Here is a 72,089-nt window from a genome sequence, read left to right on the forward strand (position 1 = left end):
GCTCTGTGGTATAGCGTTTTGATGAGAGAATTCTTTTGAGATGGGTGGTGGTGGGAATCCGGTTTCAGGTAGGAATCTGTGTGGGTGGCTTTCCTGTAGACAGAATGTCCCAAGGATCCGTCAAGCCTCCTCTTAAACAGAATATCCAAGAATGGTAGTTTACCGTCTTTCTCCACTTCCATGGTGAATCTGATAGATGGGTGTCTAGAATTGATGTGGTCCAAGAAGTGGTTCAATGCTGGGAGGCCATGTGGCCAGATGACGAAAGTGTCATCCACATATCTCTTCCACAGGGAAGGACGCAGGGTGGATGTCTGGATGGTGTCTGATTCAAACTTTTCCATGAAAATGTTGGCTATAACTGGTGACAAGGGGGAGCCCATAGGGGTACCCTCATTCTGTTTGTAGAAGGTGCCATTCCAGGTAAAATAGGTGTTGGTGAGGCAATGCCTAACCAGCGCAGGTACATCAGAATTCAATCCCTGTTGGACTAAGTCCTCAATTATTGTTAGGGTGTCCGGTACTGGGACTTTGGTAAACAAAGATACTACATCAAAGCTGGATAAAGATTTATACAACAACAAAATCCTGGACCTTCTTAATGATGGGAGTTACTCCAAAATTAAAAACGATCCCACTAAAAGCCTAACGACAAAAACCAACAGTATCATCATCAGTATCATCATGAGTTCGACTTCCCTAATCGAACCAAGCAAACGTCCCTCTCTAAAACCATCGGCGGCAAGACCTCCCAGACTCTATGGTCTTCCTAAAATCCATAAAGAAGGCACCCCGCTACGACCCATCGTGTCGACGATAAACTCTCCGACGTACAAACTAGCCCGTTTTCTATCAGATACTCTGCTCCCCTTCACAGGCAAGACCTCTTCGGCAGTACTCAACTCAACCCAATTAGTCTCTATGGTTAAGGACATGGTACTATCTCCTGATGACATTCTCGTCAGCTTTGATGTAGTATCTTTGTTTACCAAAGTCCCAGTACCGGACACCCTAACAATAATTGAGGACTTAGTCCAACAGGGATTGAATTCTGATGTACCTGCGCTGGTTAGGCATTGCCTCACCAACACCTATTTTACCTGGAATGGCACCTTCTACAAACAGAATGAGGGTACCCCTATGGGCTCCCCCTTGTCACCAGTTATAGCCAACATTTTCATGGAAAAGTTTGAATCAGACACCACCCAGACATCCACCCTGCGTCCTTCCCTGTGGAAGAGATATGTGGATGACACTTTCGTCATCTGGCCACATGGCCTCCCAGCATTGAACCACTTCTTGGACCACATCAATTCTAGACACCCATCTATCAGATTCACCATGGAAGTGGAGAAAGACGGTAAACTACCATTCTTGGATATTCTGTTTAAGAGGAGGCTTGACGGATCCTTGGGACATTCTGTCTACAGGAAAGCCACCCACACAGATTCCTACCTGAAACCGGATTCCCACCACCACCCATCTCAAAAGAATTCTCTCATCAAAACGCTATACCACAGAGCCCATGGCATTTCTGACCAACACCACCTGACTGATGAATTAAGACATGTACATCGGGCCCTCAGGATGAACGGATACTCTGACCGTACTATCCGCCAAGCTGTCTCTCCCACCACACAGAAACAACCACATGAAACTCCGACCAAAACTATCACGTTACCATACATAGCAGGCGTGACCAAAAAGATCTCCAAAATTCTAAACAAACATAAGATCCAAGTCCGATTCAGCACAGTGCATAAAATCCGTGATCTGATTCCATCTGTGAAGGATGTCGTTCCTGACTTACAGTATCCTGGAGTCTACAAATTGAGTTGCATTTGTGGTGATTGCTACATTGGAGAAACAAAACGTCATGTTGCTGATCGTGTCCGCGAGCACAAGTCAGATCTGAAACACGGCAGAACTGATTCTTCGGCCGTTGCCGATCATTGCTACAACTCGGCGGGCTCTCATGATATTGTCTTTTCCGAGACCAAGGTTCTCTGCAAGCCTCCTGGCTACCATCAAAGGTTTGTACACGAAGCCATACAAATATACAAACACAGACATAATTTCAACCGTGATGATGGGTACAAACTCAGTAATCACTGGAAAGATGTTATTAACCACGCAAAAAAGACTTAATTACACTTTTTGGACCATCTTATCTGACAGGCACTATTTTAATTTACTTCACCGAGTGTTAACATCCCCAGTTATTTTTAACAGTACTCTCTTCATTTTTCAGCCTGCATTGGTATAAACATGGGCATTTTCGTTCCTTTGTTCTATCATGTGTATCAGACCTCCCCTCCCCCCTTTCTGCCCATTGTGTTGGCGTGCGCAGCAGCCGCGTCCAAGCCGTCGCCAAATGTGTTGTTGGCTCCCTCCCCCTCCCACCCCCCTCCCTCCCGATACGTTCCATTCATTGGCTACCACATTCTGATGAACTCCCCCCCCTCTCCTCCCCCCCTTCAACTTGCTTATAAGGGATTACATTTTGAATCATTGCTTCACTTGATGCAGCTAATCTGGCTGTGACGGTCCCACCTGATGACGGAGACTTGTGTTGCCTCCGAAACGTCGTGAATTTTATTTTTATTTTTGTTTTTGTTTTTGTTTTGTTTTTATTTTACTTTCATTACTTTTAATGTTTTACCTACGTGACTTTACCGAAAAAACCTGAGAATATGAATCATTGCAGTCACGAAAGCTTCAAATCTAGAATTAATGCCCTCTACGGGGAGGAATTCCACCTATCTGTTAGAGTTTTTAACAGACAACGAGACAAGAAGTCACAGCTTCTCGAGACGCTGGCCTTCCTCAAGAGATGCCGCGATAACAAGGTAATACCCATCGCTTTCACACTCACATCCGCTGCTGTGTCCTCACCGAACTCCAAACAGATCTTATTTAAAGCTAGCCTATCACTAATCTCGGAGAGAATAAGGTTACTCCGATCTGAACTCGATAATTTAGACAAGACTCTCTTACAAACACATCTAATGTTAACACAAAAAATGTCACCTTCTGATTGGAACCACGTTGATAACATGACTTCTGCTTCTGCTGACTCAATGTCAGCCAAATGCAAAGCTAACCTGATTTCTAAATTCAACCTCCTATCTAAAAAGAAACCAGAGCCACACATCGCAAAGCTGGATGTTAACAAGACCGTGATTAATCAGAGTAACATTCCAATCTCTGACAATCTAAAAACGGTACTGGCCAAAGGACTAAATTTCGCCGTCACCCCTAAATATATACCAGTAGAGGATATGATTTCTCAGATTGATGTAGCCCTCAGAGGCATAGGACACATCCATGCTGATGTATCAAGAGCTGAAATAGCTACTATTCTCAAGAATGCTAAGAAACCCACTAGTAACATCAGCAAAAACGAACGCTCTGAACTCGCGAATTTAAAAAAGAGAGATGATATAGTCATCCTCTCGGCAGACAAGGGCAATGCCACGGTCATCATGGATAAAGATTTATACAACAACAAAATCCTGGACCTTCTTAATGATGGGAGTTACTCCAAAATTAAAAACGATCCCACTAAAAGCCTAACGACAAAAACCAACAGTATCATCATGAGTTCGACTTCCCTAATCGAACCAAGCAAACGTCCCTCTCTAAAACCATCGGCGGCAAGACCTCCCAGACTCTATGGTCTTCCTAAAATCCATAAAGAAGGCACCCCGCTACGACCCATCGTGTCGACGATAAACTCTCCGACGTACAAACTAGCCCGTTTTCTATCAGATACTCTGCTCCCCTTCACAGGCAAGACCTCTTCGGCAGTACTCAACTCAACCCAATTAGTCTCTATGGTTAAGGACATGGTACTATCTCCTGATGACATTCTCGTCAGCTTTGATGTAGTATCTTTGTTTACCAAAGTCCCAGTACCGGACACCCTAACAATAATTGAGGACTTAGTCCAACAGGGATTGAATTCTGATGTACCTGCGCTGGTTAGGCATTGCCTCACCAACACCTATTTTACCTGGAATGGCACCTTCTACAAACAGAATGAGGGTACCCCTATGGGCTCCCCCTTGTCACCAGTTATAGCCAACATTTTCATGGAAAAGTTTGAATCAGACACCATCCAGACATCCACCCTGCGTCCTTCCCTGTGGAAGAGATATGTGGATGACACTTTCGTCATCTGGCCACATGGCCTCCCAGCATTGAACCACTTCTTGGACCACATCAATTCTAGACACCCATCTATCAGATTCACCATGGAAGTGGAGAAAGACGGTAAACTACCATTCTTGGATATTCTGTTTAAGAGGAGGCTTGACGGATCCTTGGGACATTCTGTCTACAGGAAAGCCACCCACACAGATTCCTACCTGAAACCGGATTCCCACCACCACCCATCTCAAAAGAATTCTCTCATCAAAACGCTATACCACAGAGCCCATGGCATTTCTGACCAACACCACCTGACTGATGAATTAAGACATGTACATCGGGCCCTCAGGATGAACGGATACTCTGACCGTACTATCCGCCAAGCTGTCTCTCCCACCACACAGAAACAACCACATGAAACTCCGACCAAAACTATCACGTTACCATACATAGCAGGCGTGACCAAAAAGATCTCCAAAATTCTAAACAAACATAAGATCCAAGTCCGATTCAGCACAGTGCATAAAATCCGTGATCTGATTCCATCTGTGAAGGATGTCGTTCCTGACTTACAGTATCCTGGAGTCTACAAATTGAGTTGCATTTGTGGTGATTGCTACATTGGAGAAACAAAACGTCATGTTGCTGATCGTGTCCGCGAGCACAAGTCAGATCTGAAACACGGCAGAACTGATTCTTCGGCCGTTGCCGATCATTGCTACAACTCGGCGGGCTCTCATGATATTGTCTTTTCCGAGACCAAGGTTCTCTGCAAGCCTCCTGGCTACCATCAAAGGTTTGTACACGAAGCCATACAAATATACAAACACAGACATAATTTCAACCGTGATGATGGGTACAAACTCAGTAATCACTGGAAAGATGTTATTAACCACGCAAAAAAGACTTAATTACACTTTTTGGACCATCTTATCTGACAGGCACTATTTTAATTTACTTCACCGAGTGTTAACATCCCCAGTTATTTTTAACAGTACTCTCTTCATTTTTCAGCCTGCATTGGTATAAACATGGGCATTTTCGTTCCTTTGTTCTATCATGTGTATCAGACCTCCCCTCCCCCCTTTCTGCCCATTGTGTTGGCGTGCGCAGCAGCCGCGTCCAAGCCGTCGCCAAATGTGTTGTTGGCTCCCTCCCCCTCCCACCCCCCTCCCTCCCGATACGTTCCATTCATTGGCTACCACATTCTGATGAACTCCCCCCCCTCTCCTCCCCCCCTTCAACTTGCTTATAAGGGATTACATTTTGAATCATTGCTTCACTTGATGCAGCTAATCTGGCTGTGACGGTCCCACCTGATGACGGAGACTTGTGTTGCCTCCGAAACGTCGTGAATTTTATTTTTATTTTTGTTTTTGTTTTTGTTTTGTTTTTATTTTACTTTCATTACTTTTAATGTTTTACCTACGTGACTTTACCGAAAAAACCTGAGAATATAGATAAAATAGTCGCTGACGTTCCAAGCAATGGGCCTTCTTCCTCGCACACTTGCCCCAACAGTCTGTTAAACAACAGACGGTGGGGGGGGGGGGGGATCTGTGTCTCTGTTCGTGTGTGTGGCTCGAACCGTCGGGAGGGCTATCTTCACTGCAATTCCTACTTGCAACATAGAACATGCGTCATGCGCCACACATCATGCATCGACCACGCGTGTTACGCAGGCCTCCCGCGCCTGGCGGCGGCGGCTCGCGCGCGGTTTTCACTTCGATTTAGTTTTACCCTCATTATTTTCCCCTGTCTGTACAGCCTCTTGCGATAATATGGTTTCATATATGAAGAGGCTTGTGATGCACTCAATAAAATGTAATTCGAATACTAATAATAATGTGTGGGATGATGATGATGGTGCCGATGATGGGGTGAGACCCATCAAGTGCTGGGAGGATTGTCACGACAGCAGATCGCAGGATCGTGAAAGACGGCGGCTGTTTGGGGAGGAAACCTTCATCCAGCAGTAGCTTGCTCATGGGTGATGATGAAGATCAGCTGAGTTCGGCTCCCGCTCGGGACTTAACCTATTGACCTTGCCACCGCGAGGGACCGCGGCGCGCTCTGACCACTGCGCCACTCATCCCCAACGATGACAATTTGGGGGCGCTTAATGAACGCGTAAATACGTCTCACTCACCCTCAGGGACCCGCTCCGATCCGCGTCTCACCCCGGGGGCCCCGTGATGAGTTAATGGGGTCCTCGTGTCGCGATGGACGTGGCTCATTGCGACACCGCCACCCTGGCTGCCACGCCAAGCCCTCGTCTCGCCCGTTGCCAGATTTTGGAGCGGCCAGAGAGAGGGGGGGGGGACAATGGCCGCTATTGTGTGCAGTAGCAGAACGGGTCTCATTAAAACTGGGGTCCAGTGGTGACGACCCGGAGATTCAGGGGGGCTCGGGGATGGCGAGCAGTGGGGGGTGGTCTGGGATGGGGGGGGGTACGGGATTGATCCAGAGATGGAGAGCTGTCATTGAATTGGCAACTCGGGAAATGACGTTCCATTCACCCGTGGATTCACATCGATTGTTCCGCTCAATTTTTTGTTTTCAAATCTATTTCCTGCTCAAATGATAATTGATGCGGTGCTGAGCCATTGGCATGAATTCCACGTCCCTAAGGCCGTGGTGAGTCTATCCATAAAACAGCCACTGTCGACTTCCCCGCAAAGTGGTGCCGGTTTTTTTGATCGACCCCACAGTGAGCAATGATTATGGTGCTGAGTTGACCCCTAACTCACGAGTTGATCTCGCAACCTTTGCGACCGCGAGCCGTTCGCACGACCGCTGGGCCACGCGGTGCGGCCTGCGGTTACCCGGGCGATCCGTGTAATCTGATCGTGCACGTGAGAACATACATTATTTACTGCTTTATGCAAACGAGACGATGGAATTGGCAAGTGCAGCACTGGGGAATTGAGAGACGCGTGCTGCCGATGACATTGCGAGACGGAGACTCGTGAGCGCGTGGAGTTAGAAAACACGCGCCGGCTTGCGGGGCTTGGGCAGAGCCGTCGAAGAGAAGAGATAATGGCCACACGGATGGGGCTGTGGGGCCGTCCATAAATGACGTCACGCACCTAGGGGGGGGGGGAGGGGGGTCAGACATTTGTGACGATGTGTGACGAGGGGGGAGGGGGGTCAGACATTTGTGACGATGTGTGACAAGGGGGGGGAGGGGGGGTCAGACATTTGTGACGATGTGTGACGAGGGGGGGGAGGGGGGGTCAAAAATCCGCTAAAATCGCGTGACGTCATTTATGGACGGCCCCTGTGACGGAATAGCAGCCGAGGGAGAGAACGCGCCCAGAGGACGTCCACCGCGGAGACGGAGCGATGCAATCGGCTCACGTTGCAGGTGCTAGCGCCAGGCGAAGCAATGTTCGTCGGTGTGACGTAACAACACGCAGCTGTACACTGCGCCATCGATGCGGTATTCGAGAGGTGCGTGTGATGATGCAGTGTCAGCAGCCACGCGGGGCTGCCATGGGCTCTGTGTGCCTGGTGCACGAAATCAATTGGGCCCATAATCCCCCCCACACACACTCCTCCCGCCCTCTTCACAGGCTCCTGTGCAGTTGCACCGCCTGCACCCTCGATAGCTACGCCATTGGTTGTCGTTGGTGGGTGCGGGCGTTGTTGTCGTTGTTGTAGTTGAGAGCAACAGTTGCCGGCAACGGAGTTGGCATCGACGCGGGAGGGTCGTTGAGCTTCTCGTGGCAACAGAGACCTCTGCTGGGGAGGAAGTCGCGCGCCAGGCGCACACCCTCGACAATGGTCTCCACGACGACGCCACCGATTGTTTTGTTTTCACCTCCCGATGTTGGGTTCGGCCACGGATGGCCTTAATCTAAGTTGTCTTGTGGTTGTTGTTGTTGTTTGACTTGCATCCCACTGGGATTTTTGCACACAGCGTTGGTGTACGGTGCTTTTTCTGCAATATTTTGCTGTCTTTTCTTGGATTTTCTGTTTGCACATAGTCACTTTAAGATGTTTTCTTGTTCATGTTTTTGTTTTTTTGTTTGTTGCGGTTGCACCCGATTCAAGAGCCGAATGGCTCACAGGGCAAAACCTAATAAATGAAACTTGAAACTCGCATGACTTTCGAAACGCACCGATGGCATCGATTTAAAAAAAAGAGGCGCAGCCCCTGCGAGCGCTCGCTCACGCCGCTGCTGGCGGAAGGGCATCCACCATGAGGGAGCAAATGTGATGGGAGATGTGGGAGTAACCACACGTTACCCAGTGCCGGATTATCCTCGCAGCGAAAGTAGCTACACTGGCTACGGGCCCCGCACTTTCAAGTGCCCCGCGCTAAATGCTTTCACGCTATCAATTCCGGTCCAGTAATTTTGCACTTGCTCTATTACTATAGTACTATACCGACTTCAACTTTTACGAACGACTGGGTGTTTGTCGTATTATCTGGCTGTATAGCAAATGAAAAAATACAATTACTTTACTATGCAAGTAAAAAAATTGTGCTTTCATATTTATGTGTTTTATATTTAGGGCCCCTTGATAGCATATGCTACAGGCCCCGCACTAGCTTAGTCCGGCACTGACTTTACCCCACTACACGCACTTTATATACTGCTGCTGGGTGGACAGAGGCACGGGGGGGGAGGTTTCGTCATTGTTTTGCAAAACGATAACGCGGACGGAATCGGGCTTGTGTGATTCGACGTTGCATGAGTTTCTACATTCTACAAGCACCACGGTTGCAAAATAATAAAACGAAATATAAATCGAATAATGAATCGAAAACCGATTCCAAAAAGTGACCAATTCAACAATTGACGAGACTTAAAGCCACCGCAACTACGAGCAGCTTTCGTGTAGCCATGTCCTCTTTCCGAACAATTATACCCCGTGTGCTTTTTCTTCTATCACATAACAGAGAATAATACCCTTAACCCCGCGACTCTAACTAATTACCCCCCCCCCCATCCTAGCCGGGACCCTGCCCTGGATCCTATCGGCCCAGACAGTGGGGTTAGGGACTTACATCGTCAGCTCAGGGGGTGCTGAAATCGGTCAGGTGGGGCCCCACTATTTTATTTGTGTCGCACGTTCGCACCTAGGCCATTGTATATCGCGGCTTCCTCTTGCCGAATCGCATCATTTGACAAGTGTTGTTGTTGTTTTTACAGTGTTGCTGTTTAAAGCAAATCATCTGGTGGTTGTCCAGTGGGGGGGGGGGGCGACTCGTAGCTTTGGCCGCCAGAGGGAGCCAAGGCACCCCCTGCCAGGGCCACGCTCGCGACGCCTCTGGATCACACACACACACGTGTGGTTCACACACACACACGTGTGGTTCACACACACACACGTGTGGTTCACACACACACACGTGTGGTTCACACACACACACGTGTGTGTGAATCACATATACGCGTGGATCACACACACACACACACGCGTGTGGATCACACACACAGGATCTTATTGTACAGCAAGTACCCCTGTATCAATTATGTGTCTATAAAGATGCGTATAGCGATTCAACGGACGCAATAAGGCACGATGAATGCGGTGCAGCCAGAATCATTCCTAGAATTGTTCCGGACTTGTTCAGACCTGAAACGAATAAGCGAGTCGATGCTGTATCGCCACGTGGTGATGATGATGATTGAGAGATTCGAAGCAGGCGCGGCTCGTCCGCTCGGTGCGTTGGGACGTCGCCCCACCAAGAAGTTGCAGATGAGAAATGATTTTCTAATAAAAAAATACTTTTGTATAAATAATTTTGTTATGTTTGAAAAATGGAAATATGATTCTTTCAACGCGAATTTCCCGAATGAAGATAACTTTTTCAGTTGTTCGTATTGTAAACCCCTGCATCGGGGCGTCTGTGAAGGCGTCCTCCGAGTGGGAGAGATTTCCTCTTCGCTCGTCGCGAGTGGCTTCTGGCATTGTGGCCACGCCGTTGGAGACCCATTCAGGGCGGTGAAAAGGGCGCCCTTGGCTGTGTGTGATGAGAGACGATGTCACGACGCGAGGTCGCACCGTGCAAATAGACATTACAGCAGCAGTGGCGATGGCAGCAGGGTGCAGAAAACGAAGACTTGGCAACGAACACTGTGAGATTCACTCATAAATATTCACTCTGAAAGGATTTGTTGAGTCGTGTCAGCTGATCTTTTATTGTTCTTTAGGCTTTTGGCAGCGTCAACTTGAGGGTCATGGGGACAGCATTTGAGTGCTTTGTCTTGTTTGATATTGTTCACAAATGCTTACCGTTGGTAGATAAGATAGTTCTTTCACGGGAAGGCAACTAACACGACGAGCTTTTACCCCATTAGAACACCATCTTTTCATCCATCATAGAGGTTTGTTTGGGTTGGATCGCGTAAATATATAAATGTGTCGTTAAAACCCGCCACCATCCGACACAGCCAACTAGTAAGGGTTGTCACGTAAACAGAACGTGCCAATTCGTCACTAGTACAGCACACCGGTGTGTTGGAGAGCCAAGCCACAACATTTACAGTCTGAGTACGACGTTTCGCTAGTAATTACAACCAGCATCATCAGGCGACATCCAGATTGGTGGAGAAGTCCACCTGTTTCGTTCCTTATGTTGAGGCGTAGACGTGGTGACCACCCTTCTGCGATCAGATTGTAAATGTTGTGGCTTGGCTCTCCAACACGCCGGTGTTGCTGTACTAGTGACGAATTGGCACGTTCTGTTTACGTGACAACCCTTACTAGTTGGTTGTGTCGGGTGGTGGCGGGTTTTAACGACACATTTATATATTTACACGATCTAACCCAAAAAAACTCTACTATGGATGATATTGGTCGCGAAAGCCTCCCACGTGTTAAACTGACCATCTTTTCAGAGGGCACTCACAACAGCCCCGCCGAGTGGAAGTGTCACGAGCCGCCACTGATTAGAACGATTCCGAGATTATCACGATTTTGGGACATTGCCTTCCATCAAATCAAGCGTGTAAGATGATGTTATTTTATATTGATGGAACCTGTATGCAAATTACAAGCAAGTCATACTTCGGGATAATGGGCTAATGGGGCGAACGTGGCAGAATGAGATGGACAATACAAACGAGACAGTAACGATTAGAAACAGGACGGACAATACAAACGAAACGGTACAAACGAGACAGACACGAGCCTACACACAACAAGACAATATAATCATCATCATCGGGAATATAATTACGACCCCGAATCATGAGAAGTCAATCGGTGGTGGTGGTGGGAGGTGGGGGGAGGAATCACACGGAGTGTTTATCTCACAAAATCTATGAAGCGCTGCTTCGATCGCCAGCACTGGGGCCATCATGGTTGAGTGTGACCAGTGGGCGCAGCAGCAGACAACAGCAGCAGCAGACAACAGCAGTGGCAGCAGCAGCCAGCAGCAGCAGACAACAGCAGTGGCAGCAGCAGCCAGCAGCAGCAGCAGCAGCAGACAACAGCAGTGGCAGCAGCAGACAACAGCAGCAGAGAGCAGCAGCAGCAGACAACAGCAGCAGCAGCCAGCAGCAGCAGACAACAGCAGCAGCAGCAGCCAGCAGCAGTAGCAGACAACAACAGTGGCAGCCAGCAGTAGTAGCAGACAATAGCAGCAGCAGAGAGCAGCAGCAGACAACAGCAGCAGCAGAGAGCAGACAGCGCCGTGTCCCCTGGCGGAGAGGGAGGGGGGGTGACGGCCCCCGTCAGGCGTTGACGAGCAGGGCGTGCTTGGTGTCGCTCCGTGTGGCCAGCAGGTCGCGCACGCTGACGCCGCGGCCTCTGGGCCACCAGCGCCGCAGCCACCGCGACCCCGCGACGACACCGCCGCCTCCTCCCCGCACCGCCCCCGCCTCCTCCTCCTCCTCTCTCGGGCGGCTCCACGCGGTGGCGGCGTCGGCCGTGAGCGCTCCTCGCCTTGGCGGGCGCGAGAAGCGGAATACAAATTTAATTCTAGATTTGAAGCTTTTGTGACTGCAAGGATTCATAGTCTTAGGGTTTTCGGTAAAGTCACGTAGGTAAAAAATTAAAATTAATAAAAGTAAAATAAAAATAATAAAAGTAAAATAAAAATAAAATAAAAATCACGACGTTTCTTTTATTTATTTAGACCGGGGGAGGAATCCGATGAGCTATGAAGCCTTTTTTGTCGCAGACGTCTGGTGCGTACACACGAGGGGGGGGGGGGGGGGGCTCAGAGCGGCACGGGGCGATGGCAAAATAGACGGGGGGGGAGGGGTGTGTGCGTGTGCGGGTGTCATCTGCCGGCCATCCCAGTCAGCCCACCCGTGGCGCCTGGGTCTGTCCCGTGACCTCCTTTAGTCAGCGAGCCTTCGACACTTCACGTGGCCTCAAAGTGCACCTGGCCTGGCACCGGCGCGGTGGTCTCATTGACATTCCCACTGGATTGCAATGACCCTCTTACTGTCGTCTCAACCAGCCGATTGCAAGTTTTGTCGAATTTCAAAATTGCCGTGGGTGCAACGGCCAACAGAGCCGCGGGGCCTGCCGTCCAGAGGTCGCCAGTTCCAGGCAACCTCCTGGCGCGACAGTTGAAGCAACGGAGCGAGTCTCAACCCAACGGGAGTAGATTACTGAGCGATAACCTCCGGAACTGGTAACCGACTCTGAAAACGGTTACCGGTTTAACAACTGGTATTTGCATTATGATTTATATAATGGCATTTATATACGAATATGTGTGCAGGTGTGTTTTAGTGGGGCATCACATCTGTGCGTTCCGTATACACACACACACACACCTGTGCATGAGAACTGCAATTCCAATCACCAGCACCACCGCTAAGGCTCCAATGATGACAGCGGCTTCCAGCGAGGCCGGCTCGGAGACTGTGGAGCATGGGGAGACACGGGGAGTGAAAGGGTGATCAAGATCATCATCACTACCACGAGTCTTTCTTCACCGTCACCATCGCCGCAGCCACCACCACGTCTGCCATGATCTTAAATCATAACTACGAACGCATCTTATGGAGACTATACGCCTGTTTTTGTCAAGGAAGAACCCCTCATGCTGGATCTAGATATGAGAAGTTGAGTGTGTACGTGAGTAGGTGAGTGAATGGGTGAGTGAGTGTGTGGGTGAATGAGTGGGTGAGTAGTTGAATGATTGGATGAGTGATTGGGTGTGTGAGTGGGTGAACGGGTGAGCGGGTGAGTGAACGGGTGAGCGGGTGAGTGAACGGGTGAGTGAACGGGTGAGCGAGTGGGCGAGCGAGTGGGCGAGCGGGCGAGCGGGCGGGCGGGCGGGCGTGTGAGCGGGTGATCGAATGGGTGAGTGAGTGGGCGAGTGAGTGGGCGAGTGAGCGAGTGGATGAGCGAGTGAGCGAGAGACTCCTACTGCTCTGGAGGCTCAGGCGAGTGGTGGCGGAGGCTCTGCTGAGTGCGTCCGCCACGGTCACACGAAGGCAGTAGCTCCCCGCGGAGTGGAACTCCCGGCGCAGGACCAGGGAGCAAACCCGGGCATCGGCCGCGCAGGTGTCCGGGGCCACGGGCTCGCACGCCGCCTCCCCCTCCAGCGAGTCGGCGCAGTCCTCGGAGAGAAGCTCGCTGCACAGCTGCGTGGGGGAGCTGCTGCGGAAACGTCGCCATCATCAGCAGCAGCAGCGGCAACAGCAGCGGCAATAGCAACATTATTATTATCATCATCATCATAGTCAGTGTCATCAGCAGCAGCTTTATTAGAAGCAGCATCATCATCACACCATGATATCATCATCAGAGACATCAGCATCATCAATACCACCATCTTCATCATCATAACCACTATCACAACCTTCATCATACCACTACCACACCATCGTCAGCAGTAGTACCACGTGCCCCGTGTGCTGGAAGGGCGCCTGAGTAGTCGCCCGCATGAAGTCGTCGATTCAAACTTTTAGTCGATTAATCGACGAATGGTGCCATCTTTATCCCCGTGTCGAGGGAGAGCGAGAGCGGAAAGTGGAGAGAAGAGAGGAGAACGAGGAGAGGAGAATAGAGAGGAGAAATGAGAGAGAGGAGAGAGGGGATTGGAGAGAGGGGATAGGAGAGAGGATAGAGGGGATAGGAGAGGGGATAGGAGAGAGGGGATAGGAGAGAGGGGATAGGAGAGAGGGGATAGGAGAGGGAGGAGAATATGGAGGAGCGAAGAGAGGAGACAGGGGAGAGGAGAGATAGGAGAACAGAGAGGAGAGAGAAGAGAGGAGAGGGGATAGAGGGGATAGGAGAGAGGGGATAGGAGAGATAGGATAATAGAGAGGAGAGGGGAGACAGGGGAGAGGAGAGATAGGAGAATAGAGCGAGTAGAGAGGGGAGAGGAGAGGGGAGAGCTCTCACCCGCCGTGGCTTTCCACCTCGAAGTCGAGCAGAGCGTGCGGTGCGGAGAAGAGCGCTCCCCCTTGCGTCACCGACACGGCCCTCCGCACCTGCGCCGTGGCGATTCCATCTGTGCGGCGACACGGCCGTGTGGGGGTGGGGGTGGGGGGGTAGAAGGGAGTGGGGGAGTCAGCAAACGGGGACCGCTTAGTGATTGATGCGGGGTCGTATTGCGTTGTGGTACGTCGGTAGGTAAATAAGAACGTGGTTTGATAGGTAGGTAGTTGGGTGGGTAGGTAGATGGGTGGGTGGGTAGGAAGATGGGTGGGTGGGTAGTTACGTAAGTGGGTGGGATGGTAGGCGGATAACTAAGCAAATAGGCGAACAGGTGAGTGAGTTGGTAAGTAATTAGGTAGATAGATAAGTAGATAGAGGGGTGGGTCAGGATGTGGGTAATTACTTGGATAAGTATGTTGGTGGGTGGGTGAGTATATAGGTAAATAGGTAGCTAGGCCGTTGTGTAGATAAGCAAGTTGTTGGATAAATGGGTGGGTAGATAGATAAGTGAGTGTGTGTGTGGGTGGATTTATAGCTATGTGGATAGGTAGGTGTGTAGGTTAGTGGGCGTGTTCGTGGGTAGGCAGGCAGGTGCTTAGGTAGGCAACCATGCAGGTAGACAAGTGCCAGCTGCATGACGGGTGGGAAAACGAGGTGGATAGAGTTAGTGGGCAGGCAAGCCTCTTACGCAGAGAGGTATTTACGTATGCACGCAAGCAGGTAGGTAAGTAGGCTGGCATGCAGCACGTCTCTCTAGTGGCTTCACAGTCGCCTCACCCACGACCTCCACCGTGGTGCTGTAGGTGCCGTAGCGATAGAGGGGACAGTCGGTGGGGCGATCCTGCCCGGATGACTCCTGGCTCAGGAAGAGGAGGAGGCTCAGCTCCGGACTTTCCCGGGCAGCGGCGGCGGCTCTGTCGAGGACTCCAGAAGTCCCGCTCGGGGTGCTGGGGGTGAGGTCCCAGGTGGCGGTGGTGCTGTACGGTTGGGCGACTGTGAGAACCCCTCCAACCACCACCACCATCACCACAGGGAGGGAGAGGAGACATCGCACACAGAGGGCGAGCGTCAGTGTTCCGTGTCGCTGAACACCTGAATGACGAGAGAAGCTCGCGAAGACATCGCACGGGAGAGCAGAGGCCTTCGTCTGATGTGGGGCGGCAGGAGCGGGGGCCTTCCCGAGTGTGATGCCTAACACGTGGACAACTCTCTTCCACGGGCCCTCAGACTGGCTACGAGCACCGAACGGTTCAGGAAACTCGTGCAATATATTTTTTTACTTTTAGCTTGAATAAAAATATTTTTACACGTGTCTTGATTTCGTAGGTAGGACTACCTTCGTTTATAATTTACACTGTAAAGTATTGCGATGCCCTTTTCTAGCGGGAGCGAGTTTTTACTAAAAAATATACACTGCATGAATGAGAGCAAAAGCTGTAATATTGAGGTGATGGATGGGCCAGATGATTGCGTGAGGAGTGCGCGGAGTTGTGAATCGTCCCAACTTTGATCGATGCCTCCTGATTTGTGAACCGGGGCACGGAGTCGCTATGAGTTTCCGTGTTTCTGTTCTGGATGATGACCAACGTCGCACACCGGGGAGTGTTCTTTTTCCAGTGGAGATGGGAACCAGCTAAGAGTCGCAATATTCGCAAGAGTTGATTTTATTAAATCCTTTATATTAAGTTCGCTTGCTTGCTTAGGACCGTGCAAATCTTTCGGTCGTTTTTAACCCACTTCCCGTGATCCAATCGAGCTGACATTTTGCACACAGACTCGTTGTGCGTGACAACGCATTTTCGTGAAAAATTTTTTCCAAAATTTTACACTGTTTAGGGAATTTTTTAAAAATATTTAATTACCAATTGTTTAATGCTGCCAGACAATCATCTGACCCATAGGTGGCAGCCATCTCAAGCCAGAGGACTCTAGCCGCCCCGATGCCACGCATATAAAGAATTTATAGTGAAAAACTTTGTTTTTACGGGTTTACTTGTTTTTCGCTCTAGACGGCACGAGGTGCATTGCGACCGTAGGATCGGAACTCCCATCAGGCCCCTGCACGCGGTCACGTGTCTGTGCGCTCTCCCCTCTGCAGGGGTCAGTGGGAGGGGGATTCTCTGCTGACGTCGTTTGCCGCCTGCACGAAAATTGACGACTGCGCAAGAAGATGTTAGTCAAGCATCGTCATGCAGGAGGGTCTCCCTGGGAAAATTATAAAAAAAATAATCGTTGTCCATTACCCAGGACAGGGGATGGAGCAGTCGCGGGTGATATCTGAACCGGTGCCAAGCCCCCTCCCCTTCACCAACCCGTACTTGACCAGTTTGGTGAAGTATGACCAAACGACCCCCGTGACCGACACAGCACTGGGAGGCCTTCACCCGGCACTGGATTGACAAAGAAGCTAACAACTATGCACATCAGGGGTGGACTCACTGAGGCTCAAGGTCTTGCTGCATTGGGATGTTCGATCAAGCTCACTAACGAGCGTTGGGCATGTGAGAGGAACCTGGTGAACCGGGAGAAGACCCCCATGACGCATGTACGAGGGGAGCCACTCAGATTTTGCGCAGATTAACTGAAGAAGCCACTGCTTGGACCGCCTTCTCCTGGCCACATCGCTACGCAAGGTTATAACACTTGGCATTCTCGCCGGAAATCCCCCTTCCCAGTACTAAACAAGCTTTAGCTTGCTTAGCTACCAAAGTTGGTTTATTCAGTGATTTTGTAACAACCTCTCTCTCCATAACCTTGCTACTCACCCTGGCGCTAGCCCTAACCCGAGCCGTGATGCCAGCACATTGCCCTGCCACTGGGTCCTTCGGGCTCGTGGGGCCCGGTGCAGTTTCACCACCTGCACACTCGCTCGCTACACCACCGGCGCACACACAGCTCAACCCTGGCTCGCACCTGCGCGTGATGTGGTGGCGCTGGGCTCCTCCGGGGCAGCGGTGGAGGCGCTCTCCGTGGTGCTGCCGCCCACGGTGGCGTCAGTAGCCGTTGTCGTGGTGTTGCTGGTGGCGGCCGTCGTCGTTGTTACCGCGGCGGCTGTAGCAGCGCTGGCAGCGGCTGTCACGGTGCTGGTGGCGGCGCTGACGGCGGCGGCTGCGGTGGTGGCGCAGGGCGCGGGCACGGTGGCCTGCACGGCGAGCCGCGCCGCGTACGCGCCTGGCCCGGCGTACGAGTGGAGGGCGTGCGCGAGGCGAGAGATGAGGAGGCCCGAACCGTCCCCGAAGTCCCACGAGAAGGAGACGTCGGCTCCGCGGAGGAAGCCGCTCGGGTCGTGCAGCCGCGCCTCGAACAGCACGTTGGGCCCGGCCACGAAGCGTTGCGGCCGCAGCAGCGGACCCGACGACCGCGCGTCCTCACCCCCCACCGCTTCCTCTTCTTCTTGCCCGGAGCCCGCGACTGCTACGGCGGACTGGCTGAGCTCCACCGAGAAGGGGACCTGGTCTGAGACACGGAGGAAGGGGAAGGCCGTGGTGCGAGGGGGATTCGTGAAGGGTGGCGTCAAAGCATCGGGGGGGGGGGGGGGGGGGGGCGGGTAGGAGAGAAAATTGGGAGACCTGGGTTGAGATTGGGAGGTGGTTTGATGGGGAAAGGCTTTGGAAAGTTGTGGGGAAGCGAGGGAGGAATCGGTGGGAGGTCGCCTGCTTGGCAGCTCAGAGCATCGCTAATCGCTGCGCCACCGCTCCACCCAGTAAACGACGTACTAATTGCATTTGGATCCACGTGGTGTGAAAGCAAAACACAAAACACCTAATATACACAGTATAGATATATATATAAATGAATACGTGGAGCCGGGAGTCGAACCCGTGACGGTGAACTGCGAGGAGGCGCGTGCCACGGGCACGAACTGTCGTGATCCCCCGCGACGGTAGACCACGAGGGACACGGGGTGAGAGCCCAGGGTAACCCCCCGCGTCTCCAGCACCAGCCACGAGGTCGCGTTACCGGCCACCTGCCACGAGCGACCTGCGGCGGACAACAAAAACACGCGCTCGCTCGCGCCTTTACAATGCAATATTTAGCTGTCTTTTCTTGGATTTTCTGTTTGCACATAGTCACTTTAAGATGTTTTCTTGTTTATGTTTTTGGTTTTTTGTTTGTTGCGGTTGCACCCGATTCAAGAGCCGAATGGCTCACAGGGCTATACCTAATAAATGAAACTTGAAACTTGAACTTGATGTGCACCCATCTTCTTGGTTATTTCGGTAAAGTCACGTAGAAGGGAAATAAAAAAAAACCCATAATAAAATACAATTCTCACGACTTTTCGCTGTTTTTTCCGACAGCCCTGTTCTTCACTTGAGGACGGCTGCTTGCGTTGTGGCCGAAACGTCGTGAGAATTGTATAATGTTTGATTTTTATTATTTTATTATTTCCCTTCTACGTGACTTTACCGAAAGAACCAAGAAGATGAATCCCTGCAGTCACGAAAGCTTTAAATCGAAATGTGTACCCATTGCCTCGTGGTGCTGTGCATACAACACCCGAAAAGCCAAGCCATACGCGCTTTTACAATGTGCGCCCATTTGCTCACGGTACTGCACAACGTATAAATCCGTGCCGCGTGCGTGTTTACAAGGTGCATCCAAATGGTTTTCACTATTATACTATACGTTGCACTTCCACAAGGTGCGCCCAAAACACAGGTATGGTAACGCCGATGTGAGTTTTTACATAAAAAAGCTTGTCATCTACCTTAGAGACATGCCGATGTGACGTTTTACAAAGTGCACTCATTGTGAAGCTCGCCGTGCCTCCCGGTTGAGCCCCCCCTCCCCCTGGAAACGTGGAAAGCTTTAGCAAAGCCACTTCCGCACTGCACATTTGCAACGTACACCCCAAAAACAACTGTCTGACTGCGATCACATCGTGCGCCGCGTGACGCTGAGGCCGTCCGCACCCAGGCCGCTCCACACGTAGACGAAGCGTGGCCCCTTCCTCCCAGGGTCTCCGCTGAGGAGGTGCCCTCTGCCTCCCCGGTGGGGTCCAGGGTGCCTCCCTGAGCCGCAGTCCGGGTGCGCGTCTGCGTGCGAGGGGACACGGGGAGACCCGGGAAGAGACCCCGAGGGGAGCGGTAATCACGGGACGAGTCGTCCGATTCACGCGGAGGTCCGAGTCTTGCGCTTGAGTCGTGCGTGCAATGATTTACGATTTTTGTAAATTATGTGCAGATGTGCAATATCGTGATAATTTAACATTACGTTTTGTTGATTAATAACACCGGAAGCAGGTGCATGGCTTCACTATTCTGGAAAATCGCCCGAAGATGCTGGATGTAATTACCAGCGAAACGTCGTACTCAAATTCTAAATGTTGTGGATTCACTCTTTAAACACGCTGAAGAAGTAACTAATTGGCGTTTTGTTAACGTGACACATTTTTTACTGATTGGCCGTGTCGGGTGGTGGAGGGTTGCGACACATTTATAATAACGCGATTTAACCCAAAAACATTATTATGAATAATAATACCGAGTCTCAAGACTCTTTTTAAGGAGGGTCCTGCCAAGTTTTCGCAGTAGTGGGGCGATGCTGCTGCTGCGTGTAGTCCCGATGTAAACATTTGCAGGTTATGTTTGCGCAAACACCAGTTCCATTGTGTGGGGGGTTTATTAGCGATGACCTTTGGCTGACTCACTCGGAATGCGCCCGATACCGTCAGATCTCGCGAGCTAAGCTGATTTGAACCTGGACAGCGCTTAGACGCGTGACCACCATTGGCATGCCAGGTTATCACACCTACAGAATATGCTCCATGCCTTTTCCAACCCGCAGTCACCAGCGTGGTGAAGTATGGTCAAATAACCCCTTCGACCCCACAACAGCGTGGGGAGACCCTCGTCCAGCAGTAGATTGGCAATTAAGCTCTACTGGTGCTTGCTATATTTGGGCTAATGTGTGTACGTTGAACTTCTTTTGCACCGTACGCAGCCAACCGTGCTAATCGGAGGTGCGAATGGTAAACACGCTGCAGAGCGAGGCCATGCGCGGTACACGTGAGACGGAGGCAGGCAGTGCAGACGAGACAGACAGACAATCTATGCAATCGAGATCGTGCCAATTTCAAATATGTTCATTGTAAAAAAAAAAAAACTTATAATCGAATTATCATCTGGGCCCTCTGGTCTCTGAAAATCAGTCTCCACTCCAACTCTTTATCCTCCATTCTATCTCTCGGCAACTCTCTGTTCATGTGCTACTAAGAAGGTTCATCGCCCGAAACGTCGCCTATTATATACATACACTGCATATCATTTTTTTGTTAATGCCACAGCGGTGTGTTTCTCGTAGGCGCGTGGCGTGTTACCGTCGAGGGACTCCGCGTCTCCCCACGCCGCCTCGAGCTCCCCGGGGACGCGGAGGCGCGCGCTGAACGTGGCCCGCGCCCCGGTCAGCGTCGGGCAGTCGTTGGTGACCTCCACCGTGACCCGGGCGCCTGCGTGCGCACGGACGCAGGGCGGACGCGGCTTCTCAGTGATCCACGTGCAGACACCCACAGTGAAATTAAACTCCGAGAGAGGCGAAGCGATCGATCGCCTTGCTCGCGGGAGAATGTTGAGACGTTGGCGCGCAACTCCTGTGTACGGCCCTGAGCCGGGTGGTGGTCAATTTAACTTTTCTATGGCCGGGGCGAGTATATCCATAGGCCAGACGCTGTTGAATTCGCACAAAGCGGTACTAATTTTATCTGTCCCGGAGGGAGAGTGGGTTGAGTCATGTGCAAGACGCCGATGTTACAGATAAATACAACGTTCGTCTATTCTCACAATGTTTTGACAACGTCCTTTTAGCGCCGGTTTTGTGAATTATTTTTCTGCTCAGATTTCATTTGAATATCTCTACGCTTTGAGCCATAACCCGTTCCATCAATTGAGCCGGCTGTCTGCTAGGCGAGTCCGCTCTTGGCAACACAACCCCGACTATACTAAAGTTTGGCGTCACACCGGGACCATGTAATGTGTTCTTCTCCTCCCCTTCCATTTTCGCTCTCTGGGAAACGCTCGCGTTGGCGCTAAGCGCTCGCTAAGCCCTCCAGATTAAAGCAAATCCCCCCCACTACCACCACCACCTCCCCATCTTAATCTCCTCTTCGCAAGTGCCGTATCTGCTGACCTCCTCCGGCACCGAGCCAGCGAGGATCGTTGGTGGGCCACGCCGGGAGGAAACCGGGGTCCACGGGTCCCCTGGTCTCCAGTCGCGTCGGCCCGTGGCGGTGGTGAGGCGGAGGTCCCCATCGCCCTACGGGGCACAGGAGGGGGGAGGGGGTGGTGGGTGTTTGGGGGGGGGGGGAGGCGATGCAGGGGGTCTGCACTGACTGGGCTCACAACAAGAGCCCTCCGTCATCGCCATCCTGTTTAGTTCACAAGTCAAGGTGCAGCCGTGTGATTGCTCGCTCGCGTATCTGCTGGAGGGAGGAGCTTCTCCAACGCTAGAGTGCCCCTCTCGTGGAGGACCGGTGTTTGCCGTGGCCTGGAATCGAACTTTGATCGTCGGGTTCATGGCGCAGTGCACCAACCACTGTGCTCCAGCTTCCATCCATCTACAGTCGTGTAATATAAGACATCTCATCATCATCAGCTGTAATGATCATCTCACAAGTATCATCGTTCTAATTGTTTTCATTTTTATAGCCGGAGCGGTGGCTCAGTGATTAGCACACTACGCCATGAATCGGGCGATCTGAGTTCGATTCCCGGGAGAAAATCCGTCGAGTGATTTCTGAACCGGTTCTCGGAGCTGCTCTCTTGTTCCCCTCCCTTCACAAAACCCGGACTTGGACCAGCGAGGTGAAGTATGGTCAAGCAACCCCCTTAACCGACATGGCGTGAGGAGGCCTTCGTGCAGTCGTTGATTGACTAAGGACTTTAAGTAAAGTCACGTATAAAGATAAAATAATAAATTAAATATTTAATAAATTAAAATATTTAATTTATTATTTTATCTTTATACGTGACTTTACCGAAAGAACCACCAAAGAGTAATTCCTGTAGTCACGAAAGCTCCAAATTAAGATTAAGGACTTTAAGTTATATTAATAATTAGGGGTGTTCGCCTTTTTTCTGGCAACAAAACTGAAACCTTTTGTTGCCAAAAAAAAGAGGAAACCCTTATTATTATTATACTTTGGTACTGGCAAAGGAGATCTAATGATGATTTAAGTTACATTATTTTTTATTGAATATCAGAATATTATAGCCTTAGCGTGTAGTTCCCAAGACGATAACTATCAGAATGTTTATTTTTACTGGAGGAGTCCGATGAGCTATTAAGCTCTTTTTCACAGATGTCCAGTAGGGGCGGGTCAGAACGTCACAACAACAACAACTACAACAACAACAACTAATAATGATACACAAACAAACGATAGGAGTGCAACGTACAGGAAAAGTAAACAAATCACTTAAAAATATACAACTACAACTTTTTTTTTCTTTCCAGGTTAAGCGCACTGAGCTATTTAGCTTCTGCTTTAGAAGCGACCTGGCCACAAATGACATCATATAAATCATTTCTTACTCATGTTTTCGGAGCCGATATGATGATTCGTAATTTAGTTTTTTGTTTGGGTTGCGTAACGATCTGACGCCTTGCACAATAACAGTTTTACTTGGCTCATTAAACCCTTGTACCGCCACGTGGCAATTTAATTTGACAGTGTCAGGTGGTGGTGGAGCCTAAACGACACAGGTTTGGTAAAATCATTACGTGGCCTAATCCATTAAATTATCATATTTAATGCGTAATTCAATAGACATGTAATCGTAATATGGTCATCAGCATCATCGGCAATTCGTATTTAACAGCACGGCTCTCCTTCCACAACAGCACAACCTCAAATAAAAAAACATTCACAGACTCCTGCACATTCGCTTTGAATCAGTGACCCACTAAACCAACGAACTTGTTGGACTAATTGACACGCGACTAGACTAACAAACACAGTCCATTTGTTTCCCCGTCCACACTAGAGGGAGACAAATGGACATCTTTGAAAAAGAGCTTAATAGCTCATCGGATTCCTCCAGTATAAATACATCTTCTGATTCTCTAATTCTGAGAGAAGTGGAGTGGCGATCGTGTTCACTGGTTCCAAGCTTGCGGTGGAAATTCCACGTTCCTTGGACTATAAAAAAACAAGTCTCCTCCCCGATTGTATCCAGATTGAGCTCTCCGTGATGTGAAGAACCAAGTTGATGCCCCAGAGGCAACTTTGAGATGCCACCAAGTGGCATCTTTGTCCACACAGTCAGGGGTCAGGATGATGCCCAAATTCTCCTGTTGCAGGTAACCATCAACGAGCCATTTAAAAATAGACAAAGCTCGTCATTGAAAAACATTTCACAAATTAAATTCTCATCAGGCCCCACGGCGTAAAGTGAAGTCTCCAACCCCATGTGCTATGCTGAGAGACCATTTCCCGAAACGTTACCAATTACATAAAACATAGTTTAAGGTCACAGCGTAAGTAACGAATGCGTTGAGGTGTTTTTTTCTGTTACTGAGCAATGTATGCCCATCGCAGTGAAACCAATCTTTTAATTTTCTGAGCTGGAATTCTGACAAATTAAGTGCAATTAGTGCTTGATGGGTTTATTTGTGCAGTCATTGTTGACCTGGCTTAGACCATCAACTCGCTCTGACCTCTGAACCACCTGTCCCGCTCTGCACTTCCACGTGTTGCGCGCATTTTGCTGCTCCATCTGTTCCATCTGCTGCACACCAGCGAGACCGAGCAGCGCTCGGAGACCGTCAAGACTTACTCGTGCAGTCGCACCGCGACGCCGTGAACGCGACTCCGGCCACCGCCGCCAGCAGCAGCACCGCCGGCTTGTCCATGCCTCCAGGGAAGAGGCGGGAGATGCAGACAGGGAGATGAACAGAGAGGCGGGCAGCGCGAGATGTCTCCAGGGGAATGTGACAGAGAGACGGACACACCAGGGAGATGACCAGGGAGACGACGGGGAGCTCGGGAGGGAGAGAAGGAATCCCTGCCCGCACCACGCGCCCCTTTATGTGTTCACATGATGGGGCTTAATGAATGAGACGTCCTCACGGGAGTAGCCATGTGACTCATTCCTTAATGCCACCGTCACATGTCTGGTTGGCACCGTGAGGAGCCAATACAAAGGATTTTGTTCATTTGTTTCGCTTTCTCATGTATATATACACAGTTATTTGTATTCACTGTCCCTTTGAGACCCGCGCTGGACGTCGCGTATGAGCCAACGCAAGGAGTCTTTGGAAAGAGTCTGGCAGGCAGCGTTGAATTATCCAGAGTCGTAGCCCTCGTCTAGTCGAGTCCACGTCTTTGGATTCCAAATGCTGACGAAGTGAACACCGAGATGCCTCCATGAGCTGTCATTCCATCACCAGTCTCGTTCATCGGCCCATCTCCCGTAGCCGGAATGTGTCCTGCCCCAGCACGCTTTACCTTTCCCTACAGTCAATGTTGTGGTTCTGATTGACTTTGTTTCGCCTGATCCACGTCTTCCCCTCTGAGTCTCTCGGTAAAATTCCCAGCGCGCATCTCTGCGCACGTCTTGCCTCGATTTAAAAACATTTGTTTCAGTTTCAGAATCTTTATGAAAACCGGAGGAATCCGATGAGCTATGAAGCTCTTTTTACTTAAGTGTTTCTTTTTTTAAACACATTCCTGCGGAGGGAGCTGGTAGGAACGTTGGGTTGCTCGGTCAATGGCCAGGGTCAACGGCGGCGTGGTGTATTCCGCAAATATGCCCGACTGTGAGGGCGGGCACAAGCCGGCGTGAGTAGGTTAAACATTGAGTTTTATAAGGGCACCACGGGGTGACCAGCCCCTCCCCACCAAGGCCCACCCCTCCCCACCCAGCCCCACCCTCCCCACCCAGCCCCTCCCCACCCTCCCCACCCAGCCCCTCCCCACCCTCCCCACCCAGCCCCTCCCCACCCTCCCCACCCAGCCCCTCCCCACCGTCCCCACCCTCCTTACCCAGCCCCTCCCCACCCTCTCCACCCTGCCCCACTCTCTCCACCCAGCCCCTCCCCACCCTCCCCTCCCCACCCAGCCCCTACCTCCCACCCAGCCCCTCCCTGCACGACGGACGGACGGACACAATACTCCCCTATGGGCTGGTGTAACCAGGAGGTTCCTACCAGTATTACACAAGTATGCAAGACGTCTGTAATACCGACCACAGGTATGACCTGGTACGCAGTTTAAACGCAATGCCGCAGCATATATTACGACCCTTTGTCAATACATTGCAAGATGAAGGCCTCCCCATGCTGTGTCGGCCAGGAGGGTTGCTCGACCATACTTCACCTCATCGTCCATCTAGCACGGGTGAGTCTATCAACGGGTGTAGGGAACAAGCCGAAGCGTTGGCTCAGGAAACGAGCCGTGCCCCTTCGTACCAGGAACTGACCGGCACGGCTCGGTTCTGGTTTCCTGATGACCGTGGAAACGCGGCGTATAAAGCTCGTGAATGGCGAGGTGCTGGGGGCGAGGTGGGAAGTTGTGGGTAGCATGGGGATTTGGTGGGGGCGGTGCAGTGGTGGGGGGGGGCGGTCATGTGAGAGTTTCAAGAGCCGCGATTTCCCCCGTCAACCATTCAAGGCCACGTGCTCTCTCAATGGCCCGCATTGAGATGCTGTGGGACGGACACACGGACACAGGGGACAAAGACCCCCGTATAGTCTTTAATAGACTGTTGGGGCAGGTGCTGTTAGCGAGGAGCACATATGAAGGCGGCACGGCACACGACCGCTTTTATATGTTTTGCAATATATTAAATAAGGGTACGAAATACATCGTCGAAAAAAAAACATGTAAAAACTATAAACACTAAACTATTATTTGTATTTTACCAGGTAAGACCCACTGAGCGTTCTAGCTTTGTTTCAGAAGCGACCTGGCCACACATGATTGCTCAACAAAGTGGCTTATCACGTCCACATTTATATCAGCCAAATACGCTAAAACGCACGTTTATAAATGTGGAGGGAAAAACCCAGGAGGACCCGGAGAAAAATCCACGCGACCACCGGGAGAAAGTGCAAACTCCAAATATACAGGAGCAGGCGTCAGGGTCGGGATCGAACCCACGACCTCCTGTAGACCAGGCGAGGTAGTTAACATCTCCTAGCCACTGCGGCGCTCACCCCCCCCCCCCTATAAAAAAATCAAACCTAGCAACAAATACAATGTCATACAAATCATTTGTAAAGTAAAGCAATCGTTTGCATAGTTCCCTTTTTGGCTCGAGGGATGGTGACCTTGGATGCAGGAGGTCAGGGCCTGTGTGTGCGCATTCCACGCCTGTTCGCCCCCCACCACCCCCACCACCCCCACCACCCCCACCACCGACTCCACGACACTGTGACTTCACACAGCTTTGTTGGTTGTATCACCCCGCTGCACACAGAAACCCACCGGTCGGGTTATTTTACTGAGCCGGGGGGCGGGGGGATGCGTCCACTCACGCGTAAACGTGTTCGGTTTAAACACATCTATTTACAATCTTGATTTGAAGCTTTCGTGACTGCAGGAATCCATACTCGTTGGTTCTTTCGGTAAAGTCACGTAGGTAGAAAAAATAATAGATCACAACGTTTCGATCGCCACACAAGCAATCGCCTAGAACCTCTCCCACCTGAAGATGATTGCTTGTGTTGCGCCCGAAACGTCGTGATTTATATTCTCAGGTTTTTTTTCGGTAAAGTCACGTAGGTAAAAACATTAAAATTAATTCATACCTACTTGACTTTACCGAAAGAACCAAAGAGTATGGATTCCTGCAGTCACGAAAGCTTCAAATTAAGATTCAAATCAAGAGAGAGTATCTATTCACAACTTTAACCGTGCCGTTCTCGTCTGGCCGCTTGGCGTCTTCATCATTTATTTAAAAACGCCACTGCTGTACAGTGGTGGCGGCTTGGCAATGAGAACATTAAGGTGGGGGGGGGGGTCCCTCTTCATTAAAACATGTAGAGCTGAACCAAACAAATATCCTCCCAAATGTAATTGTTAATACACATAACAAGATAATATAAATCGTCAATTAATGTCATCCCTATCGTGTCTGCATCTCTCCTCTTCTCTCATCTGACCACATCTCTACCCCTTGTCTCTATCTCTTCCGTCATCTCACGGGGAGTTTTATCATTTGAAAGGGGGGAAGGGAGGGGGGTTTAACAATCATTTCTGCTCAGTGACCGCAATGGGTCGGCACCACCACCACCACCAATGGCCCGAATTGACACCCGCACCCTCAAAGGAGACCACATCACTCCAATCACTGCACCCCCAATCGCTGGACTCAAAACGGGTATTTGGCCTACTCTTCCAAGCTGGCCAGAAGTATAGGGAAGAGGGTAATTGTGTGACAGATGCTGGCTGCTGCTGCTGCTGTGACCGCCTGCCTGCCTGCACGCAGCGCTTCGAGGCAGGGAGACATTTCACCAATTCACACAACACCCATCGTTCTGGAAAGCCATTCGAGGTATTCACAACAGCTGCCACTTGCTTGCGCAATAGCGGCGGACTGCCAAGCGAAGAGCACAGCAAGGGGGGAGAGAGAGCACGAAGATCGAGGCTGTGGTGGAGGGTGCTGAGACCTTTAGAGTCGATTCCATGTATTTATGTTAAACTTCTTTCGCACCGTACAACAAACTAAACAAAACTAACAAGGAGCTCAAAAGACCAGGATATAGAGGGTCATCAATATGACAACATCTAAACATTAAAATAAAGTATAGCAACAATTTCGAACCACTTTGCAATGATAATAATAATAACCCATTGTTTGTCAATACAGTTTTTGCCATTGCAGTTCTTTTGTCAATCTACTGCTGGGCGCCCAGAACCGATTCACGTGATGTTAGCCGTGGTCTGGAATCGAACTGAGGTAGCCCGGGTTCCGAGGGGATAGTGCGCTAACCACTACGCCACCGCTCCTCATGCTCCTAAGTTACAGTATTTGCTATTATGTGTATCCGACAAAATGTTAATGAATTTAACCCAAACTTGTGTGGCTTCGAGACAGCGTGAGACCACGCCACCCGGTACGTGCCCAGCATCGCGAGGTCCCGCAAGCCAAGCAGGGCCGAGTCCGCGCCGTGTCTGGATCGCAGTTTCAAGTTGGTTGCGCTTCACCAGCTGAGAACTCGACGAGTTGACCCATCGCAGCTGCGCCGCCGGGTTCGTAGCGCAGCGCGATAGCCGCGACGTGACCCGCTGACCCCGCAGGTATGAAAAACGCACGCGTGGACTTTCCGGTTATGGGAGTGCCTCGCTGGTGGGGGGGGGGGGATCGAGGTCGGCAGTGGTGGAGGTGAGTTGTGATGTTGACACTTGTCGGCATGCGACCCACGAAGCCGAGGCAGAACCGGTTCGTCCACATTCGGGTGGAGGAGTCAGCCAGGGCTGAAGTCGTCGCAGCTGCTGCCGCTGCGTCGCTTGACACGACTCAGACATTGCAGTCGAGGTGGCTGTAGCGCCACACACACACAAGGTAGACAGAGGCAGACTTGAGAACACTTTAAACGCCATCGTTCGTTTCCCGCCTGGTTCGTCGGCCGCGACTTCTCGAGAGAAATGACGGCGAGAGGTGCCGGGGCTCCGCTCTGCGTGCCGCTCCTCCGTCTCCTCCTCCTCCTCCTCGCCGCCGCCGCGATCCCCTCGGCTCGCTCAGGTGAGGTGGCCAGGTCATGGGAGGGGGGGGGGTAGAGTTAGGGGGGGCAGCGAGCGTTAGGGTTAGGGGGCGAGGGTTCGGGTTATGTCCGGTGTAGTGGCGAGGATGAGGTTTGGTGTTAGGTGAGGGTTCGGGTTATGTCCGGTGAGGCGGCCGAGTCAGGATTAGCGCTTCATCATTATGCCGGCCAGGGTTAGACGGTGAGGGCTAGGGGGTGAGGGCGAGGGGGTGAGGGTTATGCAGTGTCGGGCGAGGTGTTCAGGTGAAGGTAAGGTTGAGGGGTTAAGGAGTATGGCAAGGGTTATGGGTAAGGGTTGTCGATAATTTAGGTGAGTTGGTCATGTGACAGTAAGGATCCTGGTAAGGGTTTTGGGTAATGGTTACGGGTTAATGGTGTTGGGTTAATACATCCGGTGAGGGTTAGGGGGAAGTGGTCTGGGTTAGGTCAAGTTGGGCACCAGGAAAGGCGAAAGGATAGGTCAGGGTATTGGTCAGGGTTGGGTTAGGGTCAGGGTTGGGTCAGGGTATTGGTGAGGGTTGGGTCAGGGTATTGGTGAGGGTTGGGTTAGGGTCAGGGTATTGGTGATGGTTGGGTTAGGGTATTGGTGAGGGGTGGGTTAGGGTGGGTGGGTTAGGGTCAGGGTATTGGTGATGGTTGGGTTAGGGTATTGGTGAGGGGTGGGTTAGGGTGGGTGGGTTAGGGTCAGGGTATTGGTGAGGGTTGGGAGAGGGTATTGGTGAGGGTTGGGTCAGGTTATTGGTAAGGGGTGGGTCAGGGTATTGGTGATGGTTGGGTCAGGGTATTGGTAAGGGGTGGGTCAGGGTATTGGTGAGGGGTGGGTCAGGGTATTGGTGATGGTTGGGTCAGGGTATTGGTAAGGGGTGGGTCAGGGTATTGGTGAGGGGTGGGTCAGGGTATTGGTGAGGGTTGGGTCAGGGTATTGGTGAGGGTTGGGTTAGGGCATTGGTAAGGGCTGGGTTAGGGTCAGGGTATTGGTGAGGGTTGGAGTGAGGATTCGGGGTAGTTCAGGTGAGGAGGCGGTCACTGCGTCCCCAATCACCGCTAACTCGACTACCCTGAGCCTCTCCCATCGCGTCAGCCGCTCTATTTGAGCCAGAGGTGGGACAAAGTCATTGTTATGCAAGTCCAAGTCGAGTCGCAAGTCATCAAATTCATGACTCGAGTCTGACTCGAGTCCAAGTCACATGACTCGAGTCCACATCTCATAGGTGGGACAAAGTCATTGTTATGCAAGTCCAAGTCGAGTCGCAAGTCATCAAATTCATGACTCGAGTCTGACTCGAGTCCAAGTCACATGACTCGAGTCCACACCTCTGATTTGAGCTGCGCGACGCAGCGATGTTGGCGGCCCTGAGCCAGCGATTAACGTTAACGACTTCCCTACAGCTGTTCGCGTGTGGTGGGGTAAAGTGCGAGTAGCCCCCCCCCCCATCTCCTTCCAAGACGTCTCGCCAGCGTGGAAGAGTAGGCTGAGATCACCACTCTCGGGGCCTCCATAGGGCTCCCTCTAGTGGATGTCCGTACGCCAGCAGTGGAGAGAAGCAAGCTATTGCAGGGCTGCGCCTTCATGATAAAGCAAAATAAGAATAGGCTTTGCCTTTTATGCCAATAACTAAAGCAGGGTTTAAGCTGCTCGTGTTTTCATCATTGTGATATTGGCAAAAAAGGTCACGTAGATTGTAACTGCGCCTTGATCTTAAGTGGAGATGTCAAAGCAAAATCGTGACTTCTCGCGACTCCACGCGTTATTTACGCAAGAGGCCTTGCGCACGACTGTTAAAACATTCACCTGGCGCGTTGAACGAGCTCATCATCATCATCGCCCAATGACAACGGCCCTCATTCGTTCATCATGCCAGCGACAGCCGCGATGAATGTGATGAAACTGGTGTCGGCTTAGCAGCCGAAGGAGGGAACGCGCTTAAGAGGACGGCCACCGTGGGAGACGGAGCGATAGGAGTTGGCTTCTGTGTGTGCAGGCGTGCGATGGATTGTGGCATTGGTGCGTGGAGGCCTTCATCCAGCGGTGGATAGATCACGGCGAATGACGAAGATGAACAATGTGCAAATAACTCGTTTTGATGCACTGCTGGATCAAGGCCTTCCTTCACACACCGTGTCGGCCATAGCTAGTGGTTTGACCATACTTCACCAATCTGGTCAGGTCTCTTACGTAAACTGCTGACGGTGCGCCAACCACTGCGCCACCGCTCCCCGTATGCGTGTTAAATAACGAGACAAAAATAGCCTCAACGCATTCGTAAGTGACACCGTGGCCCTTAAAAAGTAAATATATAATGGGCGACATGTCCGTCTGTTAAAGGCCGCAGGGGGTGGGGGAATTTGGAGTGGAGGTGACGAAACTATGCAAAGCAGATTCATACAAATCAGCCGTGCCTCGAGGAAGCTGCGGATAGCCCTTGGGCTTATTCTCGTGACGTCACAATAGCGAGAGCCCCTCCCCTCCCCACCACAGCCTCCTTCTCAAAGGCGCAGTGGGGGCGGTGGCCCATTGCCTCTGGTGAACTTGAGCCACGTCTGGAAAGTCCCCGCCCGTGTGGGAGAATGGCTCGGCGGAAAGCAGAGACCGCAGAACTACTTCTGAGATCCGCTTCCAAGTGCATTGTGGTTCACATGATGGGGGGGGGGGGAGCGGGGGGCACAGCACTTTCCCATCAGCTGTGTTGCGTCGGGAATGTTCGGCGCATGACGGGCAAACTCACGGCTTATTTATTTATTTCACAGTTCGACAATTAAGCGCGGAGACAAATGTGGTGCAGTCGTTGGCGGCCGGGCTCAGATTCTGGTCTGGAATACTGGAAGATGACTGGGAGCGAACTTGGCTGTCGAGTGCAGAGGCGTTAGTGGTCCCAGGCTGATCCCCGGTTACTGAACAAAAGCACCCCATCAAGTTTGATTCTCGCTTCAGTTGGCGAGTCCCCAGCTCGGAGAACAAAAGCAAATCTTGGCACGACTTTCACGTGACAAACATTAGCCGCTGTGGCAGAGCGCGTCAGTAAGTGCTGCTCCCCACAGGGCACTTGTAGGTGTAATGACGACCGGTACGCGCCATTCAATTATTAATTATCAAGAGTCTTTATAGTTGACAGGAACACTGTCCTCGAGCATAGTTCAGTCGTCTCTTCAAGCGTCCCCCCCCCTTGCGCTTCCCCTATTTATATCCCTCGAGCCCCCCTATTTATCGAAGGTTCCCCGACTGACTTGTCACAGACAATCCTGAAGCCCCCCCACCCCCCGTTCTCCAGCGGTTCTCAACCGCTCCCCTGTCAGTCGACCTTCGTTCCCCGCCCGCTGCGTTTGTGTCTCTCCAACAATCCCCCTTCAGTCCTCCGTCTCTCGCCAATCCCCTCCGAGGCCTCTCTGCCTCCCCTTTCTCCGTCATCCACCCCACGTGGCCTCTCCCAGAAGTGGGTCACCAAACGGAGGCCTCGCGTCGCCTCCTGAGTCAGCCACGTCAGGTTAAGTCGTCTCGCTGTCTTTTGGCCTTTTGTGCAGGGATTCTAACAGTAGCTCTGCAGTATCCACGTCCGCGCGTCCTTCTCGAACACGGAGGAGGGCCGCGTTGCTTTGCCGGTGGGGATTTGAACGGGGTTTGTGTTTCACGATGCAGCGTCGATGGCGTGAAGTTGTGGAAAAAAGATAAACGTGATCTAAAAAAAGAAGTGAAATTTAGAATAGGTTTTACCCGATCTGGCTATAAAACAGGTGTTTAGATTCATAATGAAGGTTTTTGGGTTAGATCGCGTAAGTATAAATGTGTCGTAACCCTCCACCACCCGACACAGCCAGCAAGGTATGTCACGTAAACAAAACGCGCCAATTAGTTACTAATATAGTGTATAGTGTAGTGTTCAGTAGTGTAGTGTGTAGTGTAAAGTGTAGTGTTCAGTAGTGTAGTGTATAGTGTAGTGTATAGTGTAGTATACAACTTCAGCCCACTGGTGTGTAGGAGAGTACATCCACAACATTTAACCGATTTTGGGCGGCTGTGCAACCGGTTGCGAGCTGTAGAGACAGACTGGACTCCATCCGCTCAGCGATCCGTCACGGCCGCACTGAACCGCGCGGTTTGTCACCATCCTGAACATGCCGCCTCAAATCTCCGTGTCGCTGCCACTGCTCGCTCGCTGCTAGGACGCAGGCAGAGCGGTTCACGGAAGACGTCGCCGTTCCGTCTCTCTCCTCCTCCCCCCTCCTCCTCCTCCTCCCCTGCAGCCTGCGCACCCGACAGGTTCGAGTGCTCGGACCTCGTGTGCGTCCCGCTCACGGCGCAGTGCGATGGGGAATACGATTGCACGGACTCGTCGGACGAGGCGTCGTGTCCCTGCACCTCCAACAGCTCGTTCAGCTGCTCGCCCGGCCACGTGAACGCGACGTGCTTACACCCCAAGTTGGTGTGCAACGGCATGCCGGATTGCGCCGATTCCTCCGACGAAGCGCGCTGCAGTAAGTGGGCGAGTGCGACGTCGTGATGAGACCGCCGCAGGCGGAGCGCTGTTCGGGGCGAGGGGTGGGGGGCTTGGGGAGGGGGGTAGCCCCCCCACCGATGGAATAAAGGAAAGTGAAAGAAACCCAACAAAACCTTTTCTGCAAGTTACTCAGTTTGTAATTGGCATATTTTTTCAACGTTGAGGTGAGCAGCCAATACTGCGATTTTTGGGGGGTTTGGCCACGGAATGATCTGGTCACATTTATTGTTGGTAATACCCTCCACCTACCCGGCACGGCCACAAACAATCAAATCGGCACATGTAGCGAGCGTCTAACCACGGGACAAATACGATTGTGTCAGCGCACGTGGATTGTCTCCGGGTGCTCCAGTTTCTACCCACGTGTATAAACACTCAATAGTTGCAGTGCCGGATTAAGCTAGTGCGGGGCCGTAACATGATGTTATAAAGGGGCCCTAAATAAAAAAGAAAAACCACGTAAATATTAAAACACCTTTTTAACTTGCATCGTCAAGTAATTGTAATTTTTTCATTTGATATACAGCCAGATAATACGACAAATCGCTAACCTTAAACATCCAGTCGTTCATAAAAGTTGAAGGCAGTATAGTACTATAGTAATAGAGCAAGTGCAGAATCACTTAACCGGAATTGATAGCTTAAAAGCATTTAGCACGTGGCCCTTGAAAAGTGCGGGGCCCGTAGTATATGTAGCTACTTTTGCTACTAGGATAATCCGGCACTGATCAGCTGGCTGAAAACATCTTATCATTTAAAGGACCGCAGAGCTTGGCCCACAGCCCGACTGCTGCATTAGCACTCGTCTGCTGGACATTTGTGATAAAGAGCTTCATAGCTCATCGGATTCCACCGGTCCAAATAACGATTTTGATTCTGTTGTGCGACCAAGACTCGACTAAAACTCCACGGTCCGTCGTCGACTAGATCCGAGTTTGAGTCAAGCTCATGGCCAACAGCAGTGACGAATATCTAAACCGATGATGCCCCAACCCAGGTTTACTCAGCCTCAAATGACCACCTAGTTGCGATGTGTAAACACCACCATTGGTGAGACATTGGCGGCTGGACGTAATGCCGGCTACCCACCCTCTCGCGTACCGTGTTTAATAGGTGCTCGCTAACAGCGTTTGCCCCAACAGTCTGTAATGTGTGTATGTTAAACTTCTTTCGCACCGTACGTAACCAACCGTGTGAATTGGAGGTGCGAGGGAAGGACGAGAAACTAAACACAAAAGGCAGTTCTAAAGGAATAAGTTTTCAATCGAGATGATGTAAAAGCGCACAGCTCCAGCGGCTTCCTAATATCGGAAGGAAGAGCGTTCCAGATGGCTGCAGAAGCGCATCCGAAAGCGCGTGCGACGGCTAGCCAAAATCCGCTGCTGCTGCTGCTGCCGCGAGGATGACCGGAGTCCACGTGATGTTGGTCTACGCTCCTTGACGGAGAAGACGACATGGTAGGAGGGCAATCTCTGTCCTTGTACGCGCGCAGACTGCACGGGGGACGTGTTCCGATGCTCGTCGTCGGAGTGCTGGCCGGCAGAGAGGCGCTGCGACGGCGTCGCGGACTGCGCGGACGCCTCGGACGAGCTGGGCTGCCCGTGCCCGCGTGGCACCGTCGCCTGCACGAACGGCTCCTGCCTCCCCGCGTCGCTCGCGTGCAACGGCGTCGACGACTGCGGCGACCGCAGCGACGAGGCCAACTGCAGTGAGTCTCGGTGCCGTCGAACTCCTCTACACCCCCCCCCCCTTTACGTGGCGGGGGGTGGGGGGGGCGAGGAGGGGGGGGGGGCGTTGTGTGGGGGGGCCGAAGAGAAATTTATATTCATGTTGATTTGAAGTTTTCGTGACTGCAGAAATCCATACTCTTTGGTTTTTTCGGTAAAGTCACGTAAGTAGAAAAATAAAATAAATAAATACTATATCACGACATTTCGATCGCAACAGAAGTGGTCGTCCTCAGGCAGAAACAATAATCCAGCAGTAGAACTGCTGAAACCAGTGAGAGAGCTGTTACAACAAGAGGTTATATATGTGGCGAAGGGCGAGCAGGCGGGGTCTGAGCTGGAAAGAAATTTCATCCCCCCCCCCCGCCATAGGAACGTGGAATTTCCACCACCAGCTCAGGCCTGTAAACGTGCGAGTTGAGCACCATCTCAATTGCTGCTCATTTGAGCGCAAAATCACTTTGACTCCTTTTTTGGGAGATGACAACAGATGAAGGGATAGAAATGTCGGGGCATATAGAGGAGAGCTCTGTGCTTCCTGTCTTTACTAGGGATGCTCTGGAGTTTTATTTTGAAATCTGGTCCTTGACTCAATTCAAGACATTGGATTCAGGGACACCAGTCTCCCAACAAAGCAACACACCTGGCAAAATACAAGGTTCGATTTCTCCCTGCATATTTTCCTGGGTTCGAAGTCAGATTTGCAGTAGGTGGTGACACGCGACCATTCGTGGCAGCAGACATGTCGAGAGGCGGTGCACCGGACGCGCCGTGCCGGGTACGGGCCCAGTTCTTTGCGGGTCGCCGACCCAGGCAGATCCTTGACGGATCGAGCCCATTCACGTCGCAGTCAACATCCGAGCGCCGTCTCTCTCCGTGTTAAACGCAAGGTGTTTTTTTTGTCATTTCCCCATGACGAGGCTGTGGAGCGGACGAGTTCCGCTGCGGAGGAGGCGGCGGCGGGCAGTGCGTCCCGTCGCGCGAGCGCTGCGACGGGCACGCGGACTGCGTCGACGGCTCGGACGAGCGGGACTGCGCCGAGTGTGCGCCCGGCGCGTTCGCCTGCGCCAACGCGGTGTGCACCTCCTCGGCGTTCGCGTGCGACGGGGTCGACGACTGCGGAGACGACAGCGATGAGAGGAACTGCAGTGAGCGCCGTCACGTGCTTTCTCGTTCTTCCGTCTGACATTAGGAAGCCCCTGGGCCCCCCTGCACTTCTGCGTGTCTTTACAACTGTTCTTGGCGCTTTGTGTGTTGTCCTTACCCTGCACCTCCGATGAGCACGGTTGGCTACGCGCGTTGCGACTTGCGATAGAAGTTTAACAACGCGTACGCTGCTGCCAGAACAAAGATCTCATTCTAAGTCGTTGTTGTTGTAACGCGTTCCCGACACAATGGCAGTCACTGCCACGTTTGCTGTTCCTGTGCAACTTCACCCTTCCCCCGCTCGTGCTGAGGACACGGTCAACCGGACCGGCTGCTTTGTCTCACCCACCACTCTGTGTTCAACCGCCGGGTCACGACAGCAGACTCGCCCACTCACTCAAACCCTCACTCGCCAACTCACTCACCCACTAACCCAACCAATTACATACTCTCCCACCAACCCACCCACTAACGCATTCACCCACTCACGACACTGCAGGTCACAACACGTATCTTCTGTTTCTTCTCTCGTACTGCTCCACTTTGGATTCCAAAGTACATTTAGGCAGTGCCCATCTCTCTTTTAGAGCCCTGAGCCAGTATTGGGCACCACGGTGGCTAGGAGATGTTCACTACCTCGCCTGGTGTACAGGAGGTCGTGAGTTCAATCCCGACCCTGACGCCTGGAGTTTGCGTGTCTCTCTCCCCGTGGTCGCGTGGATTTTTCTCCGATTCTACCGGTTTCCCCCTCCACATTTAGGATCGACGTCACGCGTTTAGAGTATTTGGCTGCTATAAATTTCTACATTATAAGCCCACTTCGTTGAGATATCATTTGTGGCCAGGTCGCTTCTGAAACAGAGCTATATAGCTTAGTGGGCCTGACCTGGTAAAATTAACAATATGTAGTTTTAGCCGTTTAGTTTTTATAGACTATGACAGCCTCTCGATACGACAACCACTGTTGACTTACCCACAAAGTGGTACACATTTTATAGACCCCGGAGGGATGATGGGCTGAGCCAATTCCCAACCAGAATTTGAACTCGCGACCTTTTTCGCTTGCTCGACCTCTGAGCCACCTAGGACAGCGCTGCTAGTTGCCGGTCGCTTGGTGTTTAACGCAGTTGGGCCTGTGGTCATACAATTGTGATCAAAAGTAAATTTCTATTACGCGCAAAATCAGGCGCTCCCCTTAACCGCACGTTTCCGCAGGCTGCGTGCTGGGGGAGTTCACCTGCGGAGGAGCAGGGGGCCTGTGCATCCCAAGTCTCTACGTTTGCGACGGAGACACGGACTGCCCGGACGGCTCGGACGAGATCTGCGCGCAGTGTCCACGCGACTCGTTCACCTGCGGCAACGGGGCCTGCACCTCCCCCTCGTTCGTGTGCGATGGAGCTGACGACTGCGGGGACTACAGCGACGAGCAGAACTGCAGTGAGTGCTGCACCTCTGCGTTCGTTTCTTCTTCTTCTTGGAATAATCGCTCGACTCGCCGTCGTGTGCGGTCAGAATGGCACCTGGTCACCGGCCCACGACGAGTGAGGAGCAGCTCACGAATGAACGAGCGCGTGTGGAATAAATGTATTTTTTACAAGCACGGTTAATCCGCAAGCTGGATCATGCCGCCACGGAAAATAGAAAATTGATTGTTATTTTTAAATCACATAGTCAGCAGGGCTACATTCATGCCGTGTGTTTTCTGGGCAGGCTGTGTGATTGGGGAGTTCAGCTGCGGAGGAGGCCATTGCATTCCATCTCTCTACCGCTGTGACGGAGACGCGGACTGCCTAGACGGCTCGGACGAGATCTGCGCGCAGTGTCCACGCGACTCGTTCACCTGCGGAAACGGCGTCTGCATCTCCCCCTCGTTCGTGTGCGACGGAGCTGACGACTGCGGGGACTACAGCGACGAGCAGAACTGCAGTGAGTTGCTGAAACGCAGAGTCCCTTAGGTTGGGCCAAACGGTTTCACAGAGGTCGTCGTTTTGAACAACAACAACGACGACAAAAACAACCTGCTTGGTCCGCAATCACTCCCCTTACCGAGCAATGACCTCAAATGCCACCCCTCCACTTCTGGCGCTTCCAGATGCACTGCATGCGAGGCTTTAGCGGTATAAATAATCACGCTGTGATCGTTTTTTGGTTACATCTTACGTGGTCTGTACACTCTTGATTATCCATGTGTTAATCCTCAACCATGACCAGGTGGGTTGAGGATGAACCGCGTTGGTAAAAAATTAAATAAAGCGAAAATATATTTACGTGCACGCTGGCTTCGTCATTCGCCGCCCTTCACTCGTCGAGGGTGACAGACTTGTGATGGGGAAATTCCGTGAGCTCAACGGATTACTTTAAGAAACAATTAAAAACGACCGATTCTCCACGTTCATCCACATGCTGCCGAGATTAACAATAGAGTTTTGTAGCGTCACATGATATATATCGTTGCCTTTTCGTTAACTACTCTGGAGATGTTTTGAAGGTGCTCCGTATGCCCAGTTCTAGCGCGTGCTGTCCGGCTTTATGTCCGACGTTTCGCTCCACTTGCTGGGAGCTTGATCAGGAACTGAATTCTATATCATGACAATTCAGAGCGATGTTCAGTTCCAGAAGAAACTCCCTGGCAGGTGAAACGACACACGGTACGACCAGTGAAGGCGTCGTGGAAAATGTATCAGCTCTTTTGTTTGTATCTCTTCCAGGCTGCGTGCTGGGGGAGTTCTCCTGCGGAGGAGCAGGAGGCCTGTGCATCCCAAGTCTCTACGTTTGCGACGGAGACACGGACTGCCCGGACGGCTCGGACGAGATCTGCGCGCAGTGTCCACGCGACTCGTTCACCTGCGGCAACGGGGCCTGCACCTCCCCCTCGTTCGTGTGCGACGGAGCCGACGACTGCGGGGACTACAGCGACGAGCAGAACTGCAGTGAGTGCTGCACCTCTGCGTTCGTTTCTTCTCCTTTCGCACGTGATCGCTCGACTCGCCGTCGTGTGCGGTCACAATGGCACCAAGTTGCTGGCCCTCGATGAATGAGAAGCAGCTCATCTCATGAATTAACCAGCGCATGCGAAATATCTATTTTGTACACGCATAGTAAACCTGAAACCAGGAACATACTGCCATGGATAGTCGAATTTTTTTTGTCATTTTGAAATCACATACGTGAGCAGGATTACATTCAGCCGTGTGTTTTCTGGACAGGCTGTGTGATTGGGGAGTTCAGCTGTGGAGGAGGCCAGTGCATCCCATCTCTCTACCGCTGTGACGGAGACGCGGACTGCCTAGACGGCTCGGACGAGGGCCGCTGTACCGATTGTCCACCCGACTCCTTCCAGTGTGGCAACGGGGCCTGCACCTCCCCCGCGTTCGTGTGCGATGGAGCTGACGACTGTGGAGACTACAGCGACGAGCAGAACTGCAGTGAGTTGTCAACCTTCGCGTGCTTACGCTGGGCCACGCAAAACGATTGCGTTGCACGTCATATTCTCAGCAATTATTGATGGGAAATAAATTACAGCCCTGCGCTACTTCACTGCTGGATGAATACTTGTCCACGCGCCATGTTGATGGAGATCGTTTGGCTGAGACCTGAACTCACTGTTGAGTGTGGGTCGTTGAAGAGAAGGCCTAAGGCCTGCTCAGATGTCGTGCTCCCTTCATGTTAACTGGCCATGGATCGGAATTGAGCTCAGGTTTGCCGGTTTTATATTTCAGTGCGCTAACCACTGCGCCACCGCTCCACTCCCAAACCGTTGTCTTACTGAAGCTCTGTAATACTCTGCAAAGCTAAAACTCTGCACGTTAGTCAATAAAATGAATGGATATGAGGCGACGTATCAGGCAATGGCCCTTCTTCATAAGAGAATGAAAGAAGGGCCTTGATTCCGAAGAGCGAACCATTATTTAGTTGATTGATGTTTACGGAAGTGTCATTCACCAATGTGGTGAGCGTTTGCTGTCCGTGCTTGCGCACGACTGCCATCGCGGCAGTAGTTGCTCTAGAGTTGTTGTGAACAATCACGACATCGCTTGCACAAGTGGACCTACGTTCATTCACGTTTTTCTGGACAGGCTGCGTGTTGGGAGAGTTCAGCTGCAGATCAGGAGGTCTGTGCATCCCATCTCTCTACGTCTGCGACGGAGACACGGACTGCCCGGACGGCTCGGACGAGAGCCGCTGCACCGATTGTCCACCCGACTCCTTCCAGTGCGGCAACGGGGCCTGCACCTCCCCCTCGTTCGTGTGCGATGGAGCTGACGACTGTGGAGACTACAGCGACGAGCAGAACTGCAGTGAGTGCTGCACTTTTGCATTTGTTTCTTTTGCAACGTCACTTTTCGGATCAATCCAATACAAAAATTATGGAACCTCTCATGTTTTGTATCTAGGCTCAATTTCTGGATTTTTCTCATTAATTTTAAATTCAGGGAATCATTAACACTGTGGGTGCTGCCAAGTCTGACAGAAATTAATCTGGATGTAGGTACTCAAGCTAACAACTTTCTTTCTGGACAGGCTGCGTGCTGGGGGAGTTCAGCTGCAGATCAGGAGGCCAGTGCATCCCATCTCTCTACGTCTGCGACGGAGACACGGACTGCCCGGACGGCTCGGACGAGAGCCGCTGCACCGATTGTCCACCCGACTCCTTCCAGTGCGGCAACGGGGCCTGCACCTCCCCCTCGTTCGTGTGCGATGGAGCTGACGACTGTGGAGACTACAGCGACGAGCAGAACTGCAGTGAGTTGTCAATCTTCGCGTCCTTATGTTGGGCCACGCAAAACGATTGCGTTGCACGTCGTATTCTCAGCAATTATTGATGCGAAATAAATTACAGCCCAGTGCTACTTCACTGCTGGATGAATACTTGTCCATGCACCGTGTTGATGGAGATCGTTGGGCTGAAACCTGAACTCGCCGTTGAGTGTGGGTCGGTGAAGAGAAGGCCTGAGGCCTGCTCAGATGTCGTGCTCCCTTCATGTTAACTGGCCATGGATGGGAATTGAACTCAGGTTTGCCGGTTTTATATTTCAGTGCGTTAACCACTGCGCCACCGCTCCATCCCAAACCGTTGTCTTACTGAAGCTCTGTAATACTCTGCAAAGCTAAAACTCTGCACGTTTGTCAATAAAATGAACGGATATGAGGCGACGTATCAGGCAATGGCCCTTCTTCATAAGAGAGTGAAAGAAAGGCCTTGATTCCGAAGCGTGAACCGTTATTTAGTTGATTGATGGTTACGGAAGTGTCATTCACCAATGTGGCGAGCGTTTGCTGTCCGTGCTTGCGCACGACTGCCATCGCGGCAGCAGCTGCACTAGAGTTGTTGTGAACAATCACGACATCGCTTGCACAAGTGGACCTACGTTCATCCACCTTTTTCTGGACAGGCTGCGTGCTGGGGGAGTTCAGCTGCAGATCAGGCGGCCTGTGCATCCCATCTCTCTACCGCTGTGATGGAGACACGGACTGCCCGGACGGCTCGGACGAGAGCCGCTGCACTGATTGTCCATCCGACTCCTTCCAGTGCGGCAACGGGGCCTGCACCTCCCCCTCGTTTGTGTGCGATGGAGCTGACGACTGTGGAGACTACAGCGACGAGCAGAACTGCAGTGAGTGCTGCACTTTTGCATTTGTTTATTTTTGCAACATCACTTTTCGGATCAATCCAAAACAAAATTATGGAACCTCTCATGTTTTGTATCTAGGCTCAATTTCTGGATTTTTCTCATTAATTTTAAATTCAGGGAATCTTTAACACTGTGGGTGCTGCCAAGCCTGACAGAAATTAATCTGGATGTAGGTACTCAAGCTAACAACTTTCTTTCTGGGCAGGCTGTGTGATTGGGGAGTTCAGCTGCGGAGGAGGCCAGTGCATCCCGTCTCTCTACCGCTGTGACGGAGACGCGGACTGCCCAGACGGCTCAGACGAGGGCCGCTGCACCGATTGTCCACCCGACTCCTTCCAGTGCGGCAACGGGGTCTGCACCTCCCCCTCGTTCGTGTGCGATGGAGCTGACGACTGTGGAGACTACAGCGACGAGCAGAACTGCAGTAAGTTGTGAACATTCGCGTACTTATGTTGGGCCATGCAAAACGATTGCGTTGCACGTCGTATTCTCAGCAATTATTGATGGGAAATAAATTACAGCCCAGTGCTACTTCACTGCTGGATGAATACTTGTCCATGCACCGTGTTGATGGAGATCGTTGGGCTGAAACCTGAACTCGCCGTTGAGTGTGGGTCGGTGAAGAGAAGGCCTGAGGCCTGCTCAGATGTCGTGCTCCCTTCATGTTTACTGGCCATGGATGGGAATTGAACTCAGGTTTGCCGGTTTTATATTTCAGTGCGTTAACCACTGCGCCACCGCTCCATCCCAAACCGTTGTCGTACTGAAGCTCTGTAATACTCTGCAAAGCTAAAACTCTGCACGTTTGTCAATAAAATGAATGGATATGAGGCGACGTATCAGGCAATAGCCCTTCTTCATAAGAGAATGAAAGAAGGGCCTTGATTCCGAAGAGCGAACCATTATTTAGTTGATTGATGTTTACGGAAGTGTCATTCACCAATGTGGTGAGCGTTTGCTGTCCGTGCTTGCGCACGACTGCCATCGCGGCAGCAGCTGCTCTAGAGTTGTTGTGAACAATCACGACATCGCTTGCACAAGTGGACCTACGTTCATTCACGTTTTTCTGGACAGGCTGCGTGTTGGGAGAGTTCAGCTGCAGATCAGGAGGCCTGTGCATCCCATCTCTCTACGTCTGCGACGGAGACACGGACTGCCCGGACGGCTCGGACGAGAGCCACTGCACCGATTGTCCACCCGACTCCTTCCAGTGCGGCAACGGGGCCTGCACCTCCCCCTCGTTCGTGTGCGATGGAGCTGACGACTGTGGAGACTACAGCGACGAGCAGAACTGCAGTGAGTTGTCAATCTTCGCGTGCTTATGTTGGGCCATGCAAAACGATTGCGTTGCACGTCGTATTCTCAGCAATTATTGATGGGAAATAAATTACAGCCCAGTGCTACTTCACTGCTGGATGAATACTTGTCCATGCACCGTGTTGATGGAGATCGTTGGGCTGAAACCTGAACTCGCCGTTGAGTGTGGGTCGGTGAAGAGAAGGCCTGAGGCCTGCTCAGATGTCGTGCTCCCTTCATGTTAACTGGCCATGGATGGGAATTGAACTCAGGTTTGCCGGTTTTATATTTCAGTGCGTTAACCACTGCGCCACCGCTCCATCCCAAACCGTTGTCTTACTGAAGCTCTGTAATACTCTGCAAAGCTAAAACTCTGCACGTTTGTCAATAAAATGAACGGATATGAGGCGACGTATCAGGCAATGGCCCTTCTTCATAACAGAGTGAAAGAAAGGCCTTGATTCCGAAGCGTGAACCGTTATTTAGTTGATTGATGGTTACGGAAGTGTCATTCACCAATGTGGCGAGCGTTTGCTGTCCGTGCTTGCGCACGACTGCCATCGTGGCAGCAGCTGCACTAGAGTTGTTGTGAACAATCACGACATCGCTTGCACAAGTGGACCTACGTTCATCCACCTTTTTCTGGACAGGCTGCGTGCTGGGGGAGTTCAGCTGCAGATCAGGCGGCCTGTGCATCCCATCTCTCTACCGCTGTGATGGAGACACGGACTGCCCGGACGGCTCGGACGAGAGCCGCTGCACTGATTGTCCATCCGACTCCTTCCAGTGCGGCAACGGGGCCTGCACCTCCCCCTCGTTTGTGTGCGATGGAGCTGACGACTGTGGAGACTACAGCGACGAGCAGAACTGCAGTGAGTGCTGCACTTTTGCATTTGTTTATTTTTGCAACATCACTTTTCGGATCAATCCAAAACAAAAATTATGGAACCTCTCATGTTTTGTATCTAGGCTCAATTTCTGGATTTTTCTCATTAATTTTAAATTCAGGGAATCATTAACACTGTGGGTGCTGCCAAGTCTGACAGAAATTAATCTGGATGTAGGTACTCAAGCTAACAACTTTCTTTCTGGACAGGCTGCGTGCTGGGGGAGTTCAGCTGCAGATCAGGAGGCCAGTGCATCCCATCTCTCTACGTCTGCGACGGAGACACGGACTGCCCGGACGGCTCGGACGAGAGCCGCTGCACCGATTGTCCACCCGACTCCTTCCAGTGCGGCAACGGGGCCTGCACCTCCCCCTCGTTCGTGTGCGATGGAGCTGACGACTGTGGAGACTACAGCGACGAGCAGAACTGCAGTGAGTTGTCAATCTTCGCGTGCTTATGTTGGGCCATGCAAAACGATTGCGTTGCACGTCGTATTCTCAGCAATTATTGATGGGAAATAAATTACAGCCCAGTGCTACTTCACTGCTGGATGAATACTTGTCCATGCACCGTGTTGATGGAGATCGTTGGGCTGAAACCTGAACTCGCCGTTGAGTGTGGGTCGGTGAAGAGAAGGCCTGAGGCCTGCTCAGATGTCGTGCTCCCTTCATGTTAACTGGCCATGGATGGGAATTGAACTCAGGTTTGCCGGTTTTATATTTCAGTGCGTTAACCACTGCGCCACCGCTCCATCCCAAACCGTTGTCTTACTGAAGCTCTGTAATACTCTGCAAAGCTAAAACTCTGCACGTTTGTCAATAAAATGAACGGATATGAGGCGACGTATCAGGCAATGGCCCTTCTTCATAAGAGAGTGAAAGAAAGGCCTTGATTCCGAAGCGTGAACCGTTATTTAGTTGATTGATGGTTACGGAAGTGTCATTCACCAATGTGGCGAGCGTTTGCTGTCCGTGCTTGCGCACGACTGCCATCGCGGCAGCAGCTGCACTAGAGTTGTTGTGAACAATCACGACATCGCTTGCACAAGTGGACCTACATTCATTCACGTTTTTCTGGACAGGCTGCGTGCTGGGGGAGTTCAGCTGCAGATCAGGCGGCCTGTGCATCCCATCTCTCTACCGCTGTGATGGAGACACGGACTGCCCAGACGGCTCGGACGAAAGCCGCTGCACCGATTGTCCACCCGACTCCTTCCAGTGCGGCAACGGGGCCTGCACCTCCCCCTCGTTCGTGTGCGATGGAGCTGACGACTGTGGAGACTACAGCGACGAGCAGAACTGCAGTGAGTTGTGAACATCTGCCTCTATACGTTGTGACAAACATATCTATTTAATGCACAGTAGATTTTCACGATCAATATTGTGATTCGTAATTGATTTTTGGGTTAGATCACATGAACAAAATCCACGTGGTAGACCCTCCTCCACTCGACACAGCCATTTAATAGAATTGTCACGTGAACAAATGTGCCAATGTTTTTCTGCTTCAGCACACCACTGTGTCGTAGAGCAATCCACAACATTGAACAATTGGGCACGACGTTTCGCTGAGAGTTATAATCAGCAGCATCAGGCAGTTGCCAGAATTGTGACCTCCAGTGTTGGACCCTAAATAGTTGGTGTGATGTCATCAATGTGTGCCCACAAGGGAGCAGGAAGTGGCAGGAAGTGATACCTAAAGATGAATGCATTAGCATACATTATAAAATGTTAGATCACAATCACTGATGTGATATATGTTAATATGAAGGTTTATATGGTGAAACAGGTTAGTAATAGTGAATTAGCTATACTGGAGGGTTATGTTATGTTATAATATATTATTTTAGATATGTCAATATACACATAAATATAGATATACGCGGTGAGACTGGTTAGTTATTGTTATTCAGTTTAACTTAATGTAAGTTTCTTCAGAAAAACTATGACGTTAATCCAATGTGTTACATGCATCAATCTAATCAAAAGAAGCGGTAACAGCGTGGACGGAATGTAATGGGTGTAACTTCCCTTTTTGCAACATCAGATTTTCGGATCGATCAAAAACCAAACAATCTGGATCATTTGATGTTTCGTATTTAGACCCGATTTCTGAATTTTTCAGATTAATCTTCAATTCAGGAACTCATTAATACATTACGTGATGATGGTGGGTGCTAGTAAGCCTGACAGAAATTCATCTGGATGTAGGTACTCAAGCTAACACATTCTTCTGGACAGGCTGTGCGATTGGGGAGTTCAGCTGCGGAGGAGGCCAATGCATCCCATCTCTCTACCGCTGTGACGGAGACACGGACTGCCCAGACGGCTCGGACGAGGGCCGCTGCACCGATTGTCCACCCGACTCCTTCCAGTGCGGCAATGGGGCCTGCACCTCCCCCTCGTTCGTGTGCGATGGAGCTGACGACTGTGGAGACTACAGCGACGAGCAGAACTGCAGTGAGTGCTGCACTTTCATGTTCGTTTGCCAAAGCAATAAATGTCAGCACTTATCACTTACCTTCATTATTATTGCTATATCATTTAATCTTGCTTATCTGGGGTAATGGACAGGGGTGGCCCAGATACAATTTAAAGATGGTGAATTTATTGCAGAATGGGGGTGAAGAGACGGATTGTGTTGCCTGTGTTTGTTCCTTCTTCACCTAATCGCTCGACTCGCCATCGTGTGCGGTGACAATGGCAACAAATTGCTTGTCCTCGATGAGTGAGGTGCAGCTCATGAATTATCCAGCGCTTGTAAAATATATATTTTGTACAAGCATAGTAAATCTGAAACCAGGATGAGGCTGCCATGGATAGTCTAGAATTGATTGTCATGTTGAAATCACGTACGTGAGCAGGACGATATTCAGCCGTGTGTTTTTCTGGACAGGCTGTGTGATTGGGGAGTTCAGCTGCGGAGGAGGCCAGTGCATCCCATCTCTCTACCGCTGTGACGGAGACGCGGACTGCCCAGACGGCTCGGACGAGAGCCGCTGCACCGATTGTCCACCCGACTCCTTCCAGTGCGGCAACGGAGCCTGCACCTCCCCCTCGTTCGTGTGCGATGGAGCTGATGATTGTGGAGACTACAGCGATGAGCAGAACTGCAGTGAGTTGTGAACATCTGCCTCTATATGTTGTTACAAACATGCATCTTGTAAGTTTATCACTTAGGCTTTCGCGACCAAGATAATCCTTCATATAGGTTTTTTTTGGGTTAGATATATATGTGTCGTGAAACCCACCACCGCCCGACACAGCCAGTTAGTAAGGTTTATCACGTAAACTGAACATGCCAATTTGTTACTAGTACAGCAAATCTACAGCATTTGTAAACATTTCTAAATGTTGACTGAAAGCTTTCGTGACTGCAGGAATTCATGTTCTTAGGGTCTTTCGGTAGAGTCACGTAGATAGGTTCAAATAAAATAACAAAAAACTACGACATTTCGATCGCAACACAAGCGGTCGTCATCAATGAAAAGGGTGACGACACACTTGTGTTGCGATAGAAACGTCGTAGTTTTTTGGTTATTTTCTTTAAACCTATCTAAGTGACTTTACCAAAAGACCCAAAGAATATTTCTAAATGTTGTGGATTTACTCTCCAACACATCGGTGTGCTGTACTAGTAACGAATTGCCATGTTCTGTTTACATGATAAACCATACTAATTGGCTGTGTCGGGTGGTGGCGGGTTGAACAACACATTTAGATTTACGCGATCTAACTAAAATATCTATATTATGGATGCATCTTATCAATTTAACAAATGGGAGATATTCGTGACCAATATTGTGATTTGTAATCGATTTTTGGGTCAGATTGCATAGATTAAATGTTTGTTGTAAATCTTCCTTCACCCGATATAGGCCATTCATTGAATTGTCCCTTGAACAAATGTTTAAATCTATTACTGTTTCAGCACACCGCTGTGTTGCAGAGCATGCACAACATTTACAATTAGGCACAACGTTTCACTGATAGTTACAACCAGCAGCATCAGGCAGTTACCAGAATTGGTGGGCCTTAAACAGGTGGTGTGATGTCATCAGTGTGTGCCCACAAGGGAGCAGGAAGTGGCAGTAAGTGATACCTAGAGGTGAATGTATTCGCATAAATGATACAATGCTAGATCACAATCACTTATGTGGGGTACGTTCATATGAAGGTTTACATGGTGAAACAGGTTAGTCATAGCGAATTAGCTATCCTAGATGGTTATGTTATATTATAATAGATCGTGTTAGATATGTCAATATACATATATATTTACGTGGTGATACTGGTGAGTCATAGTTATTCAATTTAGCTTTACACACATTTAATCAGATAACTATGACGTTAATGCAATGTCCCATTTTAACAATTATATCAAAAGAAGTAGTCACAGCATGGACGGGATGTTATGGAAGTGACGTCACTTTTTTGCGACGTCACATTTTTGTGACAGTCCAAAACAAACATTCTGGATCATTTTATGTTTCGTACCTTTAGGCCCCGATTTCTGTCTTCAGATTAATAAAACGTTCAGGAAATAATGAACATTCTCAGTGATGACTGGGTGCTGCCAAGCCCGACAGAAATTCATCTGGATGTAGGTACTCAAGCTAACAATTTTTTTTGGACAGGCTGTGTGATTGGAGAGTTCAGCTGTGGAGGAGGCCAGTGCATCCCATCTCTCTACCGCTGTGACGGAGACGCGGACTGCCCAGACGGCTCGGATGAGGGCCGCTGCACCGATTGTCCACTCGACTCCTTCCAGTGCGGCAACGGGGCCTGCACCTCCCCCTCGTTCGTGTGCGATGGAGCTGACGACTGTGGAGACTACAGCGACGAGCAGAATTGCAGTGAGTAGAAAAACCTTGCGTTATCGACATTGGCATTCGATGAGGGAACACCCTCCTCGTGCTGCATTGCTTTCTTCGGTACACATTGACTCACCCTGAGTTTCTCTTCGAAGGCTGTGCAACGGATGAGTTCCGCTGTGGAGGAGGCGAGTGCATCCCATCCATCTACCGCTGTGACGGGGACGTGGACTGCCCGGACGGCTCGGACGAGACGAGGTGCACCGATTGTCCACCCAACTCGTTCACCTGCGGCAACGGGGCCTGCACCTCCCTCTCGTTCGTGTGCGACGGGGCCGACGACTGTGGGGACTACAGCGACGAGCAGAACTGCAGTGAGTGCCCATACTTCTTGTCGATATAGGCGAGGTGTACTTATGCATGTATGTGTTGCACACTCGAAATGAAGGACGTGGGCAGGTGCTCCAAATCGAGGGCAAGCACATTTATTGTGGTTAATCTGTATTCTTGTGAAGAACAGCACCGTCACTCTGTAAAATGCACCAGCATGTGTGTCACATACAGCAATTCTTCCGAGTCGCCATTAACCATGTGGCTGGTGACCAAGTGCAGTTAATCATTAACAGTTTTCTCTTAAACCCAATTCTACTACTGATAAACCATCTTTGTCTTTGACAATCACATTTGCACATCATTATTCGAATATTCCTTTAATCCTAAGCTGTATGTCTATCTATACCATCCACTTATATCGGTATCTTACACCCATTATATGTACTGTATGTGTACAGTATACGTATTGCATGTGTCACCATTGTACAACTTATTACTTTACATGTGTTCTATTCTCAATAGCATTGCAAGTAGTCATACTCTGGGTGCATGGGCATGGTTATAGACTAAACAGTATTAGGGTTAGAGAATTACAATGACAGTAGGTAATTACAGTGCGTCATCCTTTACAATGCACAGTGCTAAAACCACTGTAATTGCATATGTCACAAACGAACAATTCAAAGCCAAGCTTAAAGTCTAGAACAAGTCTAGAACAAGTCTAGAACAAGTCTAGAACATTTATATAACGATCAAAAACAACATTGGGTCCTTTACCTGTAAAATGCACCAGCACGTGTGTCACACAGCAATTCTTCAGAGTCGCCATTAACCATGTGGCTGGTGTCCAAGTCCGGTTAATCATTAACCCTACCAGCCACCTACAGGCCCGACTCAGTCATCACATGCTGCTGTACACACATGTATTGATGCACTATACAGCACATCAGGACTTTCACAGAACCATACTTTACTCCCTTGCTGCACAAGGACATAATTAAAAGAGTGGTCCCTTCCTAATGTGCCACATATGTTGAAATTCTTATCCACCGTACGTAGCCAACCTTGCTAATCGGAGGCGCATGGAGGTGCGACGTAGGATTTGTGTTTTTCTTTTCGAGCGGATGCTGCTGTGGTGTCACGATGAGCATCCTGGAATTGCAATCCAGAGGGCTCCGCTTCAATGTCCGGGTGGGGCAGTTGTAACGATGGTGCGGATTTATTTCACTCCCACCTCCACTGCCGCATACGTCCACCCAGCAGTTTCAACGGCAACAGCGCAGTTAATCTATTGCCAGGTCGTGTGTGATGGAGGGCTAAGAGTGTGGGCACCCGTACCTTATCCAAGATGTCTCGAAAGAGGGGAAGAGTAGACCAAACACCGTACACTAGTTGGTTTCTCCAGAGCTCTCTCGAGTGCAGGCCATTTCGTCAGCAGTGACATGAGTGAGCAATTCCAGGACTGCGTTTTTACCCTTGTATGGGGAGCAAATGTTGACGTTTCACCCATTGTTTTTCATGATATAACAATTGTTTTTGGTTTTCCCTTCAACACCAGGCCAGTGTGTAGTGTCGTGTTCACTGTGACCAGTGTTTGTGCGCTGTCAGGCACTCAGTCTTATTCACGTCCACGTGACGGAGAGCAAATATGCTGTTGTCGAACTCAATTGCGAGGGTAGAGACGGAAGGGTTTACTTTTACGACGAACGACGTCAATCCTCCTATCTCTTGTCCCCTGGCCAGGCTGCGGCAACGATGAGTTCCGTTGTGGCTCGGGAGAGTGTGTCCAGCTGATATACCGCTGTGACGGAGACACGGACTGCCCAGACGGCTCGGACGAGAGCCGCTGCACCGATTGTCCACCCGACTCCTTCCAGTGCGGCAACGGGGCCTGCACCTCCCCCTCGTTCGTGTGCGATGGAGCTGACGACTGTGGAGACTACAGCGACGAGCAGAACTGCAGTGAGTGGAATAACCATGAAGTTATCAATATTGGCATTCGATGATGGAACACCATATTGGTAGTGCTGCCGTTAAGCCTGCTACCACCCGACACAGCCAATTAGTAAGGTTTGTCACGTAAACAAAACATGCCAATTCATTACAAGTACAGCACACCGGTGTGTTGAAGAGCAAATCCACAACATTTACAATCTGAGTACGATGTTTTGTCAATAATTACAACCGGCATCATTAGGCGGCAGCCAAATTTGTGGAAAAATCCTCCTGTTTTGTGCCTTAAATAGAGTAATGGATGTGATGACATCACTTGTGAGCCAATCTTGTGTGAAGTGGGAGAGGATTAGTGAATACATATGAATTACAATGAGTATCCATTACCGGTTGGGTTAATCATATGCTAATGAACTTACATCAAACATGCACATTATGCATGCACATTGTTCTTGTAACCCCTTGAGGAACAAAACAGGAGGATTTCTTTACGAATCTGGCTACTGCCTGATGATGCCGGTGCTCATTACCGGCGAAACTTCGTACTTAGATTGTAAATGTGGATTTGCTCTCCAACACACCGGTGTGCTGTACTAGTAACAAATTGGCATGTTCTATTTACATGACAAACCTTACTTAATGGCTGTGTCGGGTGGCGGTGGTTTGAACGACACCTTCATAGTTGCGCGATCTAACCGATAAATAAGCTGTATTTTGGCTGATTTTGGTCGCTAATGCCTCCATGTTAAACTGGTAGTGCTGCATTGGTTTACTCGGTACACATTGATTGACACTGTGTTTTTTTTTGAAGGCTGTGGAGCGGATGAGTTCCGCTGCAGAGGAGGTGAGTGCATCCCATCCGGCTACCGCTGTGACGGGGACTCGGACTGCCCAGACGGCTCGGACGAGGGCCGCTGCACCGATTGTCCACCCGACTTTTTCCAGTGTGGCAACGGGGCCTGCACCTCCCCCTCGTTCGTGTGCGATGGAGCCGACGACTGTGGAGACTACAGCGACGAGCAGAACTGCAGTGAGTGGAATAACCCTGAAGTTATCAATATTGGCGTTTGATGATGGTACACCCTATTGGTATTGCTGCCGTTCAACCCACCACCACTCGACACAGCCGATTCGTAAGGGGTGTCATGTAAACAGAACATGCCAATGCATTACTAGAAGAGCACACCGGTGTGTTTGAGAGCAAATCCACAACATGTACAATCTGAGTAGGATGTTTTGTCAGTAATTACAACCGGCATCATCAGGCGGCAGCCAAATTTGTGGAGAAATCCTCCTGTTTTGTGCCTTAAATAGAGTAATGGATGTGATGACATCACTTGTGAGCCAATCTTGTGTGAAGTGGGAAGGGATTAGTGAACAGATATAAATTTAAATTAGTATCCATTACCGGTTGGGTTATTCATATGCTAATGATCTTACATCAAGCATGCACATTATGCATGCACATTGTTCTCATACCCCCTTCAGGAACAAAACAGGAGGATTTCTTTACAAATCTGGCTGCTGCCTGATGGTGCCGGTGCTAATTACTGGCGAAACGAACCCAGATTGTAAATGTTGTGGATATGCCCTCCAACGCAGCGGTGTGCTGAACTAGTGTAATGAGCGACTTCTGCGGTAGGTCGTGTAAAGGGTACTTCTTCTTTATTATTCACACTAGGCACAACACAGGCGAACACTTATTCCTTCTCACACTGAGTACAACACGAGGTATTAACGTCTCTACTGGCTACACACAGCCGATCACTCGGCGTGGTCCCATCGCCCTCACTCGGCTCCACCACTGGCTGGCGGCGTGACAATGATGGCGATGGAAACCACGCAGGAGATCTTCCACGTGGCCGGATGACGGAGAGAGATGATGGCGAGCAGCGACGCAACCAGGACCCAGACCCCACACACGAGTCCCGAGCCCTGGGTCCGCTCCCCCTTATACCCCCCAGGCGTGGCTAGGCCTCCGGCCACGCCTTCTCGTGGAACTTTCGAACAGGTTCCTGAAGTTTCAAAAAAAAAAGTCAAAAGTCACTTTATTGTCAAGTGTGTTACATGCATGACATACAACACAGATGAAATTACAGTCCTCTCTCTTGGTCCCACGGTGCAACCAAGCAATTAAAAAATAAATCACAATTAACAGACATAAATAAACAATAAACAATCGGCGATCAACACAAGATAAATAATCAAAAATGTAATAGACTTAAAATAAACAACAGTCAAGAATTATAAAATGTAAAATATTATTTAAAGAAAATAATTAAAGAAATAAGATATTTAAACCGGTGTGGTAGTGTGATGTAGTTCAATGTGCAGTCCAGAGATCAGGATGTACGAGTGAATGTGTGTGTGGGGGTCGGGGTCAGGGGGCAAAGGGGGGAGGGTGGGCAGAGGGGGGGAGTGATGGTAGAGCAGGGAGGGAGTTGAGTCTCCTGACAGCCTGGTGAAAGAAACTGTCTTTGAGCCTGCTGGTCTTGGCCCGAAGACTCCGCAATCTCCTCCCTGACGGCAGCAGGCTGAAGAGGCTGTGAGATGGGTGGGTGGGATCACCTGCAATCTTGATTGCTTTGCTGGTGATGCGGGTGTTATAAATGTCCAGAAAAGGGGGGAGAGAGACACCAATGATGCTCTCAGCTGCTCTCACTATGCGCTGCAGAGTCTTGCGGCAGGACACGGTGCAGGTGCCGTACCACACGGTGATGCAGCTCGTCAAGATGCTCTCAACGGTGCCTCTGTAGAAGGTGTGCATGATGGGGGGCGGGGCTCCTGCTCTTCTCAGTTTGCGGAGAAAGTACAGGCGCTGTTGGGCTTTTTTGGCCAGTGATGCAGTGTTGTGACTCCACGACAGGTCTTCAGAGATGTGCACACCCAGGAACTTGGTGCATCTCACCCTCTCCACTGCAGCACCGTTGATGGTTAGCGGAGTATGCTGGGTGTGCACTCTCCTGAAGTCCACAACAATCTCCTTCGTCTTCTCAACATTCAAGTGGAGATTGTTGTCCTTGCACCACGTGGCCAGCCTGCTCACCTCACTCCTGTAGTTTGTCTCATCCCCGTTTTTGATGGCACCCACCACAGTTGTGTCATCCGCAAACTTAATGAAGAGGTTGGAGCTGAATGATGGTGTGCAGTCGTGGGTCAGCAAAGTGAAGAGGAGGGGGCTCAGCACACATCCTTGGGGGCAAACCCCTCATTTCATCTTTGCCCCAGATACACCTCCTTCTCTAATTGGTTGTTACTTGACCGTGCCTGTACCCTTGATTCCCCTTACAGTCCAGCAGGTGTCACCATGTCATTACACGAGTAACGAATTGGCATGTTCTGTTTACGTGACAAAACTTACTAGTTTGCTGTGTCGGATGGTGGTGGGTTTAACGACACATTTATCTTCATGTGATCTAACCCCAAAAAAACCTGTATTATGGATGATATTGGTCGGGAAAGCCTATGTGTTCAACTGGTAGTGCTGCATTGGTTTACTCGGTGCACAGTGATTGACACTGTGTTTCTCTTTGAAGGCTGTGGAGCGGATGAGTTCCGCTGCAGAGGAGGTGAGTGCATCCCATCCGGCTACCGCTGTGATGGAGACTCGGACTGCCCAGACGGCTCGGACGAGGGCCGCTGCACCGATTGTCCACTCGACTCCTTCCAGTGCGGCAATGGGGCCTGCACCTCCCCCTCATTCATGTGCGATGGAGCTGACGACTGTGGAGACTACAGCGACGAGCAGAACTGCAGTGAGTGGAATGACCCAGAAGTTATCAATATTGGCATTCGATGATGGTACACACTATTGATAGTGCTGCCGTGAAACCCGCCACCACCCGACACAGCCGATAAGTAACGTTTGTCACGTAAACAGAACATGCTAATTCATTACTAGCACAGCACACCGGTGTGTTGGAGAGCAAATCCACAACATGTACAATCTGAGTAGGATGTTTTGTCAGTAATTACAACCGGCATCATCAGGCGGCAGCCAAGTTCGTGGATAAATCCTCCTGTTTTGTGCCTTACATAGAGTAATGGATGTGATGACATCACTTGTGAGCCAATCTTGTGTGAAGTGGGAAGGGATTAGTGAACAGATATAAATTACAATGAGTATCCATTACCGGCTGGGTTATTCATATGCTAATGATCTTACATCAAGCATGCACATTATGCATGCACATTTTTCTCGTTCCCCCTTCAGGAACAAAACAGGAGGATTTCTTTACAAATCTGGCTGCTACCTGATGATGCCGGTGCTCGTTACCGGCGAAACGTATTCAGATTGTAAATGTGGATTTGCTCTGCAACACACCGGTGTGCTGTACTAGTAACGAATTGGCATGTTCTATTTAAATGACAAACCTTACTTAATGGCTGTGTCGGGTGGCAGTGGTTTGAACGACACCTTTATAGTTGCGCAATCTAACCGATAAAAAGCTGTATTATGGATGATTTTGGTCGCGAATGCCTCTATGATAAACTGATAGTGCTGCATTGGTTTACTCGGTACACGTTGATTGACACTGTGTTTCTGTTTGAAGGCTGTGGAGCGGATGAGTTCCGCTGCGGAGGAGGTGAGTGCATCCCATCCGGCTACCGTTGTGACGGAGACTCGGACTGCCCAGACGGCTCGGACGAGGGCCGCTGCACCGATTGTCCACCCGACTCCTTCCAGTGCGGCAATGGGGCCTGCACCTCCCCCTCGTTCGTGTGCGATGGAGCTGACGACTGTGGAGACTACAGTGACGAGCAGAACTGCAGTGAGTGGAATAACCCTTAAGTTATCAATATTGGCATTCGATTTTGGTACACCCTATTGGTAGTGCTGCCATTAAACCGGCCACCACCCGAAACATCCAATTAGTAAGGTTTGTCACGTAAACAGAACATGCTAATTTATTACTAGCACAGGTCACCGATGTGTTAGAGAACAAATCCACAACATGTACAATCTGAGTACGATGTTTAATCAGTAATTATAACCGGCATCATCAAGCGGCAGCCAAATTTGTGGAGAAATCCTCCTGTTTTGTGCCTTAAATAGAGTAATGGATGTGATGACATCACTTGTGAGCCAATCTTGTGTGAAGTGGGAAGGGATTAGTGAAGAGATATAATTTACAATTAGTATCCATTACCGGTTGAGTTATTCATATGCTAATGATCTTACATCAAGCATGCACATTATGCATGCAAATTGTTCTCGTACCCCCTTCAGGAACAAAACAGGAGGATTTCTTTACAAATCTGGCTGCTGCCTGATGGTGCCGGTGCTAATTACTGGCAAAACGTACCCAGATTGTAAATGTTGTGGATTTGCACTCCAACGCAGCGGTGTGCTGAACTAGTGTAATGAGCGACTTCCGCGACACGTCGTGTAGAGGGTACTTTTTCTTTATTATTCACACTATTAACAACACAGGACAACACTTATTCCTTCTCAAACTGAGTACAACACGAGGTATTAACGTCTCTACTGGCTACACACAGCCGATCACTTGGCGTGGTCCCATCACCCTCACTCGGCTCCACCACTGGCTGGCAGCTTGACAATGACGGAGATGGAAACCACGCAGGAGATCTTCCACGTGGCCGGACGACGGAGAGAGATGATGGCGAGCAGCGACGCAGCCAGGACCTAGATCCCACACACGAGCCCCGAGCCCCGGGTTTGCTCTCCCTTATATCCCCCCAGGCGTGGCTAGGCCCCGCCTCCGGCCATGCCTTCTCGTGGAACCTTCGAACAGCTTCCTGGAGTTTCTCGGCTAACCCCACCTTTTACCTTTGCCCCAGATACACCTCCTTCTCTGATTGGTTGTTACTTAACGGTGCTTGTACCCTTGATTCCCTAAAAGTCCAGCAGGTGTCACCATGTCATTACACTAGTAACGATTTGGCATGTTCTGTTTACGTGACAAGCCTTACTAATTGGCTGTGTCGCCTGGTGGTGGGTTTTACAACACATTCATCTTCATGCGATCTAACCCCAAACAAGCTGTATTATGGATGATATTGTTCGGGAATGCCTATGTGTTAAACTGGTAGTGCTGCATTGGTTTACTCGGTGCACAGTGATTGACACTGTGTTTCTCCTTGAAGGCTGTGGAGCGGATGAGTTCCGCTGCGGAGGAGGTGAGTGCATCCCATCCGGCTACCGCTGTGATGGAGACTCGGACTGCCCAGACGGCTCGGACGAGGGCCGCTGCACCGATTGTCCACTCGACTCCTTCCAGTGCGGCAATGGGGCCTGCACCTCCCCCTCATTCATGTGCGATGGAGCTGACGACTGTGGAGACTACAGCGACGAGCAGAACTGCAGTGAGTGGAATGACCCAGAAGTTATCAATATTGGCATTCGATGATGGTACACACTATTGATAGTGCTGCCGTGAAACCCGCCACCACCCGACACAGCCGATAAGTAACGTTTGTCACGTAAACAGAACATGCTAATTCATTACTAGCACAGCACACCGGTGTGTTGGAGAGCAAATCCACAACATGTACAATCTGAGTAGGATGTTTTGTCAGTAATTACAACCGGCATCATCAGGCGGCAGCCAAGTTCGTGGATAAATCCTCCTGTTTTGTGCCTTACATAGAGTAATGGATGTGATGACATCACTTGTGAGCCAATCTTGTGTGAAGTGGGAAGGGATTAGTGAACAGATATAAATTACAATGAGTATCCATTACCGGCTGGGTTATTCATATGCTAATGATCTTACATCAAGCATGCACATTATGCATGCACATTTTTCTCGTTCCCCCTTCAGGAACAAAACAGGAGGATTTCTTTACAAATCTGGCTGCTACCTGATGATGCCGGTGCTCGTTACCGGCGAAACGTATTCAGATTGTAAATGTGGATTTGCTCTGCAACACACCGGTGTGCTGTACTAGTAACGAATTGGCATGTTCTATTTAAATGACAAACCTTACTTAATGGCTGTGTCGGGTGGCAGTGGTTTGAACGACACCTTTATAGTTGCGCGATCTAACCGATAAAAAGCTGTATTATGGATGATTTTGGTCGCGAATGCCTCTATGATAAACTGATAGTGCTGCATTGGTTTACTCGGTACACGTTGATTGACACTGTGTTTCTGTTTGAAGGCTGTGGAGCGGATGAGTTCCGCTGCGGAGGAGGTGAGTGCATCCCATCCGGCTACCGTTGTGACGGAGACTCGGACTGCCCAGACGGCTCGGACGAGGGCCGCTGCACCGATTGTCCACCCGACTCCTTCCAGTGCGGCAATGGGGCCTGCACCTCCCCCTCGTTCGTGTGCGATGGAGCTGACGACTGTGGAGACTACAGTGACGAGCAGAACTGCAGTGAGTGGAATAACCCTTAAGTTATCAATATTGGCATTCGATTTTGGTACACCCTATTGGTAGTGCTGCCATTAAACCGGCCACCACCCGAAACATCCAATTAGTAAGGTTTGTCACGTAAACAGAACATGCTAATTTATTACTAGCACAGGTCACCGATGTGTTAGAGAACAAATCCACAACATGTACAATCTGAGTACGATGTTTAATCAGTAATTATAACCGGCATCATCAAGCGGCAGCCAAATTTGTGGAGAAATCCTCCTGTTTTGTGCCTTAAATAGAGTAATGGATGTGATGACATCACTTGTGAGCCAATCTTGTGTGAAGTGGGAAGGGATTAGTGAAGAGATATAATTTACAATTAGTATCCATTACCGGTTGAGTTATTCATATGCTAATGATCTTACATCAAGCATGCACATTATGCATGCAAATTGTTCTCGTACCCCCTTCAGGAACAAAACAGGAGGATTTCTTTACAAATCTGGCTGCTGCCTGATGGTGCCGGTGCTAATTACTGGCAAAACGTACCCAGATTGTAAATGTTGTGGATTTGCACTCCAACGCAGCGGTGTGCTGAACTAGTGTAATGAGCGACTTCCGCGACACGTCGTGTAGAGGGTACTTTTTCTTTATTATTCACACTAGGCACAACACAGGACAACACTTATTCCTTCTCAAACTGAGTACAACACGAGGTATTAACGTCTCTACTGGCTACACACAGCCGATCACTCGGCGTGGTCCCATCGCCCTCACTCGGCTCCACCACTGGCTGGCGGCGTGACAATGATGGCGATGGAAACCACGCAGGAGATCTTCCACGTGGCCGGATGACGGAGAGAGATGATGGCGAGCAGCGACGCAACCAGGACCCAGACCCCACACACGAGTCCCGAGCCCTGGGTCCGCTCCCCCTTATACCCCCCAGGCGTGGCTAGGCCTCCGGCCACGCCTTCTCGTGGAACTTTCGAACAGGTTCCTGAAGTTTCAAAAAAAAAAGTCAAAAGTCACTTTATTGTCAAGTGTGTTACATGCATGACATACAACACAGATGAAATTACAGTCCTCTCTCTTGGTCCCACGGTGCAACCAAGCAATTAAAAAATAAATCACAATTAACAGACATAAATAAACAATAAACAATCGGCGATCAACACAAGATAAATAATCAAAAATGTAATAGACTTAAAATAAACAACAGTCAAGAATTATAAAATGTAAAATATTATTTAAAGAAAATAATTAAAGAAATAAGATATTTAAACCGGTGTGGTAGTGTGATGTAGTTCAATGTGCAGTCCAGAGATCAGGATGTACGAGTGAATGTGTGTGTGGGGGTCGGGGTCAGGGGGCAAAGGGGGGAGGGTGGGCAGAGGGGGGGAGTGATGGTAGAGCAGGGAGGGAGTTGAGTCTCCTGACAGCCTGGTGAAAGAAACTGTCTTTGAGCCTGCTGGTCTTGGCCCGAAGACTCCGCAATCTCCTCCCTGACGGCAGCAGGCTGAAGAGGCTGTGAGATGGGTGGGTGGGATCACCTGCAATCTTGATTGCTTTGCTGGTGATGCGGGTGTTATAAATGTCCAGAAAAGGGGGGAGAGAGACACCAATGATGCTCTCAGCTGCTCTCACTATGCGCTGCAGAGTCTTGCGGCAGGACACGGTGCAGGTGCCGTACCACACGGTGATGCAGCTCGTCAAGATGCTCTCAACGGTGCCTCTGTAGAAGGTGTGCATGATGGGGGGCGGGGCTCCTGCTCTTCTCAGTTTGCGGAGAAAGTACAGGCGCTGTTGGGCTTTTTTGGCCAGTGATGCAGTGTTGTGACTCCACGACAGGTCTTCAGAGATGTGCACACCCAGGAACTTGGTGCATCTCACCCTCTCCACTGCAGCACCGTTGATGGTTAGCGGAGTATGCTGGGTGTGCACTCTCCTGAAGTCCACAACAATCTCCTTCGTCTTCTCAACATTCAAGTGGAGATTGTTGTCCTTGCACCACGTGGCCAGCCTGCTCACCTCACTCCTGTAGTTTGTCTCATCCCCGTTTTTGATGGCACCCACCACAGTTGTGTCATCCGCAAACTTAATGAAGAGGTTGGAGCTGAATGATGGTGTGCAGTCGTGGGTCAGCAAAGTGAAGAGGAGGGGGCTCAGCACACATCCTTGGGGGCAAACCCCTCATTTCATCTTTGCCCCAGATACACCTCCTTCTCTAATTGGTTGTTACTTGACCGTGCCTGTACCCTTGATTCCCCTTACAGTCCAGCAGGTGTCACCATGTCATTACACGAGTAACGAATTGGCATGTTCTGTTTACGTGACAAAACTTACTAGTTTGCTGTGTCGGATGGTGGTGGGTTTAACGACACATTTATCTTCATGTGATCTAACCCCAAAAAAACCTGTATTATGGATGATATTGGTCGGGAAAGCCTATGTGTTCAACTGGTAGTGCTGCATTGGTTTACTCGGTGCACAGTGATTGACACTGTGTTTCTCTTTGAAGGCTGTGGAGCGGATGAGTTCCGCTGCAGAGGAGGTGAGTGCATCCCATCCGGCTACCGCTGTGATGGAGACTCGGACTGCCCAGACGGCTCGGACGAGGGCCGCTGCACCGATTGTCCACTCGACTCCTTCCAGTGCGGCAATGGGGCCTGCACCTCCCCCTCATTCATGTGCGATGGAGCTGACGACTGTGGAGACTACAGCGACGAGCAGAACTGCAGTGAGTGGAATGACCCAGAAGTTATCAATATTGGCATTCGATGATGGTACACACTATTGATAGTGCTGCCGTGAAACCCGCCACCACCCGACACAGCCGATAAGTAACGTTTGTCACGTAAACAGAACATGCTAATTCATTACTAGCACAGCACACCGGTGTGTTGGAGAGCAAATCCACAACATGTACAATCTGAGTAGGATGTTTTGTCAGTAATTACAACCGGCATCATCAGGCGGCAGCCAAGTTCGTGGATAAATCCTCCTGTTTTGTGCCTTACATAGAGTAATGGATGTGATGACATCACTTGTGAGCCAATCTTGTGTGAAGTGGGAAGGGATTAGTGAACAGATATAAATTACAATGAGTATCCATTACCGGCTGGGTTATTCATATGCTAATGATCTTACATCAAGCATGCACATTATGCATGCACATTTTTCTCGTTCCCCCTTCAGGAACAAAACAGGAGGATTTCTTTACAAATCTGGCTGCTACCTGATGATGCCGGTGCTCGTTACCGGCGAAACGTATTCAGATTGTAAATGTGGATTTGCTCTGCAACACACCGGTGTGCTGTACTAGTAACGAATTGGCATGTTCTATTTAAATGACAAACCTTACTTAATGGCTGTGTCGGGTGGCAGTGGTTTGAACGACACCTTTATAGTTGCGCAATCTAACCGATAAAAAGCTGTATTATGGATGATTTTGGTCGCGAATGCCTCTATGATAAACTGATAGTGCTGCATTGGTTTACTCGGTACACGTTGATTGACACTGTGTTTCTGTTTGAAGGCTGTGGAGCGGATGAGTTCCGCTGCGGAGGAGGTGAGTGCATCCCATCCGGCTACCGTTGTGACGGAGACTCGGACTGCCCAGACGGCTCGGACGAGGGCCGCTGCACCGATTGTCCACCCGACTCCTTCCAGTGCGGCAATGGGGCCTGCACCTCCCCCTCGTTCGTGTGCGATGGAGCTGACGACTGTGGAGACTACAGTGACGAGCAGAACTGCAGTGAGTGGAATAACCCTTAAGTTATCAATATTGGCATTCGATTTTGGTACACCCTATTGGTAGTGCTGCCATTAAACCGGCCACCACCCGAAACATCCAATTAGTAAGGTTTGTCACGTAAACAGAACATGCTAATTTATTACTAGCACAGGTCACCGATGTGTTAGAGAACAAATCCACAACATGTACAATCTGAGTACGATGTTTAATCAGTAATTATAACCGGCATCATCAAGCGGCAGCCAAATTTGTGGAGAAATCCTCCTGTTTTGTGCCTTAAATAGAGTAATGGATGTGATGACATCACTTGTGAGCCAATCTTGTGTGAAGTGGGAAGGGATTAGTGAAGAGATATAATTTACAATTAGTATCCATTACCGGTTGAGTTATTCATATGCTAATGATCTTACATCAAGCATGCACATTATGCATGCAAATTGTTCTCGTACCCCCTTCAGGAACAAAACAGGAGGATTTCTTTACAAATCTGGCTGCTGCCTGATGGTGCCGGTGCTAATTACTGGCAAAACGTACCCAGATTGTAAATGTTGTGGATTTGCACTCCAACGCAGCGGTGTGCTGAACTAGTGTAATGAGCGACTTCCGCGACACGTCGTGTAGAGGGTACTTTTTCTTTATTATTCACACTATTAACAACACAGGACAACACTTATTCCTTCTCAAACTGAGTACAACACGAGGTATTAACGTCTCTACTGGCTACACACAGCCGATCACTTGGCGTGGTCCCATCACCCTCACTCGGCTCCACCACTGGCTGGCAGCTTGACAATGACGGAGATGGAAACCACGCAGGAGATCTTCCACGTGGCCGGACGACGGAGAGAGATGATGGCGAGCAGCGACGCAGCCAGGACCTAGATCCCACACACGAGCCCCGAGCCCCGGGTTTGCTCTCCCTTATATCCCCCCAGGCGTGGCTAGGCCCCGCCTCCGGCCATGCCTTCTCGTGGAACCTTCGAACAGCTTCCTGGAGTTTCTCGGCTAACCCCACCTTTTACCTTTGCCCCAGATACACCTCCTTCTCTGATTGGTTGTTACTTAACGGTGCTTGTACCCTTGATTCCCTAAAAGTCCAGCAGGTGTCACCATGTCATTACACTAGTAACGATTTGGCATGTTCTGTTTACGTGACAAGCCTTACTAATTGGCTGTGTCGCCTGGTGGTGGGTTTTACAACACATTCATCTTCATGCGATCTAACCCCAAACAAGCTGTATTATGGATGATATTGTTCGGGAATGCCTATGTGTTAAACTGGTAGTGCTGCATTGGTTTACTCGGTGCACAGTGATTGACACTGTGTTTCTCTTTGAAGGCTGTGGAGCGGATGAGTTCCGCTGCAGAGGAGGTGAGTGCATCCCATCCGGCTACCGCTGTGATGGAGACTCGGACTGCCCAGACGGCTCGGACGAGGGCCGCTGCACCGATTGTCCACTCGACTCCTTCCAGTGCGGCAATGGGGCCTGCACCTCCCCCTCATTCATGTGCGATGGAGCTGACGACTGTGGAGACTACAGCGACGAGCAGAACTGCAGTGAGTGGAATGACCCAGAAGTTATCAATATTGGCATTCGATGATGGTACACACTATTGATAGTGCTGCCGTGAAACCCGCCACCACCCGACACAGCCGATAAGTAACGTTTGTCACGTAAACAGAACATGCTAATTCATTACTAGCACAGCACACCGGTGTGTTGGAGAGCAAATCCACAACATGTACAATCTGAGTAGGATGTTTTGTCAGTAATTACAACCGGCATCATCAGGCGGCAGCCAAGTTCGTGGATAAATCCTCCTGTTTTGTGCCTTACATAGAGTAATGGATGTGATGACATCACTTGTGAGCCAATCTTGTGTGAAGTGGGAAGGGATTAGTGAACAGATATAAATTACAATGAGTATCCATTACCGGCTGGGTTATTCATATGCTAATGATCTTACATCAAGCATGCACATTATGCATGCACATTTTTCTCGTTCCCCCTTCAGGAACAAAACAGGAGGATTTCTTTACAAATCTGGCTGCTACCTGATGATGCCGGTGCTCGTTACCGGCGAAACGTATTCAGATTGTAAATGTGGATTTGCTCTGCAACACACCGGTGTGCTGTACTAGTAACGAATTGGCATGTTCTATTTAAATGACAAACCTTACTTAATGGCTGTGTCGGGTGGCAGTGGTTTGAACGACACCTTTATAGTTGCGCAATCTAACCGATAAAAAGCTGTATTATGGATGATTTTGGTCGCGAATGCCTCTATGATAAACTGATAGTGCTGCATTGGTTTACTCGGTACACGTTGATTGACACTGTGTTTCTGTTTGAAGGCTGTGGAGCGGATGAGTTCCGCTGCGGAGGAGGTGAGTGCATCCCATCCGGCTACCGTTGTGACGGAGACTCGGACTGCCCAGACGGCTCGGACGAGGGCCGCTGCACCGATTGTCCACCCGACTCCTTCCAGTGCGGCAATGGGGCCTGCACCTCCCCCTCGTTCGTGTGCGATGGAGCTGACGACTGTGGAGACTACAGTGACGAGCAGAACTGCAGTGAGTGGAATAACCCTTAAGTTATCAATATTGGCATTCGATTTTGGTACACCCTATTGGTAGTGCTGCCATTAAACCGGCCACCACCCGAAACATCCAATTAGTAAGGTTTGTCACGTAAACAGAACATGCTAATTTATTACTAGCACAGGTCACCGATGTGTTAGAGAACAAATCCACAACATGTACAATCTGAGTACGATGTTTAATCAGTAATTATAACCGGCATCATCAAGCGGCAGCCAAATTTGTGGAGAAATCCTCCTGTTTTGTGCCTTAAATAGAGTAATGGATGTGATGACATCACTTGTGAGCCAATCTTGTGTGAAGTGGGAAGGGATTAGTGAAGAGATATAATTTACAATTAGTATCCATTACCGGTTGAGTTATTCATATGCTAATGATCTTACATCAAGCATGCACATTATGCATGCAAATTGTTCTCGTACCCCCTTCAGGAACAAAACAGGAGGATTTCTTTACAAATCTGGCTGCTGCCTGATGGTGCCGGTGCTAATTACTGGCAAAACGTACCCAGATTGTAAATGTTGTGGATTTGCACTCCAACGCAGCGGTGTGCTGAACTAGTGTAATGAGCGACTTCCGCGACACGTCGTGTAGAGGGTACTTTTTCTTTATTATTCACACTATTAACAACACAGGACAACACTTATTCCTTCTCAAACTGAGTACAACACGAGGTATTAACGTCTCTACTGGCTACACACAGCCGATCACTTGGCGTGGTCCCATCACCCTCACTCGGCTCCACCACTGGCTGGCAGCTTGACAATGACGGAGATGGAAACCACGCAGGAGATCTTCCACGTGGCCGGACGACGGAGAGAGATGATGGCGAGCAGCGACGCAGCCAGGACCTAGATCCCACACACGAGCCCCGAGCCCCGGGTTTGCTCTCCCTTATATCCCCCCAGGCGTGGCTAGGCCCCGCCTCCGGCCATGCCTTCTCGTGGAACCTTCGAACAGCTTCCTGGAGTTTCTCGGCTAACCCCACCTTTTACCTTTGCCCCAGATACACCTCCTTCTCTGATTGGTTGTTACTTAACGGTGCTTGTACCCTTGATTCCCTAAAAGTCCAGCAGGTGTCACCATGTCATTACACTAGTAACGATTTGGCATGTTCTGTTTACGTGACAAGCCTTACTAATTGGCTGTGTCGCCTGGTGGTGGGTTTTACAACACATTCATCTTCATGCGATCTAACCCCAAACAAGCTGTATTATGGATGATATTGTTCGGGAATGCCTATGTGTTAAACTGGTAGTGCTGCATTGGTTTACTCGGTGCACAGTGATTGACACTGTGTTTCTCCTTGAAGGCTGTGGAGCGGATGAGTTCCGCTGCGGAGGAGGTGAGTGCATCCCATCCGGCTACCGCTGTGATGGAGACTCGGACTGCCCAGACGGCTCGGACGAGGGCCGCTGCACCGATTGTCCACTCGACTCCTTCCAGTGCGGCAATGGGGCCTGCACCTCCCCCTCATTCATGTGCGATGGAGCTGACGACTGTGGAGACTACAGCGACGAGCAGAACTGCAGTGAGTGGAATGACCCAGAAGTTATCAATATTGGCATTCGATGATGGTACACACTATTGATAGTGCTGCCGTGAAACCCGCCACCACCCGACACAGCCGATAAGTAACGTTTGTCACGTAAACAGAACATGCTAATTCATTACTAGCACAGCACACCGGTGTGTTGGAGAGCAAATCCACAACATGTACAATCTGAGTAGGATGTTTTGTCAGTAATTACAACCGGCATCATCAGGCGGCAGCCAAGTTCGTGGATAAATCCTCCTGTTTTGTGCCTTACATAGAGTAATGGATGTGATGACATCACTTGTGAGCCAATCTTGTGTGAAGTGGGAAGGGATTAGTGAACAGATATAAATTACAATGAGTATCCATTACCGGCTGGGTTATTCATATGCTAATGATCTTACATCAAGCATGCACATTATGCATGCACATTTTTCTCGTTCCCCCTTCAGGAACAAAACAGGAGGATTTCTTTACAAATCTGGCTGCTACCTGATGATGCCGGTGCTCGTTACCGGCGAAACGTATTCAGATTGTAAATGTGGATTTGCTCTGCAACACACCGGTGTGCTGTACTAGTAACGAATTGGCATGTTCTATTTAAATGACAAACCTTACTTAATGGCTGTGTCGGGTGGCAGTGGTTTGAACGACACCTTTATAGTTGCACGATCTAACCGATAAAAAGCTGTATTATGGATGATTTTGGTCGCGAATGCCTCTATGATAAACTGATAGTGCTGCATTGGTTTACTCGGTACACGTTGATTGACACTGTGTTTCTGTTTGAAGGCTGTGGAGCGGATGAGTTCCGCTGCGGAGGAGGTGAGTGCATCCCATCCGGCTACCGTTGTGACGGAGACTCGGACTGCCCAGACGGCTCGGACGAGGGCCGCTGCACCGATTGTCCACCCGACTCCTTCCAGTGCGGCAATGGGGCCTGCACCTCCCCCTCGTTCGTGTGCGATGGAGCTGACGACTGTGGAGACTACAGTGACGAGCAGAACTGCAGTGAGTGGAATAACCCTTAAGTTATCAATATTGGCATTCGATTTTGGTACACCCTATTGGTAGTGCTGCCATTAAACCGGCCACCACCCGAAACATCCAATTAGTAAGGTTTGTCACGTAAACAGAACATGCTAATTTATTACTAGCACAGATCACCGATGTGTTAGAGAACAAATCCACAACATGTACAATCTGAGTACGATGTTTAATCAGTAATTATAACCGGCATCATCAAGCGGCAGCCAAATTTGTGGAGAAATCCTCCTGTTTTGTGCCTTAAATAGAGTAATGGATGTGATGACATCACTTGTGAGCCAATCTTGTGTGAAGTGGGAAGGGATTAGTGAAGAGATATAATTTACAATTAGTATCCATTACCGGTTGAGTTATTCATATGCTAATGATCTTACATCAAGCATGCACATTATGCATGCAAATTGTTCTCGTACCCCCTTCAGGAACAAAACAGGAGGATTTCTTTACAAATCTGGCTGCTGCCTGATGGTGCCGGTGCTAATTACTGGCAAAACGTACCCAGATTGTAAATGTTGTGGATTTGCACTCCAACGCAGCGGTGTGCTGAACTAGTGTAATGAGCGACTTCCGCGACACGTCGTGTAGAGGGTACTTTTTCTTTATTATTCTCACTATTAACAACACAGGACAACACTTATTCCTTCTCAAACTGAGTACAACACGAGGCATTAACGTCTCTACTGGCTACACACAGCCGATCACTTGGCGTGGTCCCATCACCCTCACTCGGCTCCACCACTGGCTGGCAGCTTGACAATGACGGAGATGGAAACCACGCAGGAGATCTTCCACGTGGCCGGACGACGGAGAGAGATGATGGCGAGCAGCGACGCAGCCAGGACCTAGATCCCACACACGAGCCCCGAGCCCCGGGTTTGCTCTCCCTTATATCCCCCCAGGCGTGGCTAGGCCCCGCCTCCGGCCATGCCTTCTCGTGGAACCTTCGAACAGCTTCCTGGAGTTTCTCGGCTAACCCCACCTTTTACCTTTGCCCCAGATACACCTCCTTCTCTGATTGGTTGTTACTTAACGGTGCTTGTACCCTTGATTCCCTAAAAGTCCAGCAGGTGTCACCATGTCATTACACTAGTAACGATTTGGCATGTTCTGTTTACGTGACAAGCCTTACTAATTGGCTGTGTCGCCTGGTGGTGGGTTTTACAACACATTCATCTTCATGTGATCTAACCCCAAACAAGCTGTATTATGGATGATATTGTTCGGGAATGCCTATGTGTTAAACTGGTAGTGCTGCATTGGTTTACTCGGTGCACAGTGATTGACACTGTGTTTCTCCTTGAAGGCTGTGGAGCGGATGAGTTCCGCTGCAGAGGAGGTGAGTGCATCCCATCCGGCTACCGCTGTGATGGAGACTTGGACTGCCCAGACGGCTCGGACGAGGGCCGCTGCACCGATTGTCCACTCGACTCCTTCCAGTGTGGCAATGGGGCCTGCACCTCCCCCTCATTCATGTGCGATGGAGCTGATGACTGTGGAGACTACAGCGACGAGCAGAACTGCAGTGAGTGGAATAACCCAGAAGTTATCAATATTGGCATTCGATGATGGTACACACTATTGATAGTGCTGCCGTGAAACCCGCCACCACCCGACACAGCCGATAAGTAACGTTTGTCACGTAAACAGAACATGCTAATTCATTACTAGCACAGCACACCGGTGTGTTGGAGAGCAAATCCACAACATGTACAATCTGAGTAGGATGTTTTGTCAGTAATTACAACCGGCATCATCAGGCGGCAGCCAAGTTTGTGGATAAATCCTCCTGTTTTGTGCCTTACATAGAGTAATGGATGTGATGACATCACTTGTGAGCCAATCTTGTGTGAAGTGGGAGGGGATTAGTGAATAGATATAAATTACAATGAGTATCCATTACCGGCTGGGTTATTCATATGCTAATGATCTTACATCAAGCATGCACATTATGCATGCACATTTTTCTCCTTCCCCCTTCAGGAACAAAACAGGAGGATTTCTTTACAAATCTGGCTGCTACCTGATGATGCCGGTGCTCGTTACCGGCGAAACGTATTCAGATTGTAAATGTGGATTTGCTCTGCAACACACCGGTGTGCTGTACGAGCAACACATTGGCATGTTCTATTTAAATGACAAACCTTACTTAATGGCTGTGTCGGGTGGCAGTGGTTTGAACGACACCTTTATAGTTGCACGATCTACCCGATAAAAAAGCTGTATTATGGATGATTTTGGTCGCGAATGCCTCCATGTTAAAGTGGTAGTACAGCATTGGTTTACTTGGTACACATTGATTGACACTGTGTTTCTGTTTGAAGGCTGTGGAGCGGATGAGTTCCGCTGCGGAGGAGGTGAGTGCATCCCATCCGGCTACCGTTGTGACGGAGACTCGGACTGCCCAGACGGCTCGGACGAGAGCCGCTGCACCGATTGTCCACCCGACTCCTTCCAGTGCGGCAATGGGGCCTGCACCTCCCCCTCGTTCGTGTGCGATGGAGCTGACGACTGTGGAGACTACAGTGACGAGCAGAACTGCAGTGAGTGGAATAACCTTAAAGTGATCAATATTGAGATTCGATGATGGAACACCATATTAATAGTGCTGCCGTTAAGTACGACGTTTAGCCAGCAATTACAACCGGCATTATCAACTGGCAGCCAGATTTGTTGAGACATCCTCCTGTTTCGTTCCTTAAATAGAGGGATAGATGTGATCACTTCGCTTGTGAGTCATTCTTGTGCAAAGTGGTAGGGGATTAATGAATGCATATGAATTACAATGGGTATCCATTACCGGTTGGGTTATTAATATTGTAATCAACTTAGTTAATTATTCATGCACATCGTTCTTATACCCCCTTAAGGAGCGAAATAGGAGGATGTGTCCTCAAATCTGGCTACCGCCTGATCATGTCCATTGTAATTAGTGGCGAAACTTCGTACTTAGATTGTAATTGTGGATTTGCTCTCCAACACACCGGTGTGCTATACTAGTAACGAATTGGCATGTTCTATTTACATGACAAACCTTACTTAATGGCTGTGTCGGGTGGCGGTGGTTTGAACGACACCTTCATAGTTGCGCAATCTAACCGATAAATAAGCTGTATTTTGGATGATTTTGGTCGCTAATGCCTCCATGTTAAACTGGTAGTGCTGCATTGGTTTACTCGGTACACATTGATTGACACTGTGTTTCTCTTTGAAGGCTGTGGAGCGGATGAGTTCCGCTGCAGAGGAGGTGAGTGCATCCCATCTGGCTACCGCTGTGACGGAGACTCGGACTGCCCAGATGGCTCGGACGAGGGCCGCTGCACCGATTGTCCACCCGACTCCTTCCAGTGTGGCAATGGGGCCTGCACCTCCCCCTCGTTCGTGTGCGATGGAGCCGACGACTGTGGAGACTACAGCGACGAGCAGAACTGCAGTGAGTGGAATGACCCAGAAGTTATCAATATTGGTGTTCGATGATGGTACTGTGGGGGTCGCTAGCCCCCGAGATCCCTCCCTCGGTACCCCTAACGGCCGGGTTAACCTCATTACTCGCCCCCTCGCTGCTAGGCGAACCGCTGCTGCGTTCTTCACCCATGGGGTGAGAGCCGTCGCTCCAGGATTCTCCTCCCCCGCGGGTCCGCGTAGTAGGCATGTTTAATTACGTACGCGCACACCCACACACAGCTCCGCGCGGCACTCACTCAACCCTGACCACTCACGCTAGGATCGCGCACCTGTATTATACACGTCGTGAACGTGCGCGCACACACGCCTACAGCTCCACACGCGATACCCACTCTTGCGCCGCTCTGCGCCGCGCTCGCCGCTCACGTTATGATCGCGCACCTGGAGTACGCTGATTACGCACGCCGCGAGCTTACGCATACACAGTACCACACGCGTTCACACTTATAACACGAGATCACACGAGGCCACGATCAGCTATTAATGATTTATTATCCGCTACCTGGAACTAGATGTTAAATCAGTGAGTCGACGAGGCTGGCCTACGCTGATACCTCTATACCTATTCCCGATTTATCTGCTATGATTCTAATTCACCTTCTTACTCACTGTTAAGGGTCCACGGCGGTCCGCTGATCCTTGTGCTAACAGCGTACCTCGGTGCGTCGCACGGACGTCCGGGTCGCTGGCTGGAGCTGTGTCTCGTCGCCTTTCGCTGGAGTAAGAGAGCTATTTCCCCTTTTTGCCCCACTATTTATCCTCTCTACATCAAAGGGAGGCTGCGCTGAACAATGGGCTCGTGCACCTCGAGCCCGCGCACGGCGGTTCCGGCGCTTTTGATATGCTAATCA

At 50.1% G+C, this 72,089-nt stretch overlaps 2 protein-coding genes across 2 annotated transcripts in view; both read right to left on the reverse strand.

The window, feature by feature from the left end:
- Nucleotides 1–11,843: 11,843 nt before the first annotated feature.
- PMEL (premelanosome protein) lies at nucleotides 11,844–24,420 on the reverse strand. The gene is made up of 11 exons (XM_078865776.1): nucleotides 24,291–24,420; nucleotides 21,643–21,768; nucleotides 20,837–20,965; nucleotides 19,431–19,553; nucleotides 18,334–18,495; nucleotides 17,430–17,970; nucleotides 15,292–15,527; nucleotides 14,479–14,587; nucleotides 13,499–13,731; nucleotides 12,900–12,987; nucleotides 11,844–12,054 (listed from the first exon to the last, which is right to left on the reverse strand). Exons 1-11 carry the CDS (start codon nucleotides 24,364–24,366, stop codon nucleotides 11,844–11,846), a joined length of 2,034 nt encoding a protein of 677 aa, XP_078721902.1. The 5' UTR covers nucleotides 24,367–24,420.
- A 47,581-nt stretch (nucleotides 24,421–72,001) lies between these two features.
- Nucleotides 72,002–72,089, reverse strand: part of LOC144938110 (retroviral-like aspartic protease 1) — a 6,633-nt gene continuing 6,545 nt past the window's right edge. The window contains exon 3 of the mRNA XM_078865808.1: nucleotides 72,002–72,022. Coding sequence (XP_078721934.1) covers nucleotides 72,002–72,022 — 21 coding nt within the window. The remainder of the gene's footprint in view (nucleotides 72,023–72,089) is intronic.

This window comes from Lampetra fluviatilis, chromosome 21, assembly GCF_964198595.1.
Source record: "Lampetra fluviatilis chromosome 21, kcLamFluv1.1, whole genome shotgun sequence".
Taxonomy (NCBI): Eukaryota; Metazoa; Chordata; class Hyperoartia; order Petromyzontiformes; family Petromyzontidae; genus Lampetra; species Lampetra fluviatilis.

Bases quoted from the DNA above. Each gene is read 5' to 3' on its own strand.
- PMEL (XM_078865776.1), bottom strand. From the start codon at position 24,366: ATGGACAAGCCGGCGGTGCTGCTGCTGGCGGCGGTGGCCGGAGTCGCG. The intron at 17,971-18,333 runs GTTCGACTCCCG...TCCGTGTCTCAG, and splicing joins CTCGCAGTTCACCGTCACGG to ACCAGGTCCCCTTCTCGGTG. The intron at 12,055-12,899 runs GTGTGTGTGTGT...GCGCCCGCCAAG, and splicing joins ATTGCAGTTCTCATGCACAG to GCGAGGAGCGCTCACGGCCG.